This window comes from Clarias gariepinus, chromosome 14 (genome assembly GCF_024256425.1).
Source record: "Clarias gariepinus isolate MV-2021 ecotype Netherlands chromosome 14, CGAR_prim_01v2, whole genome shotgun sequence".
NCBI lineage: Eukaryota > Metazoa > Chordata > Actinopteri > Siluriformes > Clariidae > Clarias > Clarias gariepinus.
In genome coordinates this window covers 29,702,166-29,774,254 of record NC_071113.1, presented here as the reverse complement: position 1 = coordinate 29,774,254, position 72,089 = coordinate 29,702,166, and the positions used below count along the sequence as shown (strand labels likewise).

General features: G+C 36.8%; 2 pseudogenes; one reads left to right on the top strand and one right to left on the bottom strand.

Annotated features, from left to right (window-relative positions):
• Positions 1-4,197, bottom strand: part of LOC128540863 (ankyrin repeat domain-containing protein 9-like) — an 8,822-nt pseudogene extending 4,625 nt beyond the window's left edge.
• Positions 4,198-28,420: 24,223 nt separating this feature from the next.
• LOC128540862 (ankyrin repeat domain-containing protein 9-like) lies at positions 28,421-35,777 on the top strand (annotated as a pseudogene).
• The last annotated feature ends 36,312 nt before the right edge of the window (positions 35,778-72,089 follow it).

The following is a 72,089-nucleotide window of genomic DNA, read 5'->3' as shown; positions in this document are numbered from 1 at the left end:
AAACCTGATGAGAAAAAACAGCTTACTAAAATTGAGCAATGTGTGCAGGACATAAGAAATTGGATGCTAATTAACTTCCTTCTGCTAAATCCGGATAAGACAGAAGTTCTAGTCATAGGACCGCATACAGCTAGGAGTAAAATTTTAGATCACACCGTAACTTTAGATGGCCTTTCTGTTCCATCAAATGCAACAGTGAAAGACCTTGGTGTGATTATTGATTCCAGCCTTTCATTTGAAGCACATGTAGATAATATTACCAGGATAGCATTCTTTCACCTCAGAAATATTGCCAGAATAAGAAATTTATTGTCGCTAAACGACGCAGAAAAACTAGTTCATGCTTTTATCACCTCTAGGTTGGACTATTGTAATGCCTTACTGTCTGGTTGTTCAGCTAGATGCATAAATAAGCTTCAGCTAGTCCAGAATGCAGCAGCGAGAGTCCTCACCAGAACCAGAAGATATGAGCACATCACCCCTATCTTATCTTCACTCCATTGGCTCCCTGTGAAATTTCGCATTGATTTTAAAATACTACTCTTGACATATAAAGCATTAAATGGTCTCGCGCCGCAGTACCTGAGCGAAATGCTAGTGTCTTATGATCCGCCACGCCTACTTCGATCAAAGGATGCAGGCTGCTTGTCAGTACCGCGTATTATGAAAAATACAGCTGGGGGCAGAGCTTTTTCTTACAAAGCCCCAAAGTTATGGAATAGTCTTCCAAATAGTGTTCGGGACTCAGACACAGTCTCAGTGTTTAAGTCCAGGCTAAAAACCTATTTATTTAGTCAAGCATTTTTATAAATAGATTTGCCATAGGTAAAGGAGCAGATCTGGGGGACTCATGGACGTAGAGTATTATGGTGAACTGGTATGTTTGGATGCTGTCTTCCTCACTCTCATTGATCACTCAGGTTTGCTGACGGTGAGGTGATTGTTTGCTTTACATGTCAGGAAGCCCTCATGTTTGTGTTTCCTTCTGGCTCTCCCTTTTGGTTATGCTGTCATAGTTAGTCCTGCCGGAGTCTCTGCTTGCACTCTACAGTTAATATACATTCACATTATACATTGTGTGACTGTGACCATACCTAACTGCCATCTCTCCTCTACTTCTCTTTCCCCCCCTCTTTCTTTTTCCTCTCTCCTCCTGTCTCTCCCTTTCACTCTTTCTCTCTCTCTCTGTCGAGCTACACATGTCGTTCCTGAGCTGCCAGTGATCCAGACTCCCTCTGCCCTCCGGACCTGTCTGACCCGTCCTGGTGCCCCGCTTCTGGCTGAAGATCTCGTCACATGGATGCCCCGTGTGTCTCTCTGGGATGCGTCTGGTGTCTGGGAATGATTCTCTCTACCTAGAAAATGGTTCTGGCCTTGACTGGTGTTGGCAACTGTTTCTCTGGGGACTTGACAGCTTGATAGTTCATGACTGGAACTTCTTACAAGTCTACCTGGGTCTTCAATAACTACCTGGACTCCATATTAACATCAATTAACATCAGCTATTATAGCTGAACTGCCTCCCACCCTACACACTGTATAAATGCAGATCATTTACTGCTTTCTGTTTCACCCAGATGAGGATGGGTTCCCTGTTGAGTCTGGTTCCTCTCAAGGTTTCTTCCTATTATCATCTCAGGGAGTTTTTCCTTGCCACTGTCGCCCTCGGCTTGCTCACCAGGGACAAACTGACCATTTTGATTCATACAAATTCACATTTCATACAAACTTAAATAATTCTTTTGACTGTGTAAAGCTGCTTTGCGGCAATGAAAATTGCTAAAAGCGCTATACAAATAAAATTGAATTGAATTGAATATAGTTGATCGTAATGCGTAAATAAAGTTCAGTATCATGTTTATACAAGCGACAAAGACATGTACAAGGGATGTCTTTGATTGTGCAGAATAACTTATTAGAGTAAAAGCTCCCTTTATTTCTCTATATATGAGGTTGTACATTGTTCTGCAAGAACAAAACGCCTTTGGTGATCAAAGCAGTTCATTTAGTGTAAAAGCATTCCACTGGAATGTTCACCTGAATTTTACCAGCAAAGGACTCTGTAAATTTAAATCAGTTTTTCGTCTTTGTTTCAGAGAATTTTCATCACAAGTCCCGCTTTGATTTGAACACCACTTGTAGATCAGTATGATGACGTATATAGTAACAGTCACACTTGTACTTACTTGTATACTATTGTTCCTTTTTTAGGTTCCCGCTTATGGGATGGCGGTGTAAGCTCTGCACATTTGTCGCATCATCAAAGGGAATTTCGATCATTATGGAGTGAAGTCTGGTACTGTTGGTCAATGATATTCACTCTCCTGTCTTCATTTAGACTGTCATTGCTTCTTTAAGACCTGAGAAGGTCTGCACACACATTTGTATGGATCCCACTGTTTGCAGGAAACTGAAGTGTGAAGGTGTGCAATCTTTCAGATGTAAAATGTGACTCATTAGATTCTAATACAAAAGTCGACTTTCCACATGTTAACTGTATAATGTTTGTGGCAGATGTATTGTTTGTAAGACTGTTTACTAATAAGATCAATTCAGCTCATTGTTTATGATCTTGTTACATGTCATTTGCAAAGTAAACCAGATTGAGTTTAGACTTCATGTCTTATCAAATTTGGCAAATAAGTGTTTAATTAAAATGGTAATGTGTGTGTCGTTTCTTTGTTTATAATTTGGTGTCATTAGATACATTGACCTAAATTAAAATATCCCTTGCGTAAAGGCTAAATATATATAAAAAAAAATTAAGTGTAATATATTAATTCTGTGACAGAGAAGTATAAATTAAATTCAGTTAAAATATTTAGTAAATGTAGCACATTTGTTCATTAAATAATAGTCTAATTTTCAGTTTCTTCTTTCTTGCATTTCAATTATATCTACTCAATTATTCTACTTTTTATTTTTACTTGGGGTAACCATTGCATTAACTTCTGATTTTCATTACATTTACTCAATTTTGTACATCATTGCTCTAAATAAAGTTATTCAGGTCTTACTTTTTGTACCAACTTGTACTCAATTCATGAAGTATATTTTACACGATTTCACAACTTTTAGATTTATTTTAATGTTTTTAAGTGTAAAAATGTTTTATCAAAAAAATTGGGTACAGCATAGTTTTATTTTTTTTGGTGAATATTGTCATTCAAAAATAAAAAATAAAGGCAGAGTATCAGAGAACTGGAAGAGAGTTTTGATGATTCAGTTCATGCTACTCCACCCACTTCCCTTCATTCTCTCTCCTCCCCTCACTCACTCACACACACTACATGTCAAATTCATGCCAGATAATTAAATACAGTATAAATAAAAGGAAAAACAAACAGTCAAACAACGAGCATACCGTCAGTGTGTGGCCAGTGTTACTGTAGGTCTGCGTTAAGGACTGTGTGAAGCTTTTCAGAGATGCTGGAATAGGCAGTTTCTCCAGACTTTGTGGAAATTCTTGCGGAGGCAGTTGAGACAGGATTTTTTGCATAGCTGTGAGGAAGAGTGTTCCTGGATTTCTCCCAACTAGGTAGTTAAAAGTCTCCTCACCCAGAACACTGGACCAGCACTGCGGATCATTTTGCAGTGCGCTCTGCATTCCGAACTTCACCTGAGGCATGAACATGAGCAGGCTTTTATGGCACATCTCGTTGGCATGTGTGTTCTCTTTGGAGGTCCAGAGCTGCTCGAGGGTGAGATCCAGTGGTGTCATACCGTTGTTGTCCTCAAGATGAGGTGAAGCCCCGTTTCCCAATAGCAGTAGGACAGCCTCTGAGTTTGACAGTTCACAAGCCAGATGGAGTGGAGTTTTGCCGTCCTTCTTGTGGAGGCATCCTTCTCCGTCATGTACGAGCGCGGAGAGGGCATTTTATGTGCCACCTGAAGGATGACAGACATAATGTCAATCCTGTCAAAGTGGACAACCTCTACCAAGTGCAAGCAGCAAAAACGCCCTCCTGGCATGGCAAGAGCGCCGTATGAGAACTTATTCAGCAAGTATTGTGCGTAAGCTCGGTGGTCAGGCTCAATAGTAAGCAGGAGCGCCTAGGATGGAGAGTATGTCGGTTGAAAGCCGTCAAGATCCCACTTAAAGATTTCGATTTTGCGCATGTCCTCCAGCATCCACACAGGTTTATGGTCGCACACAGCTCGGTAAAACAGCTCGCGCTTCTTGTTCGGGTCCGCCATCCAGGCGATAGGAGAAGATATAGGCTACGCGGAAAAACGAAAACGCCTTTGGGCTGTCAGTGTTAAAAGTCACAATCGCTCGTCTCACCAGAAGTCAAGAAGTAAAGGCACAAACAATTAATACCTGATATGTTCATAAAAGAGGCGGAGAAGTACAGAGAAGGTAACAGGGAGTTGCATTGTGTCTTTTTAGATTTAGAGAAAGCGTATGACAGGGTGCCAAGAGAGGAGCTGTGGTATTGTATGAGGAAGTCTGGAGTGGCAGAGAAGTATGTTAGAGTGGTGCAGGACATGTATGAGAGCTGTAAGACAGTGGTAAGATGTGCTGTAGGTGTGACAGAAGAGTTTAAGGTGGAGGTGGGTCTGCATCAAGGATCGGCTCTAAGCCCCTTTTTGTTTGCTCTGGTGATGGACAGGATGACAGATGAGGTAAGACAGGAGTCCCCATGGACTATGATGTTTGCAGATGACATTGTGCTCTGTAGCGAGAGCAGGGAACAGGTGGAGGAAAATTTGGAGAGGTGGAGGTATGCTCTGGAAAGCAGAGGAATGAAGGTTAGCCGCAGCAAGACGGAATACATGTGTGTAAATGAGAGGGACCCAGGAGGATTGGTGAGGCTACAGGGAGCAGAGGTAAAGAAGGTGCAGGATTTTAAGTACTTGGGGTCAACGGTCCAGAGCAACGGAGAGTGTGGAAAGGAGGTGAAGAGGCGGGTACAGGCAGGTTGGAATGGGTGGAGAAAAGTGTCAGGTGTGTTGTGCGATAAAAGAGTATCAGCGAGAATGAAAGGAAAGGTGTACAGGACAGTGGTGAGACCGGTGATGCTCTACGGCTTAGAGACAGTGGCGCTGAAGAAAAGACAGGAGGCAGAGTTGGAGGTAGCAGAGCTGAAGATGTTGAGGTTCTCCTTGGGAGTGACAAGGATGGATAGGATTAAGAATGAGTTTATCAGAGGAACAACCCACGTTAGATGTTTTGGAGATAAAGTCAGAGAGGCCAGATTGAGGTGGTTTGGACATGTTCAGAGAAGAGATTGTGAATATATCGGTAGAAGGTTGCTGAGGTTGGAACTGCCAGGCAGGAGGTCTAGAGAAAGACCAAAGAGGAGATTTATGGATGCAGTGAGAGAGGACATGAAGTTAGTTGGTGTGAGAGAAGAGGATGCAGAGGATAGGGTTAGATGGAGGCAGATGATTCGCTGTGGCGACCCCTGAAAGGGAACAGCCGAAAGACAAAGAAGAAGAAGATGTTCATAAAAGAGGCGCGCTTGTCACTCTCACACGGTCGATGATTAGAAGGTCTCTGGAGCGCTCGATCAGTGCACGCACGATCAGGAACTAAATGTTCATTTGCTGCCTAATATATATTCCATCCACTTATTATTATAATAGATAGATAATCTATTAGCATAGAAGATAATCTATGTTATACATGTCACCTGTCAGTGGTCATAATGTAATGGCTGATCAGTATATTATATATTATAAACAAAGAAATTATCATAAATTAATAAAATATATGAGTATTTATACATTGTATGTAAATATTTATTTTTTAATTGCAGTTCATGCATAAAACCCCCCCCAAGACTCAACTCCTGTTAATGAGTTAATCGCCTGAAGCAGGGCTGCATTGGTTGGGTTAATGTGAGACAAGCATCTCGTCGTCTTTCTCCACTATAAATGTGATTCCGTTTCCGTGGGTGCACTTTGGTTCGTATTTGCTAAATGCGCCATGCTACCGTAGGTTTTATATACATTAAATTAACAAATTCTAAGTGTGTCAAACAAACAAAAGTGATACCAGTGCGTTTAATTAGCGAGTTGATTTTTTTTGGTGTAACTTTGGCTTCAACATTGAGGGAGGTTAGACATGGCAAAAAGTGTATATATATATTAAAAAAAACTTTTACTCTCCCTTCATGTAGAGCAGCGCAGTTACTGCTGCGTGAGAACGCGCGCGAAGGACGGATCGGACGCAACCAAGTCCCACCTGGAGGGGGAGGGGGAGGCTGGGCTGTGTTAGCCTCTGTCTGCAAACGACACTGAATCGAGAAAGCCAAGCACTTTTTCAAGTTTATTTAAGTTTTATTTTAATTCATGTTCTTTGGGGGCGAACTGACTTTTTTGATGATTGCGATCTGGTTTTGATGATTGCGGGATGACACTACCCTCATCCTCCCCTTAAATGACCCCTATGGCCACCAGCAGTGGACACGCCCACGAGCAAACGTCACGTGTCATTCGAGCGTCAGTACGATAGAGAGCTGAGGTGAGTAGAACTTTATATCTCCTGTTAGGTCTGTGTTCATAATACAACATTGACTCTTTATGTTTATTCGGTCCGCATTAAAGTTGTCAGGCAAATCTGAACATTGGGTCGGAAAAATTATTATTTAGCTGCACATCAAATCATGAAACTCCCTCTCTTCCTAAAAATGTGATGCTAAGGTGACAGCTATGTTATGTTAATGGTGATTCTCCAGTTTCCTCAGTTCATAGTCTGATGCGGCCATAATGCATCATCAGCTAGTATTGTAGTAAAGTCTACAGTAAGATCTTTCACAAAGAAAAAAAAAAACACACACACCAGATTTTTTTCTTCCCGCGCTTTTTTACCCTCAGACTCTGAACCAGCTCCAGTCTCTGATTGGCTCATCTCGTCCTTCAGTCATAGATATAACCTTCCTTGTCAGTGAAAATAAGGCTGCAACTGAAGCAGATGTGTTCAGAATTAATAATGTGACAGCTTAGTCGTGGCACCATGAAGAAATTGACATAACGGTGTGTGTGTGTGTGTGTGGTAAAATCTTTCTATAGTTTCTGGTTGTTTCTCACGTTGGCTTTCTAGAAAAAGTACTAACTAGAATTAGGGCTGCGTTCCATTCCGTAGTGCACAGGGTGTCGCCTTATTTTTTAATTTTCTTTTTATTAAATCACAAAAAAAATATGCACAATATGGAAGATATAAAAGTACAAGAACCAGGTTTTAAAGCTTGAATTACACAAATAATTATAAACAAATTTAACAAAAATATACAAATAAGTAATAACAGTAAACAGAGTAATATAGGAAGAAAGAAAGAGAAAAGAAGAAAGGAAAAAATCACAGTCAGTCAATGAGAGATCAGAACAAACAGACGAGATAATGTTGTGAGGTTGTGAACTTGGCAACTGGCTTGGTGTAAAACGATCTATAGATTCATCTGAACATACGTTGAAGTCACCACATAATGCAATATAATCACTTTGGTATTTTGATTGTAAAGTTTGGAACTTACTAGTAATGCCTGTAATTAAGTCTTTATTTAAAGGGTTAGAATTAAAGCCATACAAATTGCCTATAATAAAAACTGAACTATCCAATTTAACCACCAGGATTAACCACCTACCAATATCTGAAGTTAGATGCTCTGGAATTATGCCATTAAATTTATGCAGAAGGATACAACATCCAGTGGAATGATCGAACCATGGCTAAAATAAATACTATTTCCCCACTGTGATCTTCAAAACCTTGGATGGAATGAGTCTCTTGCAATAATATGAAATCTGAATCAGTTTGTTTACACCGTAAAAAAATTGCTTTCCTCTTAGTAATGTCTTGAATGCCTCGAACATTTAAAGATGTAATGCTCAAGAAACAAAAAGAAGACATAAGAAAAGGACACACAAAATAATTAGGTAAAGTAATTAACTGTGAAATCTCTATGAACAACAAAAAGTAATTAAACTTAGATGAGGTAGTCACTAAATATCCAGCAAAACAAACACTAGATTATGGGTCATTGACGGATAAGACTTTTTAATAGGCCAATTTTAAAATACCAAAAATATGGATATGTTTTGCCATTTTCTAAACATTTGGAATGTAGTGTACACATGCCGTTATAAAGAAAAGTAAAAAAATTGACATTTTAATGTTTTTACACTTATTTTATAATACATAGCCTTAAAAAATTCATCTGGGGCGACCGTAATATATCTCAAAATTCCCATTTTTATGTATCATTAAGACTAGTTGAACTCATATCAGTAAATAGATAAACTGATGAAGAAAGATAAACTTTAGTGCCCTTTCATTTTATGAAAACCATTATTTCACAAGTTTATTCTATAATATCAGTCTCCCTCATTATCCAGTTACAATACTGATTTTTACCACAAAAGCAAAAAAACTGAATTAGCATTTATACAGATATTACACATTCAACAATAGCATACCACTGATTAATATTTGAGGCTAAACTGATGGATATTTGGTTATGAATTTAGTGTAATTATTGCCATTTGTTGGTTACCCCACATGACATATGGTCGCCCCAAATGATAAGAAAACCACAGGTATAAAAATTTCAGTTAAAATGTACACAAAAGAGTTCAAGACGAAAGAAAATTTAACTCTTTTTATTCGAATAACATTTCAACATTTAAATATAACAAATCAGAAAGACATTAACATTTAAAATGATATAATTTTTATTGCAACACACATTAAATGCTTCAAGAACTTAAGAAGCTGAGTAAAGAATCTCTTTTTTGGAACCTTTTTGATTTATTGGACAGGGATGAACACTACTTGCATCTCAATTAACCTTTCAACATTCAAATATCACAAATGATAAGTTTCTTTTTCTGGCCCTTTCCTTTTCTCATTGTAAGGGCCATATTTAATTCTTGTAATTTGTTGTTGTGTTTATTTCATTTCAATTTGTTAAGTTAACCATTATACATTAAGTTAATTGAGTTTATTAGTTTAAGCACTTAGTATTATACTCGTAAGTTGTATTGTGACATCATTTCATAAGTTGTTCTGTGACATCATCCCACAGTTGTGTATCATGTCTATCACGCACGTTAGTTGTAAGTTGTTGTTACGACACGGAAGGATACAGAAAGGCGTGGAGAACACAAGCTTTTGACCATGAGACTGTGAGGTAAAGGATACAGTAAAATAAGTTGTTGTAACTGTAATCTACCGAAGCTACAGAACACAGCAAACGACTTGTCGTGACTACAGTGGATTTATGCAAGAAACTGTAACAACCGTTGTACTTTGATGTTGAGGTACTCTGCTCTTGCTGCAGGGTCGGAGTTGACTTTCTGTCTATGACGAGCAGTCTTTTCTTTGCTTGTTAATCGTGCCATCTAGGAAATAGGTCAAATAGGTTTAAACTTGTTTTAAATGACTAATACATGTATAGTCAGATAAATAGAATGTCATTGTGTGTGTGTTTTTTTTTTTTTTTACATTTTTCCTGTAGGATTGTACTACAACAAAAAAATGTTTCTCCCTATAAAAGGAATGGAAAATGGCTGAATTTTAAAAAAAAAAAGATAAAATATACAAATAATTATGCTTAAACATTTAACTCTATGTATAGAATTGATGTATAGAATATGAAAACTACAAATATAGGCCATATATCTATCATTTAAAACACTCAGCAGTGGTCGCCCCACATGATACTCGGTCGCCCCATATGATGTTTTCAAGTTTACTCAAGTATAACAGGCTAACGGTTAGCCTCAGAAACCAAACAAGCTTCTTCTAGTGACAAAGCACTATCAAATTTATTATCAAAATATAGATTTGTGGGAAAAAAATTATAATTCACAGTTTTGGGGTGGTCGCCCCACATGATGACCAAAAGTGACTACGACATCACAGCCGTTAAAAAACAGCTTTTTCTTACTATATGAGAGAGACTGATTTACTATACAGTTGTTTCCAGGGGGTCTTCACTTGTGTCTGGCTGATGCAGTATCCCATCCTTGAAATGTTTTTCAAAATAAAGGTCCCAAATTTGTGGTTTGTTGATGGTCGCCCCGGATGATATGGATAGAATCAACAAAATTTGGACAACATTCGTTTGTATATCATGATAGAAATATATGAGCAAATGCTTTATAGTTTTGTCAATGAGTGTAAAACGTTTGAAATTATGCCAACTAGGAAAAGGAATATATTTAAGTTGATTTAAAGTGTTTTTAAACCAGTTTTCCTAACAAAAGGCAATAAAGTAGGTGTGACAGTTGCTGGATTCACGTTTCAGTTACTCTATAAAGAATTGACCATTTAGTCACATCCCTCTAAAAAAGACCTGACAGAGCGTAAAAAAACACTCCCGCTACATCACCGCCATCTTGGCTCCTCCCGAGTGCTGCCTACTTCCTGCTCCGTTTCCAATGAATGTCGATGAAGGCAACTTTCCTCGACAAAACTCCACCATTCGGAACACCCTGCGAAGTTACCAGCGCAGACGTCACTTTCTCTGTGCGTTACCATGGTAACATAAGCGCCTATCGCTGCTGCTGTGGAAATTTCACACGACGGACATAAAATATTGAATATTTATTTAAATAAAAACTGATACCATTGTGAAATATATACTACTGAAACTTGTAAATAAATTATTGATTAATAGTAATCGATTGAAGATGTGAAGAGGTTTTTTCAGATTACTAGCCTATGTAATAATAAGGCTTTCTTGATTAAATAAAAATTTAATTTTTTTTGCACTTTTAAATTTAAAACGATAAAAAATCATTTTTATACACATTAAATAAAGATTTTAGCTGAATCACATTAATTTGATTATCTCTTCCACAGACAATGACAACAAAAATAATATGGGGCAACCTGTTGAGTCAGAATGTGAGTTTGACTGTAATCCTGAAACATCAGGACACCAAACACCTCTCCACTCATCACTTTACACAGATACTGACAAAATGTCTCTCTGTTCTGTTTGATAAGATCACTCTGAGTTATTATTAATATCATTAATAGTATTATTATTATTATTATTATTATCCTTTGTGAGTATATTATTATGAAATAATCTCTGAGGATTAGATTTCCCTGAAACTATTATGTACAAAGTGAGGAAGATCTGTCATTATCACATTCACACCATAAACAATGTGATAATGTGTATTCACACCATACACATTAAATAAAGACTTCAGCTAAATCACATTAATTTAATCATCTGTTCTACAGGAAAAATTGCACCGTTTCTTGAGGTGGATGTTGAACCAACCAACTTTGACGGTAATCCTGAAACAGCAGACGACCAAACACCTCATCACTCATCACTTTACTGACAAAAAAGTTTCTCTGTTCTGTTTTTTAAGATCACTCTGAGCCATTATTATTATTATTATTATTATTATTGAGATCTTATTATTATTGAGATCACAGTGGTCAGAAGGTGATGATTTATTTTCTACACCAGTAGCCTTCTGCTAAATCACATAAATTTTGATCATCTGTTTCACAGGCAGCAAGACGCACAATGTTGGACAACCTGTTGGCATGGGGAAGAGTGCCGGTAACCCTGAAACACCAGAACACCAAACACCTCACCACTCATTACTTTACACAGATACTGACAAAATGTCTCTCTGTACTGTTTTATAAGATCACTCTGAGTTATTATTATTATTATTATTATTATTACTATTATTATTATTATTATCCTGTGTGAGATCACAGTGGTCAGAAGGTGATGATTCATTTTCTACACCAGTAGCCTGTAGTAGCAGGTGGTATTAGAGGATTAAAAACCTTTGATTAGTCTAAATGCACTGATTGTGACATTTTGGCCTGATATGATACACATGTCATAAATCATATGTTCCCTATTGTTATAAAATAATCTGTGAGGATTAGATTTCCCTCAAACTATTATGTACAAAGTCAGGAAGATCTGTCATTATCACATTCACACCATGATAAAGTCATCAGAGTTGATGTTACAGGTTCATTTTTATACACATAAAATAAAGATTTTTGCCAAATCACATTAATTTAACCATTTTTTCCACAGAGGGAACAAAGGGATCAAGAGTGGAATACGATGTACAGTGTGAGTTTGACTGCACCAGCAGCTCTGTAGTAGTTTTACATCTGCAAATCACAGGTTTATTTTGATGAACTCGTTTAATTTTTTTTTTTTATAGTAAGAGCTCACTCACAGTTACATCATGTAAACAGATTAACATGCGTGTGCGGGCTTAAGTGATTGATAATTTTTTTTCTGTAAGAAGACATTCATGTTTATGGGAGGAGTCTTCAGGACAGCCGTGTTTCTGGGGGGGACTAAATTGTCCCGTGGGCTTTTTTAAAACATCATTAACTTTAAACTAAAATCATTAATTAATGAAGAAAAAACTGTAATTACTGGCAAATTTCTGCAGGATGAGAGGAATACAAAACTGTGGGTAGTGTAAGGATGCAGCGTTTGTGAAACTCTAGCACAATACTGATACATACATCACAAATAATTATGATTTTTTTAATGAATTAAAAAGGGAAGAAAGTCTAATATGTCTGGATCAGTTTATAAGATTTTACATTTTTGGAAATTTCCCTCAAACTATTATGTACAAAGTGAGGAAGATCTGTCCTTATCACATTCACACCATGATAAAGTCATCAGAGTTGATGTTACAGGTTAATTTTTATATACATTAAATAAAGACTTCAACTGAATCACATTAATTTTAATAATCTGTTCCACAGGAAGATTTCGAAGCTTTTTTGATCTGGCTCTGGTACGAGTGGATTTTCTGGGTAATTCTGAAACAGCAGGACACTAAACACCTCTCCACTCATCACTTTACACAGATACTGACAAAAAAGTCTCTCTGTTCTGTTTCATAAGATCACTTTGAGTTATTATTATTACTATATTATTATCATTACTATTGTTATTATTATTAGTGGTGCTTGCGACGCAGGGGAAATTAATAATAATAATAATAATAATAATAATAATAATAATTAGAATTTTATTAATCCCAGAGGGAAATTGCTCAATTTTCGCATATCCCAATTAGGAAACTGGGGTCAGAGCGCAGGGTCAGGTGATTATCACATTCACACCATGATAAAGTCATCAGAGTTGATGTTACAAGTTCATTTTTATACACGTAAAATAAGACTTCAACTAAATCAGATTAATTTAATCATCTGTTCCACAGACCTGATGCAGGTGATCAGGTGTGATAATGTGGCTCTTTCGCCAGGTGAGTTTGACTTTAAACAAACACCTCTCCACTCATCACTTTATACAGATACTGACAAAATGTCTCTCTGATTGTTTCATTATTATTATTATTATTATTGTTTCTGATAGTTATTATTATTATTATTGTATGTAATATTACATGGTGATGGTCAGAAATTGTTTAATTTTCTACAACAGCAGCCCTGTAGTGACATTTTTCACCTATTATAAAATTCTATGCCAACACAATTTCTTAAATTATAATTTGTACGATGGTGAATACAGATGTTTTTCTTCTTTGTGTTGAGACATTTTCTCACTTTATTTGAAAACAAACCACACGTGTGCAATCATTAAATTGTGGTATCATATTGACACCTACTGGGCATTTCCTGAAGCTGCAGCTGGGTAGGCTACTGTTGTCCCAGTCAGACCACAAATAACCAACACAACATTTAACCAGCGCAAAACTGATTTGACACAATAGAAAAACATCAGACACTGCCATCTGTGAATGTTGATGAATATTGGCTGATATCAGTATAAAGACAATAAATCTGCGCGTCAGTAGTAAGTCTGCATTATCAGACGAGCACAACACTGATTATTTTATCACAGCACACTCCACAAGTGTTTTATTCCTCGTATCACTAGAATCAGTTCTCTGTCTAATTCAAGTACAGCGTAACCTTGGATTGTGAGTAACTTGGTCTGCAAGCATTTTGCTAAATGAGCAAAAAATTTAAAGTAATAGGAAAATGCTAAATAATAAAAAATAATGCAAGGGAAAGGAAAAATTGCACCCAAGAAACCACTGCATTAATTGATTGATTGGCGTGAAGAACAAACGCGCTAAATTCACAGGAACCGTGGAGACAGACAAAACAGATGCCAGTGATTCAGACCCAGCTGAAAGCGAAATGCCATCAAATTATTATGAAGCAAAGCCCTGGCAATATTTAAGCTACTTTGAATTCAAGCACCAGAAAGGCAACAGCCTTATCATGCAAAGGTGTTCCATCAAGTAAACTTTTTTTTTTTTTTTAACTACACTAGAATCCTCCATCCCACCTCGGTTTAAAAAAAAGGAACTCTGAGTATATTTTCAATTAGCTACTTTTTCCTTTTTCCTGAGTAGATTTTTACTTGTACTTCAGAAACATTTCACTGAAGTAACCGTACTTTTACTTGAGCACACAATGTTATTACTCTTTCCACCTCTGTGCATTCCTGTAGTTTTTCAGAAGTAAATGACACAGATAATTAATATTTTGGACCTTAATTTCATTAATTATTCTCACCTGCAGTTTGTAGAGTCACTCCAGGTTTACCTGTCCAGCTACCACCGGTCTCATTAGTTATAAATCTGAATCTGTACTTTTCAGAATACCTGAACTGTACATTGTGGATTAACAAAGTGCAGTTTGATTTGTCCTCTTTGTCAAAGTCTGACTTGGTGTTTGATAAGCTGTCATTAACATATGGAGAGTATGTATACCTTTAATGTACACCTTTAATACCTACAGGGAATAGAGATGCGGAATCCTCTCACTGTACAGATCGGCTTATCAGAATAATTCACTGTCCTGAGCGAGAACACCTGTGTAGAGAAATTGTCACGACACACCAAGCCACATATAACAGGGCACACAACACCAAGCTTTCGTCGCCAGCGGGCTATTAAAAGGTCATGCCAACGGCAACTGGTGATTAGATATTACCTGAACCTTTACTCATGTGCTTCTCCTGTCTCCCCAGATACAAGTGATTGCGGCTGAGAATTTACGCTCCTGCCTCCACAATTTAATAAAAAAATAAATAAATAAATGTTCATGGTTTAGAAAATTTGGTTCCAGTGTTTTCTTTTTATGTCTCAAAACTGTTATAGTCATTTTAGACAACACCTAACTGTTGCTTCTAATTAATAATTAGACTTAATAATTGCTTCTAAGTCATTTCCAATGGCCTTCATTTTGTTTTATTTATGCCTAAAACAGACAAAGCTAACTATCATCCCAAATCCCGCTCTAACTCCTGATCATGGGCACTATTTAGTGTGTGGAATTAGCGATTGTACATAGCACACTAGTATTTAATGTTATTTTTTATTCACCCAGGAACCCGGATGTTATTAGAGCTGATATTCTAAAGCAGAATAAGTGGAAATATAAAGTAAATCCTGTAAGTTTCTCAGGACTGTCCACCACCTCCATGGATTATTCTCCTCACCTTTTGGCTTCAAAAAACACTTTCAGCCCTGTTAATTACACCAACTGTCTCTCGGTAACTGTCCCGACTACATGCAAAAGGACATGTGTTGGCGGAGCAAAACAAATGGTTAAATAGACAAACATAATCTGTAAATAATAAATGGTGTCATTCATCCATGCCGTTTGACATGTCAATGATATGGAGGGAGCAGGAAAACCATGTAACTGATCATTAGTTCTGCATAAATGTCTCTGAATTTTATTCCATGAACAGGAACTTTATTGAGTACTTAAATCTTGCCTCAATGAAACCAGTGCCACACAACAAAATACTTGTACCAAACTGCCACAGGTGAACAGAAAAAAATACACCATATGTTTATGATTATATGTTTATGTTCATAAAGGCTGTTTATTCCAATGATCAAACTGACCAAGGATTAATGGCAAGAGGCTCTCACCCTGGAGGCAAAAAAAGACATGGATCAAAACCCAGGTTAACCCAGGTTAGAAATTAGTGTATTTAAAAAATAAATAAATAAATAAATAAATAAATAAAAATAAAGAAAAAGATGTATATTATTGTACTAAAATAATAATAAGCAAAAACAACAGGAATGCTAAATTTAAATGGGTATTTAAATTTGTTAATGTGCTGTGAACGTTTAAACTATTAGGATAACTCTGGGTTTTGTGAAATACGCACTGTGATGATGTCATCAGTGTGACGGACAGGCGCAGGGAGAGAGAACATGCGCTTTTTAACGAGCGAGTGTCAGCACTGATTCAAAGACAGGTATATCGGTCATTTTTGTTTAAAACGCATAAATAATGTATTAGATAATATTTTAACATGTGTAAAAATCTTATTTGGGTCATCTTAGCATGATTATTGATGTTATTGAAGTGGATGAAGTGCGATTGTAAACTCTGCCAGCTCTGACACGGTTGATTTAAAGAGTGTTGAAATTCTCCGGACTTGGTGAGTTTCAAAATATGACATGCAACTCTGTTAAATTAAGTGTTAATGTGATGTGTTAATGTTTTGAAATGTTTTATGTATGTAAGTTTATATGCATCTATTGGTCACATGTTGTGTTGTAACTTTAGCATTGTAATTCTGAAGAGCTCAAAAGTGTAAATTAGCAACTAATCATTTACATAACTGATTTTAAGTGCTTAAATAGTATTTCCCAAGTAGTTTAAGGTTACATGTGGAAGATGTGTTCAGTCTAGCAGTCATCTGTTTGTATAAACAGGTCAGTTTTTTTCCCTTGAGCCTAAGTTGAGATGTTATCCTGAGATGGCGAGCCACCCAGTTAGAGAATCCTGCAATTCAGCAAGTGTTGGAAGTTCGTCCAGTATTACAGGTGGAATTTATCCATTTTTTCCCCGTGGTGTTTTTTCCACGAAACTACCTCATGCTGATCGTTGCCCTGTTTGGAAATTTGCACAACTGAACATTAGCGCTACAAGAATTTGCACTACATAAAGACTCTTGTGTTAATTGAATTTGTCATTTAAAGGGGTCATACAGGCCTACATGCACTTTTTTAAGCTGTTTGGACTGAACTGTGTGTTAGGAGAGTGCGTACACAACCACTCTACGATGATAAAGAGCTGCCCAGTGGTTTTCTTTTCATTTATTACAATAACATGCCCCTTCTGAAATCAGGCCAATCGCAAATGCCTGTCGATGTGATGCCACACCACAAGAGGCCGCTCCTACGCTAGTTGATTGACACTGGTGTTTTAGCAAAGACCCGCCTCGAGTGAGAAGAAGCTGTCGGCCATTGTTTTTCGCCGCTGGAGCAAAATGTCGCCTAAGCGAGTGTGGTGTACAGTTGTTGGGTGTAATAGCGAACACAGCAATCGTCATTCACTAACGACATCTGAGCCGCTGAAGACGCAGTGGCTGAATTTAGTTTATAAAGCTAACGTCTACGCCAATTTACCTAAATGCGTTCATGATTGCGATAATCATTTTTCACCAGACTGCTTTATAAACGCGGGTCAATATAAAGCTGGTTTTACTAGGAAGCTGCTCCTTAAAAATGGATCGTGTTCCTACTGTACTTCATCTTCACCAGGCTCAGTGAGTAATTTCTTTTTCTATGACTGTTTGCAGATCGCCTTTTCTAATAATCACGATGAATGCGGAGTGTAAGTTAACTTACACTCTCATAGAACATGGTTATGGCTTCTTCTCTGTGTACATCCGTCTCTATATAATCCCTAATCGCCCGTTTATAATAAACAATGCATTAAGGTAATTGTCTAGTTGCAAACTGTGTACGTAGTCGGAAAACTATATTATGCTTACCTTTGTTACGTTAGATGGTTTATAACGATGTCTGTCGAAGATTAAGAAGTCATGTAAACACATCAGTAAACACATCGCGTCCGTATCTCTCTCGGTAAGTTTCTCCGCTTTTGTTGTTGTTGCTCGCGGCAGCGCAACAGCCCGTTAATTCATGCCCATGCAGTGATGAGAAAGACAAATCGAGTCGATGCATGTCCATTCTTTTAATTTCTGCGTTGTCAGGCGATATTACAAACTTCCCCATAGGTTCCGTATTTAAATCAAACCAAAAACTACTTAAGAAAACAGGCTCAGGCTCCATAATCCAGCGTTTTCCAGTTTGGACTGCATTACCCACAAAGCACTGCGTTGTGGGCGAGGCTTTGTGGGTAATGCAGTCCAAAGCATTGCCCGCACTGGACTACACTCCCATGGCTATACCCCACGTGTGTTGTAAAGACACGCCCCACAGAACTGAGGGGCGGGCTCAGCAGAGATCATAAGTATTTAAAGAAACATGCACTGAAATAGGTTGCTGAGAACAGAGCTAGTTTTTACCAGTTAAAAGTAGTGTTTTTTTTTACACAACCATTGAGAATTTTTTATTAAATATATTACAAACTTTTCATTAGGACCCCAAAGATCATATTAACATTTACTGAAACATGTTTCTGGATGATTCCTTTAAAGTAAGAAGACATTTCTATTTTGTTTGTTTTCCATGTTTACATTTATTCTATGGACCAAAATTCTTGTTGCGTATTACAATTGTTAGTGTTTTATTTATTATGGTTAATTGATTATTCCTCAGATCAGATTGACTTTACTGTAAAATTGTTTAAATTTGTGGGTCACAGATTTAATTCAAATGAGACGAATAACCAAAGTAAAGCTCCAAAAAGAGTTATTATAAGACTTAAAACAGGAAAATAATATAAATTAATTAAAAGTAAACAGATATAGGAAAGGTAATAATTCTAAAACTAGAGCAAGTTAACTATTAATGGAATAAATAGATATAGTGCAATACAAATATATAAATTAACTAGCTACAAGGAGCTTAAACTTGGTTTTAAAGGGAAAGCATTATTTTATATTATCTGTGCTGTTGCTATTTAATTTTATGTTTTCATTTTAATCTCCTGGTTTACCACTTTAAAGTAAACAAGCCATTTTAAGTCATTCTCTTGGTCTGTCTGGACAATTAATTTTTGATGATTTCTATTAAACAGGGCATAACACACCCCTGGTTTTTATTTTATTTTCAAGATAAGGTGATGTGAAGTAACCCCTATTTTTTTGAGTAACATATATACATACAGACCTTGGGTTCTGGGGGGTTGAAAAGGGGTACCCCCCAAAAATGGTTCTTTAGAAATATCTCCATAACCACAGCAGATAGCCAAATTCCGATTGCAGAATCTGAATCTACATAAAAACTTACATAAATATACCCAGTTTCATCTCCATATGACATAGAGCAAGCGAGTTATCAAGGAAAAGAGGATTTCAAAAAGGGGTGTGGCATGTCTAAAAGCACTTTGAGGCCAAAAATTGAGATGGCTGCCATTTTTTAAGGAGTGGGAGTTGGGACAAAAAAACTGGGGTTTTTTATTTCCATGGCAATATCAACAATTGGTGAAAAAATCAGCAAAATCTGAGAGGTGATGGTGGAAAATTTCTCTTTCATTGGTTGATTTGAGATGGAACTACTCTAGTATATCCTTTCACATAGAGCCGTATAGAAAAAATCTAGTAACCACGGTGCACTCCTAGTGGCGTGGGTTACACTGGGATGTGATGACTATTTGTCAAAGTCACTCACATCCTTACGCTTACCCATTTTTTATTTATTTATTTATTATTTTTTTTTGCTCTTAACACATTAACTTCAGGAACTAAATGTTCATTTGCTGCCTATTATATATTCCACCAACTTATTATTATAATAGATAGATAACCTATTAGCATGTAAGATAATCTATGTTATACATGTCACCTGTCAGTGGTCATAATGTAATGGCTGATCAGTATGTTATAAACAAAGAAATGATTAATAAAATATACAAGTATGTATATATTGTTAGAAGCTATTACAGACGTGAAGGCACTTTATTAACCACCGTTTATTAAAAAACAAAGCATAAATCTTTGTAATTAATTATATTATTGTTATTTACGCATATGGGTATGCTGTTATTATTTAAACATTATTAGGGTTAATATTCTCAGTAAGTGTTCCCATGTTGGCAAATCAGAAGGCTGAAAATGTTAATCACACTTTGACACCAAACACAGGAGATACGATGTGTGCAGCGCGTGCTCCTGCAGGCCAAAAACTGAAAAAATGAAAGGCCGAAACAGAGAAAGTGGGTGAGTCTTGGGTGCTCCTGATCCTGTCACCAGGCTTCTGATGCAAGGGACAGTCTGCCATGACTGCTGACCGTCACCTGAGGGAGACAGAGAGCTGTCTCTCTGTAATTAGTTGTAACCAGCTCCACCTGTGACTGGCCTGTTTACGGGCTGCTTACAGGTAACTCAGATGCTTTAACTGTATAAACCTTGTACAAAACAGCTTTCTAGACATTTCAGATGGTTCATGTGATCTCCCATCACTTCTTTTTTTTAATGGTAATAACCTTAAAGCAACGCTTCCCAACAAAATCATCCGCTCTTGTTTAAATTTTTTATAATATATCCAACATCATTATATTATAACAATATTTTACAAACTCATAATAAACCAACCGTTAAAATACTATGAACACAATATATTGTGTTTCCAGTGGCTTCTAAAGCAAAGGAAACCCATTTCAAAATATTTAATGTTATTTATCCATCATCTGAGTTTTTAAGACAACGGTTTAATTTTAAACAAAATGCTTGTACTTTCTGTAAAATTGACATTGAGACTACTGATCACCTTTTCTTTTCTTGTGAGTTCTCTGCTATCTTTTGGGAAAACATGTCTTATTGGTTGGAGCCAAAGATACAATAACTGCCCGCTTTTGAAAGAAAACATATTATAATTGGAATACTACTGGATGATAAGAATAATAACCTTCTCATCAATATAATGCTGATTTAAGGCAAATTTCTTATTCATAAATGCATGTGTATAAAACTAAACCTTATTTTTCAGTCTTTAAACAGGATTTTATTTGCAATTATGTTCCATCATTGGAATATATGAAAGGTAAAAAGGCCAAGAAACTTGTTGGCATAATAAAAGAATTTGGTTTATTAGGAGAAGAATAAAGAGAGACTATTTGATTTCTTTTTTTGATTTGTTTTTCATATCTTTTTTTAATTTTAATTATTTAATTTTTCTTTGTTATATATTTTTATTATTATTTCTTATTTCTCTATAGTTTCGATACTTATTTTCTTGTGCAATTTTAATGTGTTCCTTGTTTTTTGATCAACCTTTACACAACTTTATGATGCTATCATAAATGTATATTTTGTTGTATTTTTTGTTAAATAAAAAAAAAAGTAACTCAGATGCTGGGTAGAAGAAGAACGTCTCAAACCGGAAGTGTTGCCTGGGAGAGGGGACGTCTGCTCGAGGTGGTTTGAAGGCGGCAGGCGGGAAGAGTAGAGAACAGTACAAAGAAACAGGAAAGGAGTAAAATGCAAACATCCAAAACGACAGATGAGTGAAGTATCTAACTCGAAGTAAATAGTGAAGGACAAGGTAAAACAGGAAGTGTAGGACAAAAAGAAGCATATAAAGTAATCCTAAAACTAACATAGGAAGAAGTGTCGTTTAGAGACTGGAAGCCAATACAAATCACACAAACAATAACAACACTAATACTGTAGGAGATATTAAAAGTGGCAAAATATTAAGAAATGGTTTCCTATTAATAAAATACAAACTTAACAAGGAAAAACAAATAAAATTAATAAAATTAAGGTGAAACGAGTCAAAAGTGTGCAGATAGAAGAAAGAAGGGCCCGGGAAGTGATCACGGGGATACCAACAACAGTAACAACTGGAGAGAGGGCCAGGAGAGAAAATAAAGGAGGTTAAAAGATTCCACAAGAAACGGAATGAGGTGTGATAGCCTGTCACTGAAGATGAAATTTGAGGAAAGTAAATTACCATATAGAGTATTCGTGGGATACATTCATCCCCCACTAAGATGTTCCAAATGCCAAAGATATGGGCATATATCAGCGGTGTGTAGAGGAAAACAAAGGTGTGGGAGATGTGCAGGGGAGAACGAATATGGAAATGCGAGACAGGAACCAAACTCAAATGCTGTAATTGCAGAGGAGAACACAGTGCAGCATACAGGGGATGTGAAGCTAGCAAAAAAATGGTGGAAGTACAGAAGACTAGAACAGAGCAAGGAATAACATATGCAGAGGCACTAAAAGTTACAAACAAGAAAATAGAAACAAGGAAAAACGATACGATTTGGAAAAAGAGAGAGAAAAGGTACACACTAGATGTAATCAAATTAAATAAGACACTCTGATTGTAAACCAAAACAACTTTGTGCTCTTCACGGTAGACATAATTAACTCCTCCGCACAGACAAACAAGATAACAGAGAAAATAAAGACCATAGTAAACACAGCCAGAACCACCTAGGGATAGACGGACTAAGTTAGGCAAAAAATCAATGATAAATGAATTGAGAGCGCAGTCAATATATAAACCTGAAATAACGATATTATCAAGAAGTTTAATAGCTAACGGACAAGAACTCAAACATTTATAGCAGACAAACCAGAAAAAACACAAATTATATGCAAACAAGAAACATGGCTAAAAACAAAATAGGAATACAAGATACTAGGAAATTAGAAAACAATTAGTAAAGATAGAGAAAAAGGGAACAGAGTGGGAGTAGCAATAATAAGAGAATAAGGAACTAAATATATAGTAGTGGAAAGCAAGAATGAACATGAAACAATAACAGTCGCAGTATGGACGGGAACGCAGCATAACTACATAGTAAACTACTACAATCCATGTAAATTAAACAACAGCACACTGGAAGAAATAATAGGAAAATGGGAAGAACACATTATATGCTGTGGTGACTTTAACGCGCACAATACACTCTGGGGAAGCAGAGAAACAGACACAAATGGGGAGGTAGTAGAGGAATTTATAAGAAATAGAGGTCTTGTATGTACAAACAACATCGAGGGAACCAGACACAACAGTACACATAACACAGAGAGTGCAATAGACTTAACAGTCAAAGGAAATCACAGGAATATGTACATGGAAAACCCAAAAGTACTATACAATGGGAAGTGACCATTGTCCGATATTAATTAAACAGGAGTAAGCAGCAGACAAGAGAGGGAACATAAAATACCAAGATGGATATTGGGGAAAGCTAAGTGGGAGAAATTTAAAACAAATATAGATATGACATATAAGGAGGAATCAATTAAAAGTATAACAGAAATAGAAGAACTTAAAAACAGAACAACTAATATTATTAACCAAACATCATGCAAAACGATTCCGAAAAACAAAGGTGTAACGAAAAGGAAAATGCGTACCATGGTGGAATAAAGAATGTAGCAAGGCTGTCAAAAACAGAATTAAAGCATTCAAACAACTTCAAAAACACCATTCACTGGAAAAACTAATCCAATATAAGAAAGCACAGGCGATAGTCAAGAAAAACACAAGAACTGCTAAACGCACACACTGGAGACAGTACTGCAACACGATAGGAAGAGAGACACAACTAACAAACATCTGGAAAATAATAATGAAAATGAACGGATTAAAACTAGAAATGAAATCCCAGTACTACAGTACAATAATGGGACTGCAATTAGTAACAAAGCAGAGGCCTTAGCCATAACATTTGTCAACATACACAGTTCAGAAAACAGCTATTTGAGAGAGAATATGAAAAACATAATAATTCAACACAAGGAAAGAAGAAGAATGGAAAGCAACAGAGAAGAACTAGACCTCCCATTCTCAATACATGAGTTTAAAAAAGCAACAGCAAGGGCACGGCTAACAACACCAGTGAGAGATGACATCTGCTACAAAATGCTTATGCACATGACAGAGAACTGGATTCAACTGATAATAAGCCTCTTTTAACTTAATATGGGAAACAGGTAATATCCCCAAAGACTAGAAACTAGCCACTATAATACCAGTACTAAAACCAGGTAAAGAAGCTTTAGACCCAACTAACTACAGGCCAATTGCACTCACATCACAAATAGGAAAGACAATTGAAAGAATGGTAACAAAAAGACGCACCACCAGAAATAAACAAACTTTTATCGCCATACCAAAATGAATTTAGAAAAGGAAGAAGTACTATGGACGCAATATTAAACCTTGAATCTGAAATAAGAAAAGCACAAACAAATAAGGAAACAGTAATGCCAGTCTTTTTCAATATTGACGATATATGCTTTGGAAAGGAGGTCTATTATGCAAGCTAGACAAATGAGGAACAAGAGGCAAAATGCATAGTTGGATAAAGAACTTTTTAGAAAATAGGACAATAGAAGTCAGAGTGGGCACAGAATACTAAAAAAAAAAAAAAATACACAGTAGAAAACGGCACCCCACAAGAAAGCATGTGTAGCCCAATATTATTCAGCATCATATATATTCGATGGAGTAGAAGAAACAATAGAAAAATCACTATATGCAGATGATGGAGCACTGTGGATCAGAGGCAGTAATACAGAGTACATCAACATCAAGATGCAGAGAACAATAAAAGAGGTAGAAAAATGGGAAAATAAATGGGTATTTAAGATATCTATCTCATGTACTTTGTGCTTGTGGTATAATGGCTCCGTAGCTCTCAGCCGGTTTTCAGTCTCTGTATAACAGCTAAAATCAACACACCAGGTTTAAACTAATACTGTACCTTAAATTTTTTTTTAAATATACCAAAAATACATTTAAAAACAAGTTTAAATAAGTATACATTGGAAATTAGACCAACCTTTCACTTAAAGTATATTTTCCAATAATATATTTTTAAAAAGTGTACTATAATACAATTATTTTTAAGTAAATTTTATTCCAAAATTTGGTAAAAGCATGATGTTAGTATACTTTTTTACTGTATATATTAACTGATGGTAAAATTTTTTGTTAGTATATTTGCAATGTACTATCGAGGATTTCAATATATTTGTAATACAGTAAAGTGTATTTTTTTTCACTGGGGTAATATACTGTGTTTAACAGAAACCTGCATTAAAGACAGTGAGTGTGTAGCTCTAAATGAAGCTAGTCCTCCTGGATACAGCTACATACACCAGCCTCGTCTAACTGGTAAAGGAGGAGGCATTGCAGTTATTTACAATGATATTCTGTCTTATTGTACAAAAACACAGAAACAAATTTAATGCATCTGCCATTTTTTATGAACATAAGTGTAGCTACATATATTAAGTCAGCTCAGTCGCGATGATCATTTACAAACCCTCGGGGCCGTACCCTGAATTTTTTTTTTGTGAATTTGCAGATTTCCTTTCAAACCTGGGCGTTTCTGTAGACAAAGCGGTAATTGCTGGCGATATTAATAATATTCATTTTGAGCATCTAGAAGACCCTCTGAGAACAGCATTTATGTCCATACTGGACTCAGTAGAAGTAAATCAGTGTGTAGTAGGACCCACTTATAAAGCAAGTCACACTTTAGATTTAATAATATCCTTAAGTATAAGAAATATAATTACAATTCCACAGTCTGAAGTTATTTTAGATTACTATCTTGTCTCAATTAAAGCGCATCATGGTAACAATGTACGCACAGCACCACGATACCGCATTAAACTTTAAACGTACATTGACATCAAATACCACACACAGCTTTGAGTAATCTCTCATAGTTATCCACTTTGATTGGATCACCATCTGACCCCGCAGAACTCCATCAGGAGACTGAATATTTATAGTCAACATTCTGGTATACTTTAGATAATGCAACTCCAGTTAAAAGGAAAATACTTAAAGATAAGAAGTTTGCTTCCTGGTTTTATGACCACACACGCATTTTAAAACAGACTGGTAGGAAATTGGGAAGTAAATGCCGTCAAACTAAATTTAGTATTTCAAACAGCATGGAAGGAGAGCATCCTGAACTATAAAAAAAGCTCTCAGTGTGGCTAGATCGTTGTATCTCTCCACTCTTGTAGAAACTTACCAAAATAATACTAGATTTTTACTTAATTACTGTAGCAAAACAACTAGAAATAAGACCACTGCAAATCTCCACAACAAGAACATACAGTAGTGAGGACTTCATGAAAATTACCCGGCCTGTCTAAGCCGACAAAAAATAAAAACACTTCATGCTTGAATTTAAATCGTGTTAAGTGGTGTTAATCTAAACAGTGGTGAAAAGAACCGTTATTCAGATTGAATGAAACAAAGTAAACACCAAAATGTTTTTATTTAAATTAATATTCTTTATTTTAAAATGTACATTAATTTTTATTTGCATAGAATGTACATAAATATACCTAGAACCAAATATATAAAAGATGTGAACTTGAGTGCACTGTGAGAAGAGAAGAGAAGAGAAGAGAAGTTTGTTCTACTCATGTCTACACTAGAAGACAATTTAGCCCCCAGCATGACTGGGACCAGGACATGATCTTCAGCTGCTTTCCCATGATGATCCAGTTATGGATTCTAATTTTTATTTTAACTGATAAGTTATTTTCTAACTTACCAACTATGCCTACTAGACTAAAGTAAATAATAAATGACTTGTTTGAAAAGCAATATGTCTTATGCCTTGCTCATTGTTTATTTCTCATAATCATATTATTCTGGATTATTGGGTGTTATGAAATGTGCTAATGTTTTAAGATGTCATATGTCCCAGCTCACTCTAGGAGATGTATTGTGTGAAGCTGAAAATGTTCTAGACATCAAAGTAGGGCAAGTCGCAGCTCGACGAAAACGACGGCGTCCCAAGAAGATGCGAAAAGTTTGCGCGAGTGGAAATGCTGCAATGACCCCTTTAGTCCTGACATTGCTGTACTGTAACATCTGTGGAAAGGGAATCAGCTGACATTTGCAAGGCTGCAGGCAGCGAGTCTGCGGTCATCAACGATGTTCTTCACAACTAAGATGTATTGTGTTGTGTAATGTCTGCAGTTAATGCACTGCTTGAGAAGTTGTCTGGCAGTACAATTATTGCTCTGGAGAAGATTAAAACATTAAAACAAAATGAAAATACTTTAAATGGCCAAACGTTTGTGGACTGCTGAAGACCAAACCCATAGATCTTCCTTCCACAAACTGATGCATGCATATAATGTCTTTGCATTGTGTAGTTTTATGCCTTCTCAGCAAAATCTGTTCCAACATCCGTGCCAACAAAACTCCATGAAGACATGGAAGTTTGGAGTGGAAGTTCTTAGGTGTTTTATACAGAGCCCTGACCTCAACCCCAGTAAACACCACTGGGATGCCAGTTCCTGATCTAATGCTCTTGTGGCCAAATGCACTAATTCCAGCAGCCACAATTTAAATCTTGGGATAATCCCCAAAAGAGTGAATAATAATATAAAAATCAATGAGTAAACTAAATCTGGAATAGGATACAAGCATATATGAAAGGTGTTTTATGCATACAATGTACATGAGCCAGAGATTTGCTTTGTTAACTAAAAGGCTAATGAACTGAAAAACAATTGCACATAGCCTTAATGTACAATATAGGGTTTAATAAATGTTATGAGACTGTGTTGGGGGGGATTACCTCTGTAATCTCACATAACAGATTAAATATTTACATATTTGTATATAATTATTAGCCGAATACACTCCGTCCATTGATGGGGTTGTTTTGTAACGTCAGGCGGCGTCTTTTTTCGACGTCTATCGCACGTCTAATGTTGACGTCTGTGGAACGTGTTTTCCATGTCATTTTTGGGAAGCTAATTTTCATCTAAAAAAATAAGCCAGATTAGGTCGTCAAAATGACATTCAAGTTGGGTCATGGTTGGACGTCCAAATAGTGGACCTAGTTTGGACCTCGAATAGATGTCCAAAATTGGTCATGGACCGCCGGACCAAATATAGACATGATCTGCACATCTATCCGACGTCCAATGTTTAGTGGGTTCAGGACCTCTTGCTCTGTATCCGCGGTGAAAATGTTAACCATCGGAGAACGTGTTTTTCTAGCGGAGCTGTTTTTTTTTGTTGTTGATAAATACACGGATTTAGTCCATAGAAAATTTCAAGCAACTCTTCCAGAGACAGGAATAACAACACATCGCGATACTGTGAATTAATAAATAAATACATGATTGGCTCATTTGGGGGGGGGGAGGTCGAGGGGGGATATAAATATGGACAGAACCTACTGTACTGTTTGTGTTTGTAAGGGCAGTTCCATCACAGGCGTCTCTCACGTGACGTCACAGCAGGTAGCGTCCTTTGTGGTTTGGGTGGTACCATGACAACAGGCAACGTGATCTCACAATGTACAGTAGGAACATCACGTACGTGCACTGATCGAGCGCTCCAGAGACCTTCTAATCATCGACCGTGTGAAAGTGACAAGCGCGCCTTTTTTATGAACATATCAGGTATTAATTGTTAGTGCCTTTACTTTTTCTGGTGAGAAGAGCGATTGTGACTTTTAACACTGACAGCCCAAAGGCGTTTTCGTTTCTCCGCGTAGCCTATATCTTCTCCTACCGCCTGGATGGCGGACCCGAACAAGAAGCGTGAGCTGTTTTACCGAGCTGTGCGACCATAAACCTGTGTGGATGCTGGAGGACATGCGCAAAATCGAAATCTTTAAGTGGGATCTTGACGGCTTTCAACGGACATATCCATCCGAGGCGCTCCTGCTTACCATTCAGCCTGACCACCGAGCTTACGCACAATACTTGCTGAATAAGTTCTCATACGGCGCTCTTGCCATGCCAGGAGGGCGTTTTTGCTGCTTGCACTTGGTAGAGGTTGTCCACTTTGACAGGATTGACATTATGTCTCTCATCCTTCAGGTGGCACATAAAATGCCCTCTCCGCGATCGTATATGGACGGAGAAGGATGCCTCCACAAGAAGGACGGCAAAACTCCACTCCATCTGGCTTGTGAACTGTCAAACTCAGAGGCTTCACCTCATCTTGAGGACAACAACGGTATGACACCACTGGATCTCACCCTCGAGCAGCTCTGGAACTCCAAAGAGAACACACATGCCAACGAGATGTGCCTTAAAAGCCTGCTCATGTTCATGCCTCAGGTGAAGTTCGGAATGCAGAGCGCACTGCAAAATGATCCGCAGTGCTGGTCCAATGTTCTGGGTGAGGAGACTTTTAACTACCTAGTTGGGAGAAATCCAGGAACACTCTTCCTCATAGCTATGCAAAAAATCCTGTCTCAACTGCCTCCGCAAGAATTTTCACAAAGTCTGGAGAAACTGCCTATTCCAGCATCTCTGAAAAGCTTCACACAGTCCTTAACGCAGACCTGCAGTAACACTGGCCACACACTGACGGTATGCTCGTTGTTTGACTGTTTGTTTTTCCTTTTATTTATACTGTATTTAATTATCTGGCATGAATTTGACATGTAGTGTGTGTGTGTGAGTGAGGGGAAGAGAGAGAATGAAGGGAAGTGGGTGGAGTAGCATGAAGTGAATCATCAAAACTCTCTTCCAGTTCTCTGATACTCTGCCTTTATTTTTTATTTTTGAATGACAATATTCACCCCAAAAAAAATAAAACTATGCTGTACCCAGTTTTTTTGGTAAAACATTTTTACACTTAAAAACATTAAAATAAATCTAAAAGTTGTGAAATCGTGTAAAATATACTTCATGAATTGAGTACAAGTCAGTAAAAAAAGTAAGACCTGAATAACTTTATTTAGTACAACGATGTACAAAATTGAGTAAATGTAATGAAAATCAGAAGTTAATGCAATGGTTACCCCAAGTGAAAATGAGAAGTAGAATAATTGGGTAGATATAATTGAAATGCAAGGTAGAAGAAACTGAAAATTAGACTATTATTTAATGAACAAATGTGCTTCATTTACTAAATATTTTAACTGAATTTAATTTATACTTCTCTGTCACATTTACATTTAAGCATTTGGCAGACGCTCTTGTCCAGAGCAACTTACATTTTTAGCTTATTACACATCTGAGCAGTTGAGGGTTAAGGGCCTTGCTCAAGGGCCAAACAGTGGCAACTTGGTGGTTGTGGGGTTTGAACCTGGGATCTTCCAAACCGTAGTCCAATGCCTTAACCACTGAGCTACCCCTGTCACAGAATTAATATATTACACTTAATTTTTTAAATATATTTAGCCTTTACGCAAGGGGTATTTTAATTCAGGTCAATGTATCTAATGACACCAAATTATAAACAAAGAAACGACACACACATTACCATTTTAATTAAACATTTATTTGCCAAATTTGATAAGACATGAAGTCCAAACTCAATCTGGTTTACTTTGCAAATGACATGTAACAAGATAATAAACAATGAGCTGAATTGATCTTATTAGTAAACAGTCTTACAAACAATACATCTGCCACAAACATTATACAGTTAACATGTGGAAAGTCGACTTTTGTATTAGAATCTAATGAGTCACATTTTACATCTGAAAGATTGCACACCTTCACACTTCAGTTTCCTGCAAACTGTGGGATCCATACAAATGTGTGTGCAGACCTTCTCAGGTCTTAAAGAAGCAATGACAGTCTAAATGAAGACAGGAGACTGAATATCATTGACCAACAGTACCAGACTTGGTAAAAACTGATTTAAATTTACAGAGTTCTTTGCTGGTAAAATTCAGGTGAACATTTCAGTGGAATGCTTTTACACTAAATGAACTGCTTTGATCACCAAAGGCGTTTTGTTCTTGCAGAACAATGTACAACCTCATATATAGAGAAATAAAGGGAGCTTTCACTCTAATAAGTTATTCTGCACAATCAAAGGTCCCGCTTTGACTTGAACATCCCTTGTACATGTCTTTGTCGCTTGTATAAACATGATACTCAACTTTATTTAAGCATTACGTTTAACTATATAACTTTTTATACTTCAGTTTATGAAAATTCTAGTATATTCTAAGGGAAAACTTGTATATTCTAGATTCATTATAGGTAAAGTGAAATATTTCAAGCCTTGTTTTAATTTGTAATGGTTACAAATTTAATATTTCTGTAATATTTAAAAAGTTGACATTTACCTTGCTTTATCTCCATTCTAACTTGTGTTGGTGCTGTGAAAGAGATATAGAAAATATATAACATGTTTCACACACACAAAAAAATTTAAATAAGTTTTAGTTTCTTTTACTTACACATCAGAACATATATATCATATTTCACTGCAATATTTTAATTTCATATTACTTTCTCCAAATTACAATTCTGAAAGAAACGTTGTACTTTTACTAAATCTTTATACACTCAACAAAAATATAAACGCAACACCTTTGTTTCTGCTCCGATTTTTCATGAGATGGACTTAAAGATCTAAAATTTATTCCAGATACACAATATTACCATTTCTCTCAAACATTGTTCACAAATCAGTCTAAATGTGTGATAGTGAGCACTTCTGCTTTGCTGAGATAATCCATCCCACCTCACAGGTGTGCCACATCAAGATGCTGATCTGACATCATCTGCTGATAGGAGTATCAGTGTACCTTATACTGCTCACAAAAGATAAGAAAGGATAAACTTAATTCTGTCCACAGTGATTTTCATGGAGCAGGAGAATCCACAACAGATTTAAGCATCAAAATGGTGCGTGGTAGAATACCTGGAGGTGTGGCCATTTTGTGGCGCAAGAAATATGATCCAATGATCAGTATTATCAGATTAGAGGTGGACTGGTGCATTGCAATTAAAGTTGTGCATTCTATAAATGTTTTTATTATTTTAAATGTCTATACCCCATATGACTGTTATAAAAATGAAGATGAATATATGAATAGATTGGCTTTTTTGAACTCTAATATTAGGGAATGTGCATATGCAAATATTTGTGATGGGTGATTTGAATGCAGATATCTCTGATTACAAATCTCTTTTTGGTCAGCACTTGTTACAGTTCTGTCATGATAGTAAACTGGTTCTTTCCAGTATGAATTTTCTCCCTGCCGGTAGTTATACTTACATCAGTGAAGCATGGAACACTATATCTTGGCTGGATCATGTAATTTGTTCAGCTGATGCTCATGAAAGTCTGGAAAAAGTTGAAATTCTGTATGATTGGACTACAACTGATCACTTACCTGTCTCTATGATTATAAATGTCGATAACTTGCCTGATTGCAGTAGTTTGACAGAAGATGGTGCCAACATGGGTAGTGGATTGGGATAAACTACATAGAAAGGATGTCTTGTACTATTGTGGGAGAACGGATGCTCTCCTAAGGTAAGTACAGCTACCCATGGGTGCTTTTTTGTGTTCAAATATTAATTGTGATGATGTCACTCATTGTAATGATCTATGTGAAATGTACAATGGTATAGTGAGTGCTATACATGATGCCAGTCGCCCATTATATAGACATCCCAGAAAGGCTAAAAATTCCAAGCCTGGTTGGAATAAGTATGTAGTTGACTACCATGAAGCTGCTAAGACGGCTCATAGGTCCTGGGTTATAGCTGGTAGACCCAGACAGGGGCCAAAGTTAGAAAATAAAAAACATACCAGGGCTAAATATAAATATGCAGTGCGCTTTGTTGGAAAACATGAGGAAGCCTTAAGAGCTCACTCTATGGCTGGAAACTTGATTGGCAACAATGTCACTGAGTTCTGGAAGGAGGTGAAAGCTACAAATAGGGCCAAGACAATATTGCCTTGCCATATCGAGGGTGTATCTGGTGCAGAAAATATAGCAGAGCTGTGGAGACAGCACTATGCAACTCTGTTTAATTGTATTAAAAGTGGGCCCTATTGTGTGGGTGAATTAAATGAGGATTTAATTCACTTTACTCCTGATGAGATCTATAATGCTATAGAGCAACTAGCTGATAATAAAGCTAGTGGCAAAGATAACATCACTGCGGAGCATCTCAAGTTAGCCAGCCCTGTTATCCATTTGCTTCCCAGGGCTGATGACTCATGGTATACTGCCAGACACCATGTTGACCGTCACATTAGTTCCCGTCATCAAGGACAGGGCAGGGAAAATAGGGAGTCTTGACAATTATAGACCCATCGCTCTAGCTAGCATTCTTTCAAAGGTGTTAGAAAAGTTGCTATTAGATAGATTGAGCTCATTTGCACTACAGAAAATCAATTTGGCTTTAAGTCTCAGCATAGTACTGATCTATGTATCTATGCCTTGAAAGAAGCTGTTGAATCCTACAGAAGGCAGGGCTCTACAATGTTTATTGGGTTTATTGATGCGTCCAAGGCATTTGACAGAGTAAATCATCATAAGCTTTTTACTAAACTCATGCTTAGGGGTGTGCCGGGATGCATCATACGTATATTGGTTTACTGGTATGCCAAACAAAGCATGCAGGTTAAATGGGGAAATAGCCTATCGGCACCCTTTAGTGTAAGTAATGGAGTACGGCAGGGGGGGGCTTTTGTCTCCAGCCCTGTTTAACTTATACATGGACAACCTTTCAAAGCAGTTGGGGAAATGTAAAACGGGTTGTGTAATAGGGAATACTCTGTTAAACCACCTGATGCATGCAGACGATTTAGTTATGATGTCCCCCAGCACTGTTGGGTTCCAGCAGTTGTTGGATATATGTTCCAAGTATGGGGTTGAGTTTGATGTACAGTACAAAGAAGAGTTTTGTGTTGATTTGTAGGACTAAGGAAGATCAGAAGGTGCACTTCCCTATGTATTACCTGTCAGGACATTGTATCTGCGTATCTAACTGTACAAAATATATTGGGCATATTATTACTGACAAGATGGAAGATGATGCTGACATGTATAGGCAGAGACAAATGTTGCATATCCAAGCGAACATGTTGGTCAGGAAATTTCATTACTGCTCTGATGATGTGAAGGTGCACTTGTTTCGTGCTTATTGCACCCCTATGTATGCAGCCCTATTATGGGTCAACTATAAAAAGGAGACTATGCGCAAACTGCAGGTAGCATAGAATGATTGTCTGAGGATATTGTTGAAGAAGCCTAGGAGTAGCAGTGCAAGTAAGCTTTTTTGTGACGTGAGGCTAAGTTGTTTACAGGCCCTTTTGAGGAACCTAATGTTTAAGTTTATGTGTCGACTTGATGAGTCACAAAACTGTATTATAGTAAGGCTCACAAGTCCTAGGTGTAGCTCGGTCTGATATCAATCACATCTATGGAAGCATTGGTATGAGTGCCTTTTAAGACTCCTGTGAAAAAGGGTGTATTTTTATATGTTTATGTAACTTTTTTTTCCTCCGGTATATGTTGTATGTCCTGTTATTGGGCCTAAAGCCTGTAATAAAGATTATATATAATCAGCAAAAAGCAACAGAATCATCTTATAAAGGGTAGGTTCAAAGTGAAGATTGACAACTGTACCTCAGACAGCCATTAAAATCCATCAGATATTTTTTCTTGTAATCAAATCTAACGGAAGTAGAACACTTATTTTTTTTATGAGGTGCCATAAAGGGCTTAAATCAAACTTCACTCATGCATACACACATGAAACACTTCCTTAATAATAATAATGTCTGAGGGTGTAACTTTCTATCTTGAGACTCAAATCTTGTTAATGAGTTAATCGCCTGAAGCAGGGCTGCATTGGTTGGGTTAATGTGAGACAAGCATCTCGTCGTCTTTCTCCACTATAAATGTGATTCCGTTTCCGTGGGTGCACTTTGGTTTGTATTTGCTAAATGCGCCATGCTACCGTAGGTTTTATATACATTAAATTAACGAATTCTAAGTGTGTCAAACAAACAAAAGTGATACCAGTGCGTTTAATTAGCGAGTTGATTTTTTATTATTTTTTTTACATTTCCTTCACCAACTTTCCCTACAAACTTAGGGGAGCACCCTGTTAAGTACACTTCGGAATGGAACGCAGCCCTGGATGTCTGCAACAGCTCTACTGTTTTCAGCAGTAAAGGATTTAGGCTACACAACACCGCCCCCTACTGTCAGTTGGTTAATAACTCCATTTACTGTTGTGCTAAAAAGTTCCTGCTTCACGGAGGGGAAAAACACACACACACACACACACACACAACGGAGCCCTAATGTAATCTGAAAATTGAGCTCGGGACATGATGGGAGCACTGATATTGAGCAAGGTGCACACATACACACAAGCAGTGGTGTAACTTTGGCTTCAACATTGAGGGAGGTTAGACATGGCAAAAAGTGTATTAAAAAAACAACAACTTGGGGGGAGGGGGAGGCTGGGCTGTGTTAGCCTCTGTCTGCTAACGACACTGAATCGAGAAAGCCAAGCACTTTTTCAAGTTTCATTTTAATTCATGTTCTTTGGGGGCGAACTGTTTTTTTTTTTGATGATTGCGATCTGGTTTTGATGATTGCGGGATGACACTACCCTCATCCTCCCCTTAAATGACCCCTATGGCCACCAGCAGTGGACACGCCCACGAGCAAACGTCACGTGTCATTCGAGCGTCAGTACGATAGAGAGCTGAGGTGAGTAGAACTTTATATCTCCTGTCAGGTCTGTGTTCATAATACAACATTGACTCTTTATGTTTATTCGGTCCGCATTAAAGTTGTCAGGCAAATCTGAAGTATTGGGTCGGAAAAATCATTATTTAGCTGCACATCAAATCATAAAACTCCCTCTCTTCCTAAAAATGTGATGCTAAGGTGACAGCTATGTTATTTTAATGGTGATTCTCTAGTTTCCTCAGTTCATAGTCTGTCTGGATACAGCCATAATGCATCATCAGCTAGTATTGTAGTAAAGTCTACAGTAAGATCTTTCACAAAGCAAAAAAAAAAACACACTCCGGATTTTTTTCTTCCCGCGCTTTTTTACCCTCAGACTCTGAACCAGCTCCAGTCTCTGATTGGCTCATCTCGTCCTTCAGTCATAGATATAACCTTCCTTGTCAGAAAATAAGGCTGCAACTGAAGCAGATGTGTTCAGAATTAATAATGTGACAGCTTAGTCGTGGCACCATGAAGAAATTGGCATAACGTGTGTGTGTGTGTGTGTGTGTTAAAATCTCTATAGTTTCTAGTTGTTTCTCACGTTGGCTTTCTGGAAAAAGTACTAACTAGAATTAGGGCTGCGTTCCATTCCGTAATGCACAGGGTGTCGCCTTATTATTTTTTTTTAATTAAATCACAAAAAAATATGTACAATATGAAAGATATAAAAGTACAAGAACCAGGTGTTAAAGCTTGAATTACACAAATAATTATACACAGTTAAACAGAAGTTATACAATATAAACAAACAAAAATATACAAATAAGTATTAACAGTAAACAGAGTAATATAGGAAGAAAGAAAGAGAAAAGAAGAAAGGGAAAAAAATCACAGTTCCATCGGATAAATCAGAATGTCAAGACTATCACAAAGCAGATTTATGATTTTTATATTAGCTTAAAGGAGTTTAAGAGGTTTTGTATTTCACAGAGGAAAGGTGATAGTTTAGGAGATGATTTAGAAAATTTACATTTATGGATGTAGAATTTAGGCATTAAAATATAAAAGTTGACAATGTATTCAAGTGATTTATTACTGTGATGGAAAAAGATAATTATGTCCTTTAATGTAAAATTGTAAGATTCCTGGATCAAATTAAAAATATAATTTCCACGTTGCCGCCAGAATGCTTGTACCTCCACAAGTGAAAAAAAGATGAGGAATAAATTTTTTCTGATGGTTGCAGAAAGTACACAGATCCACAATGTCCACATATTTAGCAATTATGGAATTAACCGGGTAAATACAGTGTAATAAAAGAGAACTTCTTTAAATAGGATATTTATATGAACATTTTTTCCAGTTGATTTTATTATTTATTATTGAGGCCCAATAAAATGTACTTTTTGGAACATTCTTGTTTAAATTATGAATGCTTTGATGTATATGTTTATTATTACATTTTCTGTCAGTAATGAGAACACCTCCAATGATTTGTTCATCATACTTAATTGCTATTTTACACGAACTAAGATGAGATTTATAAAGTTGTAATAAGCCACTTGGAATAGCATTAATAACTGACTTATATTCTCTAAATGGAATAGGAAAATTGAATTTGTTCATAAATTGTTCATATGCAAGTACAGAGCCTGAATCATCTAGAATCAAAGATATTTGATCAATACCTCTTTGATGCCATTTGGTAAGAAAAAGTGACTTCCTTTTGACTGTAATATTAGCATTGTTCCATAATAAAGCTTTATGTGGAGAAAAATTGTGGAAATTGCAGATGTTCCAGGCTAACAGTTCTTGCTTGTGGAATTGAGACAGTTCTGCATCTGCATGGCGAAAAATTACAAGAGAGCAAAAATTTTAACCCACCAATTTTACTAAAAATGTTAAATGGTATAAAAAACCATAAGGATGTTATTTTTAACCAATTTATCTTAAACACATGGTTGACATCATGAAAGTCTAATACTTCAAGTCCTCCATCTGTTTTCTTATTTGCAAGAATTGACTGTTTTATTTTTTGTGATCTATTTTTCCAGATGAAATTAAAGGTAATTTTATTCATCTCCTTGCAATTATTAATGTTAACATATAAAGATAGGGCCTGGTAAACAAGGTGAGACAAACCTTCTGCTTTAGAAAGGAGTACTCTTCCAAAAATAGACAAATCTCTTTGTAACCAATTATTACATACAGTAAATACTCTTTTCAGCCTGTGTGACAAATTTAGTTGTCTCTCAGCCACATCTGTCGAAATTGAGATGCCCAAATATTTAACAGTCTTTTTAATAGGTATATTCGCAATTGTTGTGTCATTGCAAGAGTGAAGGGGCATACTTTCACATTTACCAATATTGAGATATAATCCAGAGGCTATAAAGAATTGGTTATTAACAGCATATGATACTTGAGATTTATCCTTCAAAAAATAGTCTCAGGCATCTCTCTATCAAAAATCATGATGCCTTTAAAAATAGGATTATTCTGAACATCACTAGAGAGCGTTTCCATCACTAATAGAAAAAGGAAGAGAGATATTGGACAGCCCTGTCTGACTCCTCATTCTAAACTGAACCTCTCTGAGGTACCAGACTAAAGTATAACAGAGCTGTTTATATCATTATAGAATAGGCTGACTATGTTTAATAAATGTATCACCGAAACCAAAACGTTTAAGAGACTGCAATAAAGAACTGTGTTTAATTGTCTGAAATGTTTTAAAAAAAATCTAAAAAAAAAAATAAAAAAAAAACCAATAACGGAGTCAATATCAAATAAGTGTGTACAGTGGTTAATCAATCGGAATGTAGGTCCTACCGTCGCCGCGCTCGGCGGTACCGTTTGGCTTTGTGCGTTTGCTGGCTTTTACCATTGAGTGGCGCTATATAACTACAGGCTGACGCCTCATGCCTTAGTTCATTCTCTGCTGGATTAATGAGACACGGAGTTTCAGAACTGCACGTAGTAGCGGATAAAATCAAGTAAAACATTGTAGTTAAACAAATTTATAATCACAGAACTAAAATGACGATTCAAATGTAGAATTTAAATTAAATAATAAATTTAAACAAAATAAATGTTAACACAGTGAGCCTTTAAATTTTATCACGTGTAATTAGAAAAGACGCGTGTAGGGTTTTGTGTCGTCTTATATCTTGTGTTCTTTAAATTTATAGTAGATTTATTAACTAAAATAAATGACCATAAAAATTATAACATTGTCAGGACGTTCTACTGCGTCAGCTGATGTTGGTCATTCAGCCCCGCTTGTGTTTGTGCGTTATTATAAGAATGAAATGCAGTAGACTGTTATGATCTGTAACGGATTCGACCCATGTTGCACGGGCGGCACCATAAAGCACGGACACGAGGCGAGGTCTTACAGGAAAAGGGTAATTTATTTAGGTAAAATGGGGAAGGAAAGTGTTGAAGGAGGGAGAATGGAAAGAATGGGATAAAGGTTGTGCATGTGCAGTTCCGGGGGCTGTGCCACACTGGCATGCGGGCACACAGCTGATGCTAAGGGTTGGTGCGAGTGGCAGAACTGAGCACGCGGAGGCAGCGCTCCTGCACGCTCCCTCGTGACAGCGCTTCTCCCGCTGTCGATGGCCGGCGCGAGTTCTCGCTGACGCAAAAACCTAACCACACTTTTCCTCTTCGGCAGCGGGGCTGCAAAGGCGGGCACGGTGCGGGAGTGAAGATGCCGCGGGAGCTCGCGCAGCTCTTTCTCGCGCTGTCCTAAGCGCGGAGATCAAAGGGCGGAATTCTAGTGCCCTTGTTTAAAGTCCCTGGGCCGCGTCCCATCTCCCCACTGACATGCTTTTTTTATATTCTCCATTACATCACATACTTCCCAGACCTCAGACAAACCTCCGCGCCTTGCTTTTATAATGCGGAGCAAGCCCGAGATCATATTAACGTTAATTATCGCCAGCCGGCACAAATAGGCGGCTCCCGTCCCTTTGCCGCCTATCCAGGGAGCCTACGGAGTGAGGGAGTAGTTATAGTAGATTTGGGCGTACACCCATCACACGCGCACGCCGTGGCAGATCATCATAATTGTCTTTAACTTGTATTTCATAAGGTTTTTCGAGCGGTGGTACAGCGCAACGGGGGTCATTATTTACTATTAAACATTAAACGAATTTACAAAACTTAATGTGTGCGATTAAGCGCTGATTTTACGTAGGAAAGTAAAGAAGAGGATCCTGATGCTCAACATTCCGGAGACCAAACCCCATTTAAATTAAAATAACAAATATTGCATGTAAATAACAATAGCCCACGTTTAAAAAAGCATTTTTATTTAGATTATAAAAAAAATAATCCTGCATCTGTTTTAGGTGTTCCAGCTGCCACTGTTCTAAAATTCAAATTAAATCAAATCTTATTAGGATCAAATTTAAGCACAATAAATGTTAACACAGTGAGCCTTTTGATTCTATCACTTGTAATTAGAAAAAAAGCGTGTATGGATTTGTGTCATCTTATTTCTTGTGTTCTTTAAATTTATAGTAGATTTATTAACTGAAATAAATTACCATAAAATTAAAACAGTGTTAGGACGTTCTACTGCGTCAGCAGATGTCGGTCTTTCAGCCCCGCTTGTGTTTTTGCGTTATTATAAGAATGAAATGCAGTAGACTGTTATGATTTGTAACGGGTTCGACCCATGTTACTCAAACAACTCAGTTCAGGTGTAAGTAAATGTCTGTGCTGTTTGGGGGAGGGAGGTGCTAATGATTTGGTCGGCTCTGTGTGTGTGTGTGTGTGTGTGTGTGTGTGTGTGTGTGTGTGTGTGTGAGAGAGAGAGGGGTGTCGCGGTCGTTTTCAGTGAAACAAAGGCTTAGCTGAAAAATGTTAGGCACATCAGTCACTTAACCCCCAATAAAAGGTATTTGAGTGTTATGATAGTTGTAATATAACAGATGCGCACTGAATACTAAACCTAAACCAGGCACGGAGATTATTGAACCAAGATAGCCCCCATACCCGTTTAAGAAAAAAAATACCAAAGAATATTATTGTGTATAGACTGATTAAAAACAATGCAATTTATGCTATCATAAGGAAAATAACAAGTTCTTCCATTCCAATGATTAAAAAATGTAACAATGTCAACTTTAGAATCTAGAATCCAGGAGATTAAAATTACACAAATTAAAATCACTGAAAGTCTCCAGAAGAGCCTCAGATTCAAGAGGTTTTTAAAGTGGGGAGAAGTGCATTTCAGTTCCTCTGAATGTATAGGTGAGAACAGCCGATTCACACCTGGGGAGGGTGAATCATTTCTATTAGAATGTTGTCTGGCATTGTAAAGCACTATAGTGACACTAAAAGAACAACCCAGGATTAATAGGAATTCTTATACTGCACAAACATTATTTAGCACAAAAAAATTCCTCGCGCTCGGGAAAACTATGCGTGCGGTTGAGCGCTGGTTAGACTATAGGAAATTAAATCGGAGGGTTTTTATTTAGACTATTAAAAAAATAACTTGCGTCTATTTTTAGGCGTGCCAGCTGCCACTTTTTAGTTAGAAGTTTTCAATACAAAGCTTGGGTTACAGTGGATTTTACTACGCGGTGTGAGTGCAATGGCCATCCGTCTGCTCGCGCTGACTCTGCTCTCTGCGGATGGCCGTACCGCCCCCCTCCCACCTCTCGCTCCTTTGAAGTCCCCGGGGCGTGTTCCATTTGCCCTGCTTGCATGCCGCACTTCTGCGTTGTTGCACGCACGCTGCATACACAGCGCATAGTAAAATCCACTGTAGCCCAACTAACCCCGAGTATTTTATAGCGCGTGGTGCAAGCCCGGGCAACGATAGCAACGATAGCTCACCAGTCATGTGTAATTCTGCGGTCCCGCTGCTTCGCATGTCTGAAGGGGAGGCCGCCTAACTAGTGAGCGAGGAGCGATATTGATTTGGGCGCACGCCGTGACAGGCTGAAAAAACTGCTGTCAGATTAATGTGCAAAAACTATATAATAAAACTATATAAGACTACATGCCTTTATAGGACTCAACTTTTATTTAAGCGCACTCACAATAACGAAAAAACGTTGTGATTTTGTAAGTGTTGTGATTTTGTAAGTGTTGTAAGCTGCGCTGTTCTGTATTGTTTTTGGTGAACTTCGTCAGAAAATGAACGCAAACGTTTTTTTAAATGGTCAGAGTCAGTCTGCTTGCTGTTTTCCCGACGCGTTCATAATCATTAGTCTACTTCTGCCGGTGCGCTCTGGAAAACTCCATGCATGCGGCTGAGCGCTGATTAAAACTATGGAGTAAATTAAAGAGGAGAATCACGATGCCGAGTCGAAGTCCTGAGCCCAAACCTCATTTAAATTAAATTAACAAATATTATAAGTAAAAAAACAATAGCCCATGTTTAAAAACCGTTTATAAATTCTTTCCGACATGAGTTGGCCCGGTGTTATGCGCAGAGCGCCGGGAGATTTCCTGAAGCTCAGAAATCACTGGGGCATTTTTTCTAAATAGCCGCTATCTTTAATAACTGATGGAGGTTTTGAGCTGTATACACCCGCATTCCTGCCTAAACAACCCTTAAAACTACACCTGTAACACAATAAACAGTAATATTTCGAACATTCTGCAGGCTGATATTTGGAGAAAGGAAAGAATAATGAATAAACCAGTTGTTGGGTCAAAATAACCCAACCAGGTGTTCATTTGTAAACTACATCTCATATGAGCCAACATGAGCAACCCAACAATGTGTTTAAAGTACCTGAAATAATCCAGAACTTAAATAACAATAAACCGATACAGAGATACGCTGTATAATGGTCACTGTTGTATTTACGGCAACGAGCGAAAATGTCACTTTGCGCCACCTGGCGGCCATTTTACGAATGACTTTGAAATGCAACTGATTTATTTTGGCCGCTGACGTTTTTACGCGGCGGTGAGCGCGACGGTAATAACCATTCCAATTGATCAACTACTGTATAGTCCAATAGATCTACAACGAGCCTAATGTTATTACTGATGTGACGTCCTTTCATAAAGCCTGGCTGAGGTTCTCCAATCACAGAATTTAAGTCTATTGGCAAAAATCAAAGCTAAAAATTTATAGTTAATATTTAAAAGTGTGATTGGACACCAATTTTCAATAAGTAAGAGATCCCTGTCTGGCTTAGGTATTAAACAAATGACTTCCTGCATCATGGATGCAATCAACTTTTTATCATTGTTATACTCATTGAACATTAGAAATAGGGGCAATTTAATCACATCCCAAAAGTGCTTTAGGTGATTTAAGCTTTTTAAGTGATAAGACAGTATCAGTTTTTTCGGAAAGTGATATGTCTGCCTCACAGTCTGATTTCTTTTTCTCAGTGATGACCGGGACAAACTTATTCATTTTATTAAAATAATCAGAATACGCATTTTGATTGAAATGAGATTCTCATGAAATGAGGAGACAGGACTTGAGATTTCTACTGGGTCTGTGCAAGATGCACCATTTATCAGGAGAGAGGACAACAGTTTTCTTTTATAATTTCTCTTTTCTAGAGCAACAGATAGCTAGTGTTCTTCTCACCATTCTCAAGTCATTTAGTCACGAGACTTAATAAAAGCCAATTCCAAATATCTTTGATCAAGTTCAATTTGTACTGTATAATAGTTAATTCTGTCTCTTCCTCAGGCGTTAGAGTTTGTAAACTCATCAACAATTTCAGTTTGTTCAGTAAGTTGGTTTCCATGAAATTCTTTATTTTTATAGTATTTTAATTCTTTAGATTGTTTTATAGCTTTATTTCTGACCCGATACTTAAACAATCCCCATTTAAATTTATAATTTTTTGTCTCATTGACAAAAAGTTCTTTAGCTATTTCCCACATGGTATTATTGAAAGTTTCATCTTCAAGAAGCTGATAAGATGCTGAAAAGATTTTAACTAATAATGACTTTATGATTGGATAAAGGGGCATAGATGTAAGATACTTCCATGACAAACTTTAAAGCTGTAGAAGAAATAAAAAATAAATCGATTCTAGATCTAAGAGATTGTCCTTTATTTTGCCAGAATTAAAGAAACGCCACATGTCAGTCAATGAGAGATCAGAACAAACAGATGAGATAATGTTGTGAGGTTGTGAACTTGGCAACTGGCTTGGTGTAAAACGATCTATAGATTCATCTGAACATACGTTGAAGTCACCACATAATGCAATATAATCACTCTGGTATTTTGATTGTAAAGTTTGGAACTTACTAGTAATGTCCGTAATTAAGTCTTTAAAGGGTTAGAATTAAAGCCATACAAATTGCCTATAATAAAAACTGAACTATCCAATTTAACCACCAGGATTAACCACCTACCAATATCTGAAGTTAGATGCTCTGGAATTATGCCATTAAATTTATGCAGAAGGATACAACATCCAGCGGAATGATCAGACCATGGCTAAAATAAATAGTATTTCCCCACTGTGATCTCCAAAACCTTGAATGGAATGAGTCTCTTGCAATAATATAAAATCTGAATCAGTTTGTTTACACTGTAAAAAAAATTGCTTTCCTCTTAGTAATGTCTTGAACATTTAAAGATGTAATGCTTAAGAAACAAAAAGAAGACATAAGAAAAGGACACACAAAATAATTAGGTAAAGTAATTAACTGTGAAGTCTCTATAAACAACAAAAAGTAATTAAACTTAGATGAGGTAGTCACTAAATGTCCAGCAAAACAAACACTAAATTATATATTGATCAACCTACACACAAAAAAAGAGAAACATAATCCACAACAACACAATAAGGATAATCTTCAACTAACTCTCTGTCAATTTTCTTCCCATTTATGATGATGGAGGTACCGTACCATGACGCCTTCTTGCCTTTTTCCCTCGCCTTTTTGAGCAAAGGCCACAGTTTGTCCCTAGCAGCTTCAGTGAGGCACAGATTTTCGTCTTTAAAGTACTTGGAATCTCTCTTCCTCCAAATCAAATCTCTGTAGTAACGCATGGAAAAGGTCACTAGGACTACCCGAGCAGATCCATCCTTTCTGCGCAGGCCCAGGCGATGTGCGATGTCAACAACATCTTTCAGTTTGTCCAAGAATATTAATGACGACCTGTCGTGTATCTTCCCCGTTCTCCTCCTTCAAGCCGTGCAGTTTCAGCGACCAGCGCCGGCTGTATCTCTGCCTGTCCTCTATTTTGGTCTTCAATAGTTTGTTTTAAACTTTTATTTGCTCCACTGTTTCTTCCAGTCTTATAATTTAGCTTTTTTGTTCACTCACATCAATGACGAGCTGGTTAACTGTAGCCGTGAGTGAGGACATTACTTCGGAGGTAGATAAAGAGACCTTTTTAACAGCAGAGACTTTATTAAACAAAGCTTTCGAGGTCTCATCATGTTTGGCGGAAGGTTCTTGAACAGCTTTCAGCACTGCGTTAGTGTCATCCTCACTTTTTTCTCCTGTCTTTGTCTCTTTGGCAGAGGTAATTTTTCTGGAGTTTCAGGAAGGGGCTGCGCAAGAACTTCCGAATGTATTTTGGTTTCGACGTCGTACCACGTATGAGCTTTACTACTGGCCGTAGCAGAAGGCATCCGACCAGAGATATCCATAATAGGCAGTAAATAGTCAATTAAACTTCTTGAAATGGATTCTAACTAAATAAAGTAGATTTGACAAGTTGCTGGATTCACGTTTCAGTTACTCTATAAAGAAATGACCATTAAGTCACGTATCTCTAAAAAAGACCTGACAGAGCGTAAAAAAACACTTCCGCTACATCGCCGCCATCTTGGCTCCTCCCGAGTGCTGCCTACTTCCTGCTCCGTTTCCAATGAATGTCGATGAAGGCAACTTCCCTCGACAAAATGAAAAACATACAGGCAGAACAAGGGGGACGTTAAGCGTTTACAAATTCATAAAAACTTTCCTCACAGGTCATGTTGCATGTTATTGACAATTATCTAAATTTCACTCCGACCTGACCGCTGCATTTATATTCTCACTGCCGTCTGCATGTTTTCAGAAGCTAAAAGGTCTGTCACTGTGTTAATCTGCGCATTTGTTCATTTAAAATAATCTGTGAGAATTAGATTTTCCCCAAACTATTATGTACAAAGTGAGGAAGATTTGTTATTATCACATTCATACCATGATAAAGTCATCAGAGTTGATGTTACAGGTTCATTTTTATACACATTAAATAAAGATTTTAGCTGAATCACCTTAATTTGATTATCTCTTCCACAGACAATGACAACAAAAATTATATGGCACGACCTGTTGAACCACAATGTGAGTTTGAGTGTAATCCTAAAACATCAGGACACCAAACACCTCTCCACTCATCACTTTACACAGATATTGACAAAATGTCTCTCTGTTCTGTTTGATAAGATCACTCTGAGTTATTATTAATATTATTAATAGTATTATTATTATTATTATCCTTTGTGAGTGTATTATTATGAAATAATTTCTGAGGATTAGATTTCCCTGAAACTATTATGTACAAAGTGAGGAAGATCTGTCATTATCACATTCACACCATAAACAATGTGATAATGTGTATTCACACCATACACATTAAATAAAGACTTCAGCTAAATCACATTAATTTAATCATCTGTTCCACAGGAAGAATTGTACCGTTTCTTCAGGTGGATGTTAAATGAACCAACTGTGCCGGTAATCCTGAAACAGCAGAAGAACAAACACCTCATCACTCATCACTTTACTGACAAAAAAATTTTTCTGTTCTGTTTTTTAAGATCACTCTGAGCCATTATTATTATTATTATTATTATTATTATTATTATTCTGTGTGAGATCACAGTGGTCAGAAGGTGATGATTAATTTTCTACATCAGTAGCCTTCTGCTAAATCACATTAATTTTAATCATCTGTTCCACAGGCAGCAAGACACATAATGCTGAACGCCCTGTTGAGATGGGGAAGATTGCCGGTAACCCTGAAACACCAAAACACCAAACACCTCACCACTCATCACTTTACACAGATACTGACAAAATGTCTCTCTGTACTGTTTTATAAGATCACTCTGAGTTATTATTATTATTATTATTATTATTATTATTATTATCCTGTGTGAGATCACAGTGGTCAGATGGTAATGATTCATTTTCTACACCTGTAGCCTGTAGTAGCAGGTGGTATTAGAGGATTTAAAACCTTTGATTAGTCTAAATGCACTGATTGTGAAATTTTGGCCTGATACGATACACATGTCATAAATCATATGTTCTTTATTGTTATGAAATAATCTGTAAGGATTAGTTTTCCCTTAAACTATTAGTACAAAGTGAGGAAGATCTGTCATTATCACATTCACACCATGATAAAGTCATCAGAGTTGATGTTACAGGTTCATTTTTATACACATAAAATAAAGGTTTCTGCTAAATCACATTAATTTGACTATTTTTTCCACAGAGGGAACTAAGGGATCAAGAGTGGAATAGGATGTACAATGTGAGTTTGACTGGACACCAAACACCTCTCCACTCATTACTTTACACAGATGCTGACAAAAAGCCTCTCTTTTCTTTTTCATAAGATCACTCTGAGCCATCGATATTATTATTATTATTATTGTATGTAATATCACATGGTGATGGTCAGAAGGTGTTGATGAATTTTCTGCACCAGCAGCTCTGTAGTAGTTGTACATCTGCAAATCACAGGTTTATATTAATGAACTCGTTTTATTTTTTTTATTTTTATAGTAAGAGCTCACTCACAGCTACATCACGTAAACAGATTAAAATGCGTGTGCAGTCATTAAGTTGTTGATCTTTTTTTTCTGTAAGGAGACATTTATGTAATGTTTATGGGAGGAGTCTTCAGGACAGCCATGGGGGGGGGGGGGTACCTTTTATAGCTACTATATATGAGAATAGGAACTAAATTGTCCTGTGGGCTTTTTAAAAACATCATTAACTCTAACTTTAAACTAAAATCATTAATTAATGAAGAAATAACTGTAATTACTGTCAAATTTATGCAGGATGAGAGGAATACAAAACTGTGGGTAGTATAAGGATGCAGCGTTTGTGAAACTCTAGCACAATACTGATACATACATCACAAATAATTATGATTTTTTTAATGATTTAAAAAGGCAAGAAAGTCTAATATGTCTGGATCAGTTTATAAGATTTTAAATTTTGGGAGATTTCCCCTAAACCATTATGTACAAAGTGAGGAAGATCTGTCCTTATCACATTCACACCATGATAAAGTCATCAGAGTTGATGTTACAGGTTCATTTTTATACACATTAAATAAAGGCTTCAACTAAATTAAATTAATTTTAATCATCTGTTCCACAGGGACAATTCGAAGGTTTTTTGATCTGGCTCTGGTACGAGTGGCTTTTATGGGTAATTCTGAAACATCAGGACACCAAACACCTCTCCACTCATCACTTTACACAGATACTGACAAAAAAAATCTCTCTGTTCTGTTTAACAAGATCACTTTAAGTTATTATTATTATTATTATTATTATTATTAATATTATTATCATCATTACTATTGGTATCATTATTAGTGGTGCTTGCGACGCAGGGGCATTTTCTACACCTGTAGCCTGTAGTAGCAGGTGGTATTAGAGGATTTAAAACCTTTGATTAGTCTAAATGTACTGATTGTGAAATTTTGGCCTGATACGATACACATGTCATAAATCATATGTTCTTTATTGTTATGAAATAATCTGTAAGGATTAGTTTTCCCTCAAACTATTATATACAAAGTGAGGAAGATCTGTCATTATCACATTCACACCATGATAAAGTCATCAGAGTTGATGTTACAGGTTCATTTTTATACACATAAAATAAAGACTTCAACTAAATCACATTAATTTAATCATCTGTTCCACAGATCTAAAGCGGGTATTATTAATGTGATCATTAATGTGGCTCTTTCGCCAGGTGAGTTTGACTGTAACCCAAAAACAGCACAACACCAAACACCTCTCCACTCATTACTTTATACAGACAAAATGTCTCTCTGGTTGTTTTATTATTATTATTGTTTCTGATAGTTATTATTATTATTATTGTATGTAATATCACATGGTGATGGTCAGAAATTGTTTAATTTTCTACAACAGCAGCCCTGTAGTGACATTTTTCACCTATTATAAAATTCTATGCCAACACGATTTCTTAAATTATAATTTGTACGATGGTGAATACAGATGTTTTTCTTCTTTGTGTTGAGACATTTTCTCACTTTATTTGAGAACAAACCACACATGTGCAATCATTAAGTTGTGGTATCATAGTACCACCTACTGAACATTTCCTGAAGCTGCAGCTGGGTAGTCTACTGTTGTCCCAGTCAGACCACAAATAACCAAGTCTGCGTTATCAGACGAGCACATCACTGATTATTTTATCCCAAGTGTTTTATTTCTTGTATCACTAGAATCAGTTGTCTGTCTAACTTATGTACAGTGGAACCTTGGATTGTGAGTAACTTGGTCTGCAAGCATTTTGCTAAATGAGCAAAAAATGTAAAATAAACTTTAACTTGTTAAATGAACGAGGTCTTTATATATACGCGAGTACTCTACTACACATCCGCTTTGTCTGTCGAGCGTCACCTGATTACAACTGAGCCGATGGTTATTCTCTAGCTCATGCTGTGGGATTGTAGGTAATTATCTCCTATGCTGGGTCTCAGTGCGCGTGAGTCATTCGTACTGTATAGTCAACATCCATGTGCGTGTACTGTTTATTATAACATTGTGACAACGTGTGTGTGTGTGCAAGTCATTTTTTTATTTGTTGTCCAGGTGTAGTGACTGCTCTTTAGTAACAGTACTGCAACAACGGCCTCTGTAAAAAAAAAAAAATGTAAATGGCTGTAGGAGTGTGGGAGAGGAATCTTTTTAGAGGAGATTAAACACCTAATTGATTAAATTAGAGCTCAACTAAAATTCACTTTTACATTGCGTGTAGAGAACATGACTGCAATGTTCTTTATTGCATTCCCAGAGGTGGAAAGTAACAAATTACATTTTCTCGCGTTACTGTAATTGCGTAGATTTTTCCTGAACTTATCCTTTTTAAAGTTTTTACAATCTGAAATTCTATTCAAGTATTTCTTGTTTCAAGTATTGTACTTTGCCTTATTTTAGATCATATTCGCTACTGAGGAAAAAAATCAATGAAGAAAAATGCTAAATAATAAAAAATAATGCAAGGGAAAGGAAAAATTGCACCCCAGAAACCACTGCATTAATTGATTGATTGGCGTGAAGAACAAACGCGCTAAATTCACAGGAACGGTGGAGACAGACAAAACAGATGCCAGTGATTCAGACCCAGCTGAAAGCGAAATGCCATCAAATTCTTATAAAGCAAAGCCCTGGCAATATTTACGCCACTTTGATTTCAAGCACAAGAAAGGCAACAGCCTTATCATGCAAAGGTGTTCCATCAATTAAACTTGTCTTTTTTGAACTACACTAGAATCCTCCATCCCACCCCGGTTTAAAAAAAAAAAGGAACTCTGAGTATGTTTTCTATTAGCTACTTTTTCCTTTTTCCTGAGTAGATTTTTACTTGTACTTCAGAAAAATTTCACTGAAGTAACCGTACTTTTACTTGAGCACAAAATGTTATTACTCTTTCCACCTCTGTGCATTCCTGTAGTTTTTCAGAAGTAAATGACACAGATAATTAATATTTTGGACCTTAATTTTATTAATTAATCTCACCTGCAGTTTGTAAAGTCACTCCAGGTTTACCTGTCCAGCTACCACCGGTCTCATTAGTTATAAATCTGAATCTGTACTTTTCAGAATACCTGAACTGTACATTGTGGATTAACAAAGTGCAGTTTGATTTGTCCTCCTTGTAAAAGTCTGACTTGGTGTTTGATAAGCTGTCATTAACATATGGAGAGTATGTATACTTTTAATGTACACCTTTAATAACTACAGGGAATAGAGACGCGGAATCCTCTCACTGCACAGATCGGCTTATCAGAATAATTCACACCCCATCCACTGTCCTGAGCGATAACACCTGTGTAGAGAAATTGTCACGACACACCAAGCCACATATAACAGGGCACACAACACCAAGCTTTCGGTACCAGCGGCCTATAAAAAGATCATGCCACGGCAACTACAACGGCAACTGGTGATTAGATATTACCTGAACCATTACTCATGTGCTTCTCCTGTCTCCCCAGATACGAGTGATTGCGGCTGAGAATTTACACTCCTGCCTCCACAATTTAATAAAAAATAAATAAATAAATGTTCATGGTTTAGAAAATTTGGTTCCAGTGTTTTCTTTTTATGTCTCAAAACTGTTACAGTCATTTTAGACAACACCTAAATGTTGCTTCTAATTAATAATTAGACTTAATAATTGCTTCTAAGTCATTTCCAATTACCTTCATTTTGTTTTATTTATGCCTAAAACAGACTAGAAAGCTAACTAGCTTTAGACACATGGCTGAATCCCAAATCCCTCTCTAACTCCTGATCATGGGCACTATTTAGTGTGTGGAATTAGTAATTGTACACCCTACAAAGCACACTAGTATTTAATGTTATTTTTTATTCACCCAGGAACCCGGATGTTATTAGAGCTGATATTCTAAAGCAGAATAAGTGGAAATATAAAGTAAATCTTGTAAGTTTCTCTGGACTGTCCACCACCTCCATGGATTATTCTCCTCACCTTTTGGCTTCAAAAAACACTTTCAGCCCTGTTAATTACACCAACTGTCTCTCTGTAACTGTCCCGACTATGTGCAGAAGGACATGTGTTGGCAGAGCAAAACAACTGGTTAAATAGACAAACATATAATCTGTAAATAATAAATGGTGTCTGTGGAACCGAAAACATATGCATTATGAGTATTGGCCCCTCATATGTTATGTATGTTACACTACCAGTCTGCGAGCTTAGGTGAAGGGTGTACATTCATCCATGCCATTTGTCATGTCACTGATATGGAGGGAGCAGGAAAACCATGTAACTGATCATTACTTCTGCATAACAAATGTCTCTGAATTTTATTCCATGAACAGGAAGTTTATTGAGTACTTAAATCTTGCCTCAATGAAACCAGTGCCACACAACAAAAAACTGCTTGTACCAAACTGCCGCAGGTGAAAAAAAAAATACACCATATGTTAAATATGGATTATATGTTTACGATTATATGTTTATGTTCATAAAGGCTGCTTTATTCCAATGATCAACCTGACCAAGGATTAATGGCAAGAGGCTCTCACCCTGGAGGCAAAGGAAGACAGGCTTTATCACAGATTGTGGCCACTGGCAGTGACCATCAGACCTGGCCACCTTCTTAAGATTGCTCCGTGGTCCAGTTGATGGTGGACATGGATCAGCATGGGCGTCCTGACTGGTCTGCAGCTACACAGTCCCATACACAACAAACTGCACTCTACTTTGGCTTCTGACTCATTTACATTTACCGCATTAGGCAGATGCCCTTATCCACTCTGCATTGGCAGTGAAATTTTGCATTGATTTTAAAATACTACCTATAAAGCACTAAACAGGACTCTCGCACCACAGTACTTGAGTGAACTGCTATGTTTTATGTTCCACAACGCCTACTTTAATCAAAGGATGCAGGCTGCTTATTAGTACCACATATGATCAAAATCAAACCTAGAGCTTTTTTTTTTACAAAGTTATGGAATATCTTTACAATTAATATTCAGGACTCAGACAAAGTCTTAGTGTTTATATCTAGGCTAAGAACCTATTTATTTAGACATCATGTGACCATTATGAAACATATAAGTTGAGGGTTAAGGGCCTTGATCAAGGGCCCAACAGTGGCAGTTTAGTGATGTTGGGGTTTAAATCTGAATAGTCCAACTCTTTATCCACTAAACCATCCCTCTGGAACCTGTATTATTTGAGCTACAATACCTCTTGTATTAGATCAGAGTACCAGACCTGCCTTTTCTCCCCACATGCATCAGTGAGCCTTGGCTACAAATTACCCTGTCACTGGTTCTCTTTCCTTGTACCACTTTTGTTAGGTCAAAGGACACCTGCAGAGCGGGAACATCCCACAAGTGTTGTAGGTTTGGAGGTGCTCTGACTCAGTCGTTTGTGATGACTGGGATGTGATTTGTTAAAGTCACTCACATCCTTACGCTTAACCATTTTTTTTATTTTTTATTTTTTTGCTTTCAACACATTAACTTCAGGAACTAAATGTTCATTTGCTGCCTAATATATATTCCACCCACTTCTAGGTACCATTATAATAGATAGATAATCTATTAGCACAGAAGATAATCTATGTTATACATGTCACCCGTCAGTGGTCATAATGTAATGGCTGATCAGTATATTATATACTATAAACAAAGAAATAATCATAAATTGTATAAATCATAAAGTATGTATATATTGTATGTAAATATTATTTTTTTAATGTACAGTAGTTTATGCATATTTACCCAAGAGCCCTCACAGTGAGCTTAGTATACACACACATACAAACCCAACACTGAGTGGGTGAAGTTCTTACTGAGGAAGAGATGAAGATGCTGCACTTGGCTCTGATTCTGCTCACGCTGTGCAGTAGGAAACATCATCGCACTCTTAGATAGAATTATTGTTTAGAGTTGTTGCAGTGTGTACACTCAGTTACTGGATTACACACACACACACACACACACACACACACATCATACTGCTTAATATTAGTGAACTATTAGTTGCTGTCTGATAAAAGATTTTCTACTGATGCTGATTTTAAGTAAGTTTCAGTTGTATTGAATCAATAAGATGGTAATAATAAATAAAGCACCGATTTCTTTTCTTATTTTGCATATATGTCACTGTAGAATCACACAAACGTTTCAGATCATTAAACAATTTGAAAATAACCACATTTTTGGGAAATACTGAGTATTAGAAACCCAGACTCAGAAAACGCAAGCGCAGTTAAGAAATTTATTATCACAATTCAAAGATTACGTTGATTAAAACCAGCAGGGATAATCCAAAATCGAAAGTCCAGTAAGATGGAGCAAGAGACAGACAATGTGCAACTGGCATGAATTAGATCGGCCTACAGTCAATAATGAAAATACAAATACTGTAGGGTCACGATTCGAAAAAGCATCAAAAGGCTGAGATTAGACTCAAGTTTGGTAGAAATCAGGACAGTCAGAACATTAGCACTGTGAGTTGTAGTCCTGGTTCTGGCACAAAGGGCTCTTTCCAAGAGGGATATTCTTTTGAGTCCTGTGCTTTTTTTTTTAATCAGGATCTTGAGAAACTTGCTGTAACTGTGGCTTTGTCTGGAAAAACACGACTCACACATCACCAGTTCTAATAACCAGCAGTGTGAGGAAAACAGCTCAGACATACAGGTCCTTCTCAAAAAATTTGCATATTGTGATAAAGTTCATTATTTTCTGTAATATACTGATAAACATTAGACTTTTATATATTTTAGATTCATTACACACAACTGAAGTAGATCAAGCCTTTTAATTATTTTAATATTGATGATTTTGGCATACAGATCATGAAAACCCAAAATTCCTATCTCAAAAAATTAGCATATCATGAAAGGGTTCTCTAAACGAGCTATTAACCTAATCATCTAAATCAACTACTGTAATTAACTCTTAACACCTGCAAAAGATTCCTGAGGCTTTTAAAAACTCCCAGCCTGGTTCATTACTCAAAACCGCAATCATGGGTAAGACTGCCGACCTGACTGCTGTCCAGAAGGCCATCATTGACACCCTCAAGCAAGAGGGTAAGACACAGAAAGAAATTTCTGAACGAATAGGCTGTTCCCAGAGTGCTGTATCAAGGCACCTCAGTGGGAAGTCTGTGGGAGAGAAAAAGTGTGGCAGAAAACGCTGCACAACGAGAAGAGGTGACCAAACCCTGAGGAAGATTGTGGAGAAGGACCGATTCCAGACCTTGGGGAACCTGCGGAAGCAGTGGACTGAGTCTGGAGTAGAAACATCCAGAGCCACTGTGTACAGGCGTGTGCAGGAAATGGGCTACAGGTGCCGCATTCCCCAGGTCAAGCCACTTTTGAAACAGCGGCAGAAGCGCCTGATCTGGGCTACAGAGAAGCAGCACTGGACTGTTGCTTAGTGGTCCAAAGTACTTTTTTCAGATAAAAGCAAATTTTGCATGTCATTCGGAAATCAAGGTGCCAGAGTCTGGAGGAAGACTGGGGAGAGGGAAATGCCAAAATGTCTGAAGTCCAGTGTCAAGTACCCACAGTCAGTGATGGTCTGGGGTGCCATGTCAGCTGCTGGTGTTGGTCCACAGCTAGCTATCAGGAGATTTTGGAGCACTTCATGTTTCCATCTGCTGAAAAGCTTTATGGAGATGAAGATTTCATTTATCAGCACGACCTGGCACCTGCTCACAGTGCCAAAAACACTGGTAAATGGTTTACTGACCATGGTATTACTGTGCTCAATTGGCCTGCCAACTCTCCTGACCTGAACCCCATAGAGAATCTGTGGGATATTGTAAAGAGAAAGTTGAGAGACGCAACACTCTGGATGAGCTTAAGGCCGTTATCGAAGCATCCTGGGCCTCCATAACACCTCAGCAGTGCGACAGGCTGATTGCCTCCATGCCACGCCGCATTGAAGCAGTCATTTCTGCAAAAGGATTCCTGACCAAGTATTGAGTGCATAACTGAACATAAGTATTTGAAGGTTGACTTTTTTTGTATTAAAAACACTTTTCTTTTATTAGGCGGATGTGATATGCTAATTTTTTGAGATAGGAATTTGGGGTTTTCATGAGCTGCATGCCAAAATCATCAATATTAAAACAATTGAAAGGCTTAAACTACTTCAGCTGTGTGTAATAAATCTGAAATATATGAAAGTCTAATGTTTATCAGTACATTACAGAAAATAATGAACTTTATCACAGTATGCTAATTTTTTGAGAAGGACCTGTATTCATACATTTACATTTACATTTAGTCATTTGGCAGACGCTCTTATCCAGAGCGACTTACATTTTTATCTCATTACACATCTGAGCAGTTGAGGGTTAAGGGCCTTGCTCAAGGACCCAACAGTGGCAACTTGGTGGTTGTGGGGTTTGAACCTGGGATCTTCCGAACCGTAGTCCAATGCCTTAACCACTGAGCTACACCTGACCACACAGGTAACCAAAATGTCATACTTTAACCCCATGAGGTCACTCAGTCTTTGGAAAACTTGCTCCTCTAAATACTTGCTCGCTCGGCCAATAAAAACAAACTTAAGACTTAAACTACTGCAGATTAAATGTTTAAAAAGTAACAGGCCAGGTTATCCTGTTTGTTTATTATTATCTGTTTAATAAAACGTAATAAAATTATATAGACCTACATGACAAAATAGTCTTAAAATACAGCAGAACTGATGGCCCTGATGAGAAATAATGACATAAAAGAGTCAATCGCTGTGTGTGCTGTGTTGGATTACAAATTTATAAAATGTTAAATCTGGGTTCCCACGAAATAGAATATAAACTGACAAAGTTATGTACATTTGGTTTAAATTTTTGAGATAAAGATGATGACATTCTGGTAGCCCAGGTGTCTAAGACATTAACCCTTTGTCTTTATGTCTTTATTTACTTCCTAACCATCGGACAGGGTCCCAAGGTAAATGTGAATGCGGCCCCCTTGAACTTTTCCACATTTTGTCACATTACAGCCACAAGCATGAATCAATTTCATTGGAATTCCACGTTAACGACCAATACAAAGTGGTGTACACGTGAGAAGTGGAACGAAAATCATACATGATTCCAAACATTTTTTACAAATAAATAACTGCAAAGTAGGGTGTGCGTAATTATTCAACCCCCTTTGGTCTGAGTGCAGTCAGTTGCCCATAGACATTGCCTGATGACTAAATAGAGTGCACCTGTGTGTAATCTAATGTCAGTACAAATACAGCTCAGTGACGGCCTCAGAGGTTGCCTAAGAGAATTTCGGAAGCAACAACAGTCCAAAGAACACACCAGACAGGTCAGGGATAAAGTTATTGAGAAATTTTAAGCAGGCTTAGGCTACAACAATATTTCCAAAGCCTTGAACATCCCACGGAGCACTGTTCAAGCGATCATTAAGAAATGGAAGCACAACTGTAAACATACCAAGACAAGGCCGTCCTGTCTTGGGGATAAAAAGGAGTCATATATGTTTAATCTAAAAAAGGGATTATACATTTTAACTCTTATAGAAATTTACAAGTGGCAATCAAATTCATGAATGTCACACATGAATTCTTAATCCACAAATTCCTAATCATATACAGTATATATATAAAATCCCTTTTAGATCAGTAAAACAAATGGATTAAGAATATCACATCAGACCCTCTGTGTCCGCTCTGTTCTGTATTTTAAGTGATACAGATGATAAATTAATCACATCACATCAGAACCTAGAATACTTCACTCCCCTTGAAGTCACTCATCTCCTCTTTAAAATCATCAACCTGTGAATTAGATCCCATACCGACACATTTTCTCAAGCAGATAGTTCCAGCAATAACAGAACCCCTGTTGAAAGTAATTAACTGTTTACTCAGTGAGTATGTTCCTAAATTCCTTAAATTAGCAGTTATTAAACCACTAATCAAGAAAGCTGACCTTGACCCCTGTCAGCTTTCCAATTACAGGCTGATATCAAAGCTCCCCTTTATCTCTAAAATTCTGGAAAAGGTAGTATCACAACAGCTATGTTCATATCTACATAGGAATAGCATACAGTACATGAACTGTATCAGTCAGGATTTAGGCCTCATCACAGCACAGAGACAGACCTTCTAGTGGCCTCTAATCAGGGTTGCATCACTATACTTGTGTTACTCGACCTCAGTGCAGCCTTTGACACTATTGATCATAGTATTCTCTGTCACATATTAGAAAATGTAGTAGGAATTAAGGGAACGGCCCTCTTATGGCTCAGATCCTATTTGACTGATCGTTATCAGTTTGTAGATTTAGATGGTGACCATTCCTCATGTTCTCAAGTTGAGTTTGGTGTTCCACAGGGTTCTGTTTTAGGCCCACTGCTATTTTTCACTTTACATGCTTCCTCTAGGCAACATAATTCGTAAACATGGTATTAGTTTTCATTGTTATGCTGATGACACACAAGTATACGTTTCAGCAAAACCAGATGAGAAAAAACAGTTTACTAAAGTTGAGCAATGTGTGCAGGACATAAGAGATTGGATATTAATTAATTTCCTTCTGCTTAAACCTGATAAGACAGAAGTTCTAGTCATAGGACCACAAGCAGCTACTGTAGAAGTAAGCTTTCTGATCACACTGTGATTTTAAATGGCCTTTCTGTTCCATCAAGTGCAACAGTAAAAGACCTCGGTATGATTATAGATTCCAGCCTTTCATTTGAAGCTCTTGTAGATAATATTACCAGGATAACATTTTTTTACCTCAGAAATATTGCCAAGATAAGAAATATATTGTCACCAAACGATGCAGAAAAACTAGTTCATGCGTTTATCACGTCTAGGTTGGATTATTGTAACGCCTTACTGTTTGGTTGTTCAACAAGGTGCTTAAACAAGCATCAATTAGTTCAGAATGCAGCAGCGAGAGTCCTCACTCGAACCAGAAGATACGAGCACATCACTCCTATCTTATCCACATTGCATTGGCTTCCTGTAAAATTTCGCATTGATTTTAAAATACTACTCTTGACGTATAAAGCATTAAATGGTCTCACGCCGCAGTATCTGAGTGAACTGCTAGTGTCTTACAATTCGCCACACCTACTTCGATCAAAGGATGCAGGCTGCTTGTCAGTACCGCGTATTATGAAAACTACAGCTGGGGGCGGAGCTTTTTCTTACAAGCCCCAAAGTTATGGAATACTCTTCCAAATAGTGCTCGGGACTCAAACACAGTCTCAGTGTTTAAGTCCAGGCTAAAAATCTATTTATTTAGCCAAGCATTTTTGTAAATAGATTAGCCTTAGGTAAAGGAGCAGATCTGGGGGACTCTTGGACGTAGAGTATTAGGTGAACTGGTATGTTTAGATGCTGTCTTTCCCACTCTCATTGATCACTCAGGTTTGTTGATGGTGAGGTGATTGGTCGCTTTACATTTACATTTAGGCATTTGGCAGACGCTCTTATCCAGAGTGACTTACATTTTTATCTCATTACACATCTGAGCAGTTGAGGGTTAAGGGCCTTGCTCAAGGGCCCATCAGTGGCAATTTGGTGGTTGTGGGGTTTGAACCTGGGATCTTCCGAATCGTAGTCCAATGCCTTAACCACTGAAGATGCTTTACATCTCAGGAAGCGCTCATGTCTGTGTTTCCTTCTGGCTCTCCGTCGCCGTCGTCCTCGGCTTCCTCATCAGGGACAATCAAATCATTTTGATTCATACACATTCACATTTCATACCATCTTAATTCTTTTGATTGTGTAAAGCTGCTTTGTGACAATGTAAATTGTTAAAAGCGCTATACAAATAAAACTGAATTGAATTGAATTGAATCCTGTTACATATGTTAAGCATACATTGAGTTAAAGGGTTTGTTCAGCTGGATATGATATCTCTCACATGCATATGGAACATGTTAAACAACACAACATATGTATTTATATTTCAGACTTATTTAGTTGTGTGTAGTGTTGCTTATTTTGAGTGTAATAACAAAGGGTTTAAAGGGTTAGTTTACTCAAAAATGAAAATTCTGTCATTAATTACTTACTCCAAATCCGTATATATACTTTGTCACTTCATGGATGTTACACATAGACCTCAACGCACCTGTTTTAAAATACAGTGGAACCTTGAATTGCGAGTAACGTGGTTTGCGAGTGTTCCGCAAGATGAGCAAAATTTTTAAAAAACAATTTACTAGAAAAAACGAGCATTGTCTTGGTTTATGAATACTGAATATCATGCATCACGCATGCGCTTCTTGTTCTGACGCCGAGCGTCACATGATCACAACTGAACCAATGTTTTTTCTCTCTTTTGGGCTCCGGAATTGTGGGTAATCATCTCCCCTGCTGGGTCTTAGTGCTTGTCTTTTACTGGTATAATCAACATCTGTGCATGTGTGCAGGGGCGTCGCACCCGTGGGGGATTTGGGTGTTTTAACACCCACACTTTTCCCGGTGAGAGGGTTCAACACCCACACTTTTTCAACGGTTTTCCCGCAGTTTTGAACAAACGCCTTCGCATTTGCTCCTCTGTTTCTCTGGCCGCTCTGTGTCTATGCTCGGTTCAGCTCTCCTCTCCCCTCCCTCTCAAACATGACACCGGCTGATGTTTTTTTTTTTTTTTGGCTGTTCTGCTTTAAGTCCCGCCTCTCTTGTGCAGAGGAGGCTGGAACTTATGGTTGTTATGATTATTTACATCTCCGTTTTCCGGAGTTTATATATTTGGGAAGATGTTCTGTTTATGTTTTGTTGACATGTTGAATGTTTTCTGTATTATATTTCGTTTTTTAGATTTTATTTTTTTAATTGGGATAGTGTTCAGTGATGAAGAAGGCAGGAAATTGTTGAGGAGGGACAAATTGACAATGTTAAGAAAAGTATTTATGGGTTTATTGCCAGTGCAATTGATTTTGATATTTTGAGCATTGTTTGTTCATTAGCTGACCTGCCTGTTGTGTTTGATTGGATCTGTTGAGGAGAAAAAATTGAAAAATAATGTCAGTTTGCATAGCTGTTGACTATGGAAGAATATCATTTTTATGTGTATATTATTTTAATGTTTAAAAACAGTAAATTGTTACATTATTTATACTATTATTTCTATTTTTATACTTTTTTTAATATTATTTAGAAAAAGCTTTTTGTGAGGACTTTTTGTCCTCTTCATTGCTTACTTGCTTATCTGCAAGTAAGCAAAATGTAGCAGTCCCAGTCCTGTCAGACCCATGTAGCAGTCCCAGTCCTGTCAGACCCATGCCACTATCAAGCTTCCCACTGTCCTTTTGTCACACAGTATCATTAAGATGCAGAAAAGTAAGAGGCAGGAGAAGATTGACACCTTTTTCAAGAGAAATCCTGTAAGTGAAGTTGAGAGATGAAAGTTGAAAAATGTTGACATTAAACAACAGTAGCCTATTACCATTAGATGCGTTTGGTATTTTTATTTACCATTAGATGCTGTTTGCATTTATTTCATTGTATTACTTTTCAATATTCACTGACCCAAACTCGCCTCAACAGTGTTGCTGTGTGCCATGTACATAAAGACAAGCTGGACAGGGAAAACAGAAAAAAGTTGCTGAACAGTTTGTCTCTTGTAAGGAGAACAGAAAGAGCACTTCTGGTTCTTTTAAATGAGAGTTACAGTTGGTCATATATTATTTGGTCAGTTGTTGTTGTTGGTTGCATTTATATATGTACATAGTTGTTTATATTTTTGTTCTGAATATACAGTATAATGTTTGTATGAAATGTTGTCTGTATATTTGGAGTAACAAAATAATTTCTCCCTGAGATTATTAAAGCATTTCTGATTCTAAATCTTTAGCAAGTCTAGCAAGTGTGTTCTGAGTGTGTTTTTAGTATCACTCTAGTATCACGATCACTCATTTAAATTGAAAGCTTTTTATATCTTGTATGTTAATACCTTTTGTACCCTTCTGTCATTGTATTCATCATTTTCATTGTTAACGAACAAACCACATTCATCCCTCACACTTTTGAAAAGCTTGCTACGCCCCTGCATGTGTGTATTGTTTACAGTAACACTGTGACCACGTGTGCGTGTGTAAAACATATTTTGTGTTTGTATGCCTGTGTGTACAGTGTGTGTGTGTACTGTTTATTATAACACGTGTGTGCGCCTGTGTAAAGCAAATGCAAGTGTTATTAGAGAGGTAAAGATCCATTTTTTCTCTCTTTCTGTTTCAGCATGCACTGTGTGTGTTTAAAGGGCCATGGTGTCCAATGATGCGCGCACACATACAGAAAGTGCATGCTGAAACAGAGAGAAACACCTCTTCTCCTCTTGCCTTCACACACACACACACACACACAGACTTTCTCTCTCCCTAACAGAAACACTGCTCTGTCGCTATTCTTTTTAAAGGTAAAGTGCAGGTTAATTTGTTTTATTTTTACTTTACAGCAGTGATTCCGTTAGTGTGTGTGTGTGTGTGTGTGTGTGTGTGTAAAACTCAAATAACTCAAAGTTTCAATTATTTATATGGGAAAACTTTATTTGATTTACAAGCATGCTTCTGGAACGAATTATGCTAGTTGCTAGTATGCTAATTATCCAAGGTTCCCCTGTATTATGGCTGAAAAATATAAGTATTAATGGAGGGAAATGTAGAAAGGTTTTACTTTAATATTGTAAACAAACATCATACTTACAGACACCGAGTTATAAATATCAGACCAATGTCCTAAATCTATAATCTATATAATCATCCTCCCAAAAATAACACCTATGTGTGACAGTTCTGACAATGTGCACTACACGCTTTAAAACCCTTAGGAGTCGGCTGTCCCACCGGCGGGTCCACTTGCGTTTTGTTTCTGGTAACTGTGAAAAGAACTTAAAATGCTCCATCATGTTTGTTCTTACACATAAGTGTAGTACAACATTTGAACTTGTAAAGGGTCTACTTTTGTTAATGTACAAACACAAGATCCACAAATTATTGTGCTTTTGTAAAATAAAGAAAATAAACTGGGCGCGCTTTCAGGTGTCTCAGGCTCCTGGAAAATATTTTTGAAATGCGTCGCTAAAATGAACTGAAAGTCATGAATACTGCGCACACAGACATGAGGAATATATCTACAGAAAAGTTAAAGCTGAGATAGGACACGCCCACATGCTATTCACAGGGAAAACAGTCTGGGTAATCTATATACAAGGCCACGCCCCCTGTAACACAAACATGTTAGCTTCAGTTGGCTAAAATACTACCTTATGTAGCTAAAAGATGTTCATAAATATTGGATGTGGCGTAAAAGTTCATAATGTCTTTTGTTTAGCTTGTATGAATATCTGCTTAGGTGTAAATTTTGTGTTAAATATGAATGCAAAACATGTCTGGTACTTGGCATTTGCTAATGTCTAGAGTGTAAATGTTTGAGATGCACTACATGGTCTATGGCACCATCAATAGATATTTGTCCTGCCTATTGCCCATTAAAAATTACAGAGGGGCACAAAAATGTGTACACACTTTGACAGTTGTTATCTACACCCTTTTTTAAACTCAAAGTGGGGCCTCTCTGTATATATTGTGCGTCCATACCCATTAATTGCACATCCGCCAACAATTTTTATTTATTTGTTTTTAGGAATGTCTGTATCACCCTTGCCTGATGATGACACATTTCCACAGACTCTGTAATTCCTGCCTGCAGTTCAGTTTTTATTTTGCACTTTTTCTGTTGCAGTTTTACACTGAATTCTTTCTTTTTGTTTATTATTTTATGTTTGTATCTCACGCTGCTTTTTGCATTTGCACCATTTCTGTTTTTACACATTTTATCTTGAACTGTTTTTGAGATTCATGCAAATGACCCTAAATTATTCTAAATAAACTACAAACTAAGAAATATGTTTTTGTCCTCAAATTCTTTTCTTCTAGCACTTCCATCAGATCATTATGCAGCTTATTATGCAGGTCACATTTGCACGTGCACTTTATGTTGTCTGTAAAAATGTTATACTTAGCTAGTTAGTTTTTGTTAATTTATGTTTTAATTTATGTTAGGTCTCTCTGTCCTGTCTCTGCTAGCCAGCTAACTAGGCCTCTTGGTTAGCTAGTTTAGTGTCTCTGTTAATTTATGTTGTAAATTTATGTTGCATGTAGCACCTTGGTCCTGGAGGAACGTTGTTTCGTTTCACTGTGTACTAACTGTATATGGCTGTAATGACAATAAAGCCTACTTGAACTTGAACTTGAGGTCTTTGTCTTCTCTGGTGTGAATTATAGCATTATTTATGATCATTTACACCTCCATGCATATGGACTTTCTAAACAAAAAAGTGTCTTAGAAAAATTACATGAAGATATTACTTTCTGTGAATGCGTGAGCAGGATGTTTGTCATAACATTTAAAGTAAAAACTCCAGGCTACAAGATCCAGTTCACAAGTCTTGTACACAAATGTTATGAATGTGGTTTGTGGTTATATTTCAGTTTTTTTATTTTATTTTCAATAACCATGCATAACTGTTATTTTCTCCAAGATACAAACTTGTACATACATTCTGCTCACATATTACTGTAGCCCAGTGCTGTTGTTTGTGCTCAATATAGCGTAATTACAGTTTAGCCATGTATCTGTTTATAGGTAACTAAAAAATACACAAAGGTCAGGACAGGTCAGAACTTCTTTAGAGCACCAAATCACCTGCAGACTCCCAGGGGTTATTAATGCAGATCCAGTAGATTAAAAATACCTAATGATCTCATAATCATCTGGATATACAGGCAGTTTCCTGCTGGATCATATGTTCTGTTTATTATTTTATGTTTATGATGTTACTGTCACTCAGAGGCATAGTATTTTTTTTTTATGGTTTATATTAGCATCACTTTAACACTGACTGGGTGTGTTAAAAGTAAGGTGGGGTTACCAAATAATTCCAGCATAATTCCACTATGTTTCTAATATATGCACAAGGTTAAAGGGGTCATACAGGCCTACATGCACTATTTTAAGCTGTTTGGACTAAACTGTGTGTTAGGAGAGTGCGTACACAACCACTCTACGATGATAAAGAGCCGCCCAGTGGTTTTCTTTTCGTTTATTACAGTAACATCCCCCTTCTGAAATCAGGCCAATCGCAAAAGCCTGTCGATGTGACGCCAAACCGACAGAGGACGCTCCTACACAAGTTGATTGACACTGGTGTTTTAGCAAAGACCCGCCCCGAGTGAGAAGACGCTGTCGGCCATTGTTTTTTCGCCGCTGGAGCAAAATGACGCCTAAGCGAGTGTTGTGTACAGTTGTTGGGTGAACACAGCAGTCGTCATTCACTACCTAGGGTTAGTGACCTAGGGTACCTACCTAGGGTTAGGTATCTGAGCCACTGAGGAGGCAGTGGCTGAATTTAGTTTTTAAAGCTAACGTCCCCGCCGATTTACCTAAATGCGTTCATGTTTGCACTACTCATTTTTCACCAGACTGCTTTATAAACGCGGGTCAATATAAAGCAGGTTTTACTAGGAAGCTGCTCCTAAAAATGGATCTGTACTAACGCTTCGTCTTCCTGCTTCATCTTCACCAGGCTCGGTGAGTGTGATTTATTTTACTATGAGTCTTTGCAGATCGCCTTTTCTAATAATCACGATAAATGCTGAGTGTAAGTTAACTTATACTCTAATAGAACATGGTTATGGCTTCTTCTCGATGTACATCCGTCTCTATATAATCCCTAATCGCCCGTTTATAATAAACAATGCATTAAGGTGATTGTCTAGTTGCAAACTGTGTACGTAGTCGGAAAACTATATTATGCTTACCTTTGTTACGTTAGATGGTTTATAACGATGTCTGTCGAAGATTAAGAAGTCATGTAAACACATCGCGTCCGTATCTCTCTCAGTAAGTTTCTCCGCTTTTGTTGTTGTTGCTCGCGGCAGCGCAACAGCCCGTTAATTCATGCCCATGCAGTGATGAGAAAGACAAATCGAGTCGATGCATGTCCATTCTTTTAATTTTTGCGTTGTCAGGCGATATTACAAACTTCCGCGTAGGTTCCGTACTTAAAACCAAACCAAAAACGACTGAAGAAAACAGGCTCGGGCTCTATAATCCATAGTTTTCCAGTTTGGACTGCATTACCCACAAAGCACTGCGTTGTGGCAATGCTTTGTGGGTAATGCAGTCCAAAGCATTGCCCGCACTGGACTACACTTACGTCGCTATACCCTATGTGTCACGCCCCACAGAACGGGGGGGGGTGGGGGGCGGGCTCAGCAGAGGTCATGAGCATTTAAATTAGCATGTACTGAAATAGGTTGCTGAGAACAGAGCTAGTTTTTACCAGGTAAAAGTAGTGTTTTTTTTACACAATCCTTTTGAATTTTTAATTAACGTATAATACAAACTTTTCATTAGGACCCTAAAGATCATATTAAAATTTAATGAAAAATATAATGTGTAGGACCTTTAACACAAAACACTATTAAATTACCAATCAGGCCAGAAATTAGCAAATGATTTTAGTTACCCAACTCAATCACTTCTCATCTCTCTTCCTCATTCACAACATTCCGCTGTCACTCCCATGATGTGTAACAAGGAGGTGGAGCTAAACATGCTAACCAATAATCAGAAGTTGGGCTAATATGCTGTTATTTTCATGCCAAAAACTGTTTTGCACTCTGATTTTATTTTTTATGTCTGTCACAAAAACACTTAAAGATCAGGGCTGCTCTTACACTTTTTCTCTCAGAGTTTGAACTGGGAACTTGTCCCTCCTCCAGTCTCTGATTGGATCATTTTAAGTATATATTTAATATATTATAAGTACATTACAGCTATTTTTACTGTGTTAAAAATACATGATTAATATACTATGAGTATATATTTTTATTACAGCAGTAGCTGTTATACTTCTTGTCAATTACAAATACTAAAAAAGTACACTTTGTGGTTAATACAAATATACTTTATTGTATCATACAGTACATAAAACCTTCTATACTACAGTATTGCAAATGTATTACCAGTACACTAAAGGTGTTTAGGATAATTTACAAATGCTAAATGTATTTTTTACACTATAACATGTTTTTAAAACACATTACTTTAGTACAGTAATTATGAGGGAGATTTTATTCATGAGTTCAACAGATTTAATTTGCACAAGGTTACAAAAAACAGTCCTATAGTTTATTTGTATTTAACAAACACACAAACTAAAATTTAAACTTTAGTCTGAACACAGACAGACATTAGTATTAGAGTATACAGGTACAGTATTAGTTTAAACCTGGTGTGTTGATTCTGTTACACGGAGACTGAAAACAGGCCGAGAGCTACGGAGCCATTATACCACAAGCAAAGTACATGAGATTTAGCAACAACACATTAGACAATACATTCTATAGTTTAAATTATGTACTTAATTACAAATTACCTAACAAAAACCGTTAAATTTACCTTATGCCGATTAAAAATAAAATAATAATGATATGAACTAACACACGCGATGATGCAGCTTCCAGCCGTTATTTCAAACTAGAAGTGGAGGACTGGGGAGCCAATCAGAGAGCGGACTTTCCGAATCTGCCCGCCTACAATCTCTGAATGGCTGGTGGGGCGCCGAATACTAGTCTATGGTTGGCTGGAATAGACACAGAGATATCACACTGCTGCAGTGTGTTACTTTATTCTGTAAGCGCAGAAGAGTGAGAGAGTGCAAACATAAATTATCTTGAACAGGAAAAATGATTTTCAGCGCACAAAAACGAGTTTAACATCGCGCGCGCACGAGATAGAGATTTAGCGTGCAGAAACGAGTCTAAAAGCATGAGAGAGTAGTGCACTAAATATAAGTACATTTAAATTTAACTGATACACTCTTAAAAGAAATGGTTCTATTTAGAACCAGAAATGGTTCTATCACCCGCTTCATATATGGAACTCCAAAATGGTTCTATATAGAACCATTTAAAAGGGTTCCATAAAAAGAACCCCAAATGGTTCTTTGAATCCAAGTTAGATGGTTCTAAATAGAACCATTTCTAAATCGTTAACCATTTAACGAGTTATTATTAAATAAGAAAATATAAACAATCCAGAAAATTCAAAAAGTTTACATTTATTCAATTGATTCTACAAAAATATTAGTCATATTTAAAATTACACCTCTGTATACTTCTGTATTAGACAGCAAATTTCACATTTACATTTAAGATGTTTAATTACATTTAACCATTTACATTTAACCATTTAGTTTGAATATTTCATTTAAGCATTTTCACTTTGCAATAAACATACATAAGCTTGTTTATGTACATATACAGTACTTCACTTTTACAACAAATCATTTTTGATCTTTGACAATGCAGATAAAATCAACATATGAACAATTAAAACATCTATTAAATGGCACTACAATTCACACAAGTTGACTGTACATTTTCAGTACAGGTATTGGTGTTCTTGTGTCATGCTCTTGTCTTAGTTTAAGCATATATTTTTGAATGAAAAGTTCTGTGTGTGCTTGATGTCAACCGGGTATTGCACATTGAAAAGAAAATAGATTGCAAACAGGCATTCCACAGCCTGTGTCATGTCGATGTCTGCCTCTCTTATGATGTTCACATTGTCCATTATAATGCTGACGCTTTCAGCCTTGAAGGGATCAGGAGAGCCGTTAAACACAATGGTTGGTGTAGGACCTTTGGGTTCCTGTAAAACAAACATTTCACCTTTTGAGTGCTTTTCACCAATTAACTGAAGTCATCAAATAGACTTAAAATTACCCCATAATATACTCACCAACAAGCCAAACAATGTGTATGACTTTGTTTCTTCAGTTTAACACAATCTGAGATATATTTAATAATAGAAAGCTTTGTAATGTGTTTGAATGTCAACATTAAAGATGACTGAAGAACATTCAACATGCTACCACGTCAGCTCCACTTTGATTACTTTGAATCTCATTGGTTCTTTTGTTCTTGTAACTGAATCGTTCATGACACAACACAGATATGACAGCTAAGCACGTGACACACAAGAAATTGGGGTGCTATTCAATAACATTACAAAGCAGTGTAAACAGTACAAAGCTTATGACTAAGGAAGAGTGAGTAAATTATAGGGTACATTTAATTTTTTTTTTTTACAAATTTGGCATAAGGGTGAGTAAACTGACTAATATTTTTATATTTGCATGAACAGTTCCTTTAATTCAAGTCAAGTGCATCAAATGTTAATGAAACTACAGAAGACTATACTTACACTATCTACACAGTAGAGGAAGCTGGCGTTTTCTTTAAAAAGTGCTGGCAATAAAATGAGTGCAGCATTCCTAACGAGACCTACAAACAGATACAAATTATTGTATATTAGGTACAGAAATCAATTAAAGCGATAGTTTACCCAAAAATGAAAATTCTGTCATCATTAACTCACTCTTGTCATTTTAAACCTATATGGCTTTCCTTCTTCAGCATAACACAAAAAAATATATTTTGAAGAATGTTGGTAACCGAACAATGCTGGTTTTGAACAGCGAATTTAAGACTTTTTAAGGCCTAAAAAAACGTTTTTTAAATTTTAGACTTTTTAAGACTTTTTAAGACTCCGCGGAAACCCTGCTGTGGGCACGATTTGTTAAACTGTGGGGAACAGTTTGAGAATTCGTGAGTACAGTTTATAAACTGAGCGGACAGATTGCAAAACCGTCGCCATGGATTATTGTTGTTTTATTTTTTACACAGGTGACTTCCTGGGCTCCGTATGGAACAGATAGGTTGGATGGGGAAAAATATATGGTGTTGTTACCTTCTGTGATTTCCTCTGCTGGTCCAATGAGATTGGCGTAGAGTTTTTTTTTTACTTCCTTCTTTTGCACTCCTGATGATGTTTGGGGCCATTTCATTCAGAGATGTTTCCATGTTTTTTGCCAAGTCTGTTCCAAACCTCATTGTCATTTCATGCAGCATCTTAAATATAAACCAGTACAATTACTTCAGGTGCTTATATCCAAATTACACACTTTCAGCCAAACAAGTACCTTAAAGTCAGCATGAACTGGAGGTTGCAACTGACTACCATATAGTGATGTTTTTCCGGGACAGAATAATAAGTTCAATAAGAAAAATAGTGGGTGTGATAAAGTAATGAAAAATACTTCATATTTGGCAGACGCTTTTATCTAAAGGGACTTGCATTGTGTTCAATCTATACATTTATCAGTATGTGTTCCTTGGGATACCCTTCTGTATTGCTAACACATTGCTAACAAATGAGCTATAGGAATTCACAGAAATATAATTACACTGATTTTTCTTATCTGCCTGGCACAAAGAAATATAAAAATATAAATTAGGATAAGGATTTTAAGCTTGGTTAGCATTCGTTTGTTTAATATTTAACAACACAGACTTACTTTTTTAACTTACTAAGCTCCTTCATAAATGTCACCTGTTGTTTCATTACAGGAAAAAGTCTTTCCACCATCCTTTCTGTGAGACCCAGCAGAGTCTCCCCATCAATTTGCTGCTCTGTAAAAAAATACCAAATATTTCATATTCTAAAGAAGAAATAATAAATAAGAGAGAGACATGCCACAGAAGTACAATATATTTACCTAGATAACACAGCTATCTTATTGTAGTTGACAATTTCATTAACATTAACAAGGAAATAAACGGATACTGTATCTTAATTCATTTAAAAACCGGAGAAAAATCAATTTAACAGGGCTTTCTAAACCGACGGAGCCCGTCAGTACTAACGTTACACGACAGCTAACTGAGGTAAAGTGTGCTTCTAGTATCAGTATTTAACACTAGGGCTACTCTAACCAAGACAAATATTAACTGCAATACTAAATATTTCAGCAAAATCATTTCAAAAATGTAAAAACTTAACTTACCTCAGGGTTTAAACGGGTAGAAATGGCGGACTCGGGACTCTTCAGTTTGAAAAATTAACTGTCACTTGTCTCGAGGTTCATCTTCGCCAATCCACCAATAGGAATTCAAAGATGACGCAACGCATGTACGCCACCAGGGAGCATTTTTACGATTATTTGTTTTTAATGTTCCCTTCAAAAGATTAAAACCATCACAATATGGTATACAAAATAAAGGAAATTAATTTAATTTAAGGAAATTTAAGTTTTATGCTAATGTACAGCTCATTAATATTTGTTTTCTCTTGTTTTTGACAGAAGTCATTCTCATGGGTCTTGACTCAAAAAGCTTTGTGAATGTGTTGTATAATCTTTAGTTTACACTTCAGTCATAAAACATGAATTATAGAACCATTTTAATAAAAAAAGGTTCTTTGCTATGCAAGGGTTCTACATAGAACCATTTTTTTTGGTAAAAGGTTCTATTGGCCAAGTACTGAACCCCAGGGTTCTATATAGAACCTCGAGGAACCCTTTTTTTTAAGAGTGTAATATACAGAGACTTCAGAATATTAAAAATTGTTTTCTAATGTATACTTTCTGTACGTTTGTACAATGATTATTTTAAGCATATATTTTTTTAAATATACCAAAAATACATTGAAAAACAAGTTTAAATAAGTATACTTTGAAAATTAGACCAACCTTTCACTTAAAGTATATTTTCCAATAATATATTTTTGAAAAGTGTACTATAATACAATTATTTTTAAGTATATTAAAAATTTAATTCCAAAATTTGGTAAAAGCATGATGTTAGTATACTTTTTATATAATAACTGATGGTACAATTTTTTGTTAGTATATTTGCAATGTACTATCGAGGATTTCAATATATTTGTAATACACTAAAGTTTCCACTGGGGATTCTGGACTAGCTGAAGCTTATTTATGCACCTCGTTGAACAACCAGACAGTAAGGCATTACAATACTCCAGCCTAGAGGTGATAAAAGCAAGAACTAGTTTTTGTGCATCGTTTAGTGACAATATATTTCTTATCTTGGCAATATTTCTGAGGTGAAAGAATGCTATCCTGGTAATATTATCTACATGAGCTTTAAATGAAAGGCTGGAATCTATAATCACACCGAGATCTTTTACTGTTGCACTTGATGGAACAGAAAGGAAATTTAAAATCACAGTGTGATCAGAAATCTTACTTCTAGCTGCTTGTGGTTCTATGACTAGAACTTCTGTCTTATCAGGATTAAGCAGAAGGAAATTAATTAACATCTCTTATGTCCTGCACACATTGCTCAACTTTAGTAAGCTGGTTTTTCTCATCTGGTTTTGCTAAAACGTATACTTGTGTGTCATCAGCATAACAATGAAAACTAATACCATGCTTACGAATTATGTTGACCAGGGAGCATGTAAAGAGAGAAAAAGCAGTGGGAGTAAAACTGAACCCTGTGGAACACCAAACCCCTTTTGAGAACATACAGAATAATCACCATATAAATCTACAAGCTAATAACGATCAGTCAAATCTGAGCCAGGAGAGGGCTGTACCCTTAATCCCTACTACATTTTCCAATCCGTGAAGGAGAATACTATCATCAATGGTGTCAAAAGCTGCGCTGAGGTCGAGTAACACAAGCATAGTGCCGCAACCCTGATCAGAGGCCAGAGGTAATGTATTACTTAAACAAGTCCCCTCTCTGTGCTGTGACGAGGGCTGACTTATATCCTAACTTATACACTTGTATGCTATTTCTATGTAGATATGAACATAGCTGCTGCATTACTGCATTACCGCTTTGTCTACAGAAACGCCCAGGTTTAAAAGGAAATCTGCAAATTCACAAAAAAAAAAATTCAGGGTACGGCCCTGGGGGTCTGTAAATGATCATTTGCGGGATCGACTAAGCTGACTTAATATATGTAGCTACACTTACTGTATGTTCCTATAAAGAATTCCAGATGCATTAAATTTGTTTCTGTGTTTTTGTACAATAAGACAAAATATCAATGTAAATAACTGCAATGCCTCCTCCTCTACCAGTTAACCGAGGCTGGTGTATGTAGCTGTATTCAGGAGGACTAGCTTCATTTAGAGCTACATACTCACTCTCTTTAATCCAGGTTTCTGTTAAACACAGTATATCAAACT